At 37.6% G+C, this 72089-nt stretch overlaps 2 protein-coding genes across 6 annotated transcripts; one reads left to right on the forward strand and one right to left on the reverse strand.

Annotated features, from left to right (window-relative positions):
• Positions 1-5006: 5006 nt before the first annotated feature.
• On the reverse strand, positions 5007-11332 carry rpl6 (ribosomal protein L6). Of its 4 annotated transcripts, none has more exons than XM_031896203.1 (7): positions 11149-11257; positions 9872-10024; positions 9688-9783; positions 8597-8740; positions 7479-7527; positions 6188-6372; positions 5007-5198 (listed from the first exon to the last, which is right to left on the reverse strand). In XM_031896203.1, exons 2-7 carry the CDS (start codon positions 10022-10024, stop codon positions 5046-5048), a joined length of 780 nt encoding a protein of 259 aa, XP_031752063.1. In that variant the 5' UTR covers positions 11149-11257; the 3' UTR covers positions 5007-5045. The 4 variants fall into 4 exon arrangements, with proteins under 4 accessions (XP_031752063.1, XP_031752066.1, XP_031752068.1 ...); XM_031896206.1 differs by having other exon boundaries at positions 10980-11232; XM_031896208.1 differs by lacking the exon at positions 11149-11257 and adding an exon at positions 10404-10422.
• A 384-nt stretch (positions 11333-11716) lies between these two features.
• On the forward strand, positions 11717-41409 carry ptpn11 (protein tyrosine phosphatase, non-receptor type 11). 2 transcript variants are annotated; one of them, XM_012962883.3, is made up of 16 exons: positions 11717-11920; positions 20837-20959; positions 22137-22331; positions 22612-22804; positions 25318-25434; positions 25511-25624; positions 27361-27457; positions 29208-29287; positions 29374-29532; positions 29769-29900; positions 31305-31459; positions 32794-32861; positions 33264-33415; positions 34086-34207; positions 36056-36161; positions 36528-41409. In XM_012962883.3, the coding sequence occupies exons 1-15, from the start codon at positions 11907-11909 to the stop codon at positions 36123-36125; spliced, it is 1791 nt and encodes a 596-aa protein (XP_012818337.1). In that variant the 5' UTR covers positions 11717-11906; the 3' UTR covers positions 36126-36161; positions 36528-41409.
• The last annotated feature ends 30680 nt before the right edge of the window (positions 41410-72089 follow it).

Here is a 72089-nt window from a genome sequence, read left to right on the forward strand (position 1 = left end):
CATACATTGGACATACAGAGTAACATATAAAGCAATCAATGACCGATACAAGAGGCGAAGAGGGCCCTGCCCAAAAGAGCTTACAATCTACAAGGAGAAAGGGTTGAGACACAAGGTCTGGGACACGCAGCCATCTCTAAAAAGGTATTCTCTCTTCCTTTCTCTTCTTTCTTCATACAGCACATGTGTTTCATTCCCTCCCCCCCCCTCCCCTCTGCCAGATCCGATTCTGATTGGCTGGTGGGCATGTGTAGCTCATAACAGCAGACAGGATCAAGTTACACACATGCTCAGAGAATAGGAAGGCTGCCGCTGGCACCTACAGGAAGGACACAGGGCCGGATGTAACTTCACGGCGCCCCGAGGCCGCCCCCCACGAGTGCGTATGCGCAATCGCGCGGCTCCCTCTCCCCCCTAGTGCGCATGCGCAATCGCACATTTAAACTCCCATACGGAGCAGTGGGGAGAGGTCCCGACTGCTCCGTATGGGAGCCAAATTTAAAAACTCTGTTGCGGCGGGGCGGCATGCCGCCCCTAAACTTGTGCCGCCCTAGGCCCGGGCCTTTGTGGCCTTTCCACAAATCCGGGCCTGGAAGGACAGAGAGATTTCAGTGATGTCACTGTAGTCTTCACACTGCTGTAGGCTGCCAGCACCATATCTCAGAGAAGCAAGCAGGGATCTGGGAATTTAGATATGCAGTAAGTACTTAAAAAGAATTCCTTTAGACTTACTTTTAATTTATATTAACCTTTCATTGTCCTTTAAGGCTGATCCCACACTGAGCGTATGGCGTATATTTTCGGCAAGCCGAAAATACTGCCATACACTCCTACCTGTGCCTGCACCCGAATGAATGAAATACGCTGAAATATCCGCCAAAGATATGAAGTCTCACGTTTTTTGGCTGATTATCGGGTGCAGGCACAAGGTAGGTTAAATCTAGCGTAGCGGGGCGTATCCTCCTAATACGTAGTAGGCAGCCATCTCAGTGCATTGTGCCTGAGTCTGAGCTTTTCAGAAGTAGGAGTTCCTATTTAAAGTGTGTCATTTAGACCGAATGAAATAAATTTGCATACAAACCCATTAAAAAAATCGTTTTTTAGTTAGAAGTCTTTGTATTTTGCATCACACAGCTCCTGAAAACCTATAGGGCTAGTGGCCGTCCTGCTGTGAAAAAAAGCAGATATATAAACACTGAGTTCAGATTTTGACTTTACATCCCCTTTAAGATCTAAAAGAAATCGTGTCAATGACCTATTGCGTCCTTTCTGCACTTTTACATTCTAGGGCCGTCAGGACAAGCAAGCCAATCCCATTCCCTCACACATTATCCTGCTGTGTTGATGAGAAAGCAAGCAATGCATACAGGATATACTATATGTATCTGCATATTGCTTGTTAATCAAAACAGAGCTGCAGGGTATGAGAGCAGGCAGGGACTGGGACTGACTTGCTTGTAACAAGAGCCCTGGAATGTATGTATAGGAAGGATGAGCCCTACCTTCATCCATATGGATTGTCAGGCAAGTTGGTGTTAAGGGGAAACAACAACTGTCAGAAAGAGGCTGTGCTGGCACACTATAAGGCCTCTAAAACTACTCTTATAAAGGTTAAACATTATTAAAACAAATCACAACTATAAATTGTCAGTTGCACAGAATTTATTTATTTTCCACAAAGGTGAACTCTTCCCACCTAATGCCAGGGCATAAGACAATTGGGATTATAAGAGAACCTGCCTTTTAAGAATTCTTTTCCTTCCTGCATATATTTTGCAAATGACTGCAGCTGTGTCAATCAACAACCTTAAAGGAGAACTTAACCCTAAAAACAACTATGGGCAGAAACAGTTTTTATGCTGGCAGAGAAAGCTCTTGAGATAAGAAAAGAATGTCACCGTTATAATGCTCTGAAGAAGCCATCTTAACAAGGAATTTCACTTAAATAGTATGATGAATGGCGCATCCCTTAGTAATCCTCTAGATGGAAGCTTGTGGAATGCAGAGGAACACACCACAGGGAAATACAGGTAGGAAGGCTTGTGAGTATGAGCCCTAAGAAATACAGATCCTTCACACTAAAAACCTATTTTTATAGTACCTGAGCATAGGAACTGACTCCCAATAATAGAATATAAAAGCCACAATACAGGCTGATTAGTAATGAATTCAGATTCTCATTACATGGCATCCCAGAAACCAGTACAATTTGCATCAGAATATAATAATCAGCCCTGTAGCATCAGCCTCTGTAAAAGTCAAGCCTCATTTTCTGCTTGGACATTTTTCTGCAAGGAAGTCTAAGCTTAGCTTCCCAATAGCTGAGCATGTGCAGTGTCACTGAGGCTTCTAACAGAAACCAAGATGGGGAGTTCCAGTGACAAGTTTAAAAGCTTGAACATTTAGGCTGGTGCAGTTCAGTATATAAAATATAGCATTCCTTCCACAGCATATCCTGTCAAAGCCCATCTTTCAGAAAAGCTCTGGACAGAAACTTCTGCAAATAGTGGGGGTAAAATGCTAAGCTGTGACCTATCCAGAAAACTTTACTGCTTTAATCAAAGTACCACTAAAAAGTATTAAAGAACTAAACCCTAGCCCATACTCTGCCCCGCAGATCTCTCCCTATCTACTCTGTTTCAATTCTGAGCCTGCATGATCCAAAAATCATACGCAACTAGGTTCTGTTCAATTTTATTGGCGTGTGTATACACACCAGTCCCAGACTGGGAATTAAAATAGTCCCTGGCATTTTAAGTATACAGAGGCAAACAGACACCAGCCAGCCCACTAAATAGTCACTTTTCATTTATTTGCACAGTACAAATCAATCTTTTTTTCACACATGTAGTGGGTCAAAAATCTGATTTAGCAAAGGTTACTCTAGTAAATGAGCTTTAGTCATACATATGTCAATATGAATCAATATGTGTTAGACAAGTCCTCTGAACTGTAAGATTTTTTTTAAAAAAAAGTTTAAAAGTTTTATAGAAAACTTCTGAAGTTTATGGCTATTACATATGGGCTTTACAATATAAACAGACTTCCCGCACAGTCATGCTCAGCATTACTTAAGTCCTTTGAGGGCCCCTAAACAGCTAAAAAAATGTTTTTCGAAAAAAAAATAGCTGCTCACACTCTGCACCAGCAACTCACTCCAGCAAGTAACAAAACAGTCAAAGGGCCAGTGTTCATGACTTCACAGCAGACGGTGAAAAAGGGATTAATGGAAGAGGTGGTAAAAACCACAGCTATCCAAGTACATCAGCGTTTTTCTCACATTTTAAAAAACAGCGAAATCTAGTTAAACGCAGTAAAGGGATTATCCGCTGCATTAGGACAGTGTCAGCAAGCGGTTATTAAAGGAACCTTGAAGTACCAGGAAAAGGTATGCAGCAATTTAAACAAGGGTTATGTATTTACTCAATTTGTCAGATTACATTTTGGCAAGTATTTTTAAAATGACTGTAGGTGCATAGATTCAGTGTTAGAACTGTAGCAGCTACCCTTAATGAAATAAGTTGCTTTCAAATGAAAGACTATGCTCCACATATCCAGTGTTTCCTCCAGGATTCTGAAGCTGAAAGAAATACCCTCTTGCTCTGTTACTTTTCATTAGGCCCTGTCAGCTATCAAACATTGGCACAGTTCTCGCTCTCTGGGTGAGGCCTTATATTTTGGCAACCCCCAGTGACTAACTTTCCTTCTCCAATGGAAAACTAGCAAAAATCATGAAGATGACTTGTTTTTTTTCCCCATCCACCGATTTGATCCTAGTTAGTTTTATAGGTTAACCCAAACCATAGATTCTGTAATTATCTTTATGCATAATACCTATTAAACAAGAGCTAGTTTTCTATATTAGGCCCAAACCCTACAGTACTCTGAAATACAAGTATGAGATCAGTTATCCAGAAACCAGTTATTTAAAAAAAAGGATTTCCTTTTTCTTTGTAATAACACAGTACCTTGTACATTATCAAGTCCAAGAGGTTATTAATCGTTATTGGAGGCCCAATTAAACTGGGGTTAATTTGTGTTTAAATTAATTTAGTAAACTTAAGGTATTGTGTTCCAAATGATCAAGATACCACTTATCCAGAAAACCCCAGGTCCTGAGCATTCTGGAAAGAGGTTTCCATACCTGTACTATACTTAAGGCTAATGTCATACTGTACTTTAGGCTAACTTCTCACTGATAGGTCTGCTTTCATAGGAAATTGTTACACAAGGATCCTAAACTAGACTGTTTTGCCAACCTGACCAGCTCTTCAGAACCTGTTATAGTTTCTAATGCTAACTGATTACTGCTACACAAATATGGCAGCCCCCTCAGAGCAAGATGGGGGATCAGATAGGTATTGTAAAAGCAACAGGAAAATACTTTTAGGGCAATAATTATAGATACCATGCACAGACATTTTATGACCGATGTGTAAAAAAAAAAAAAAGTTTTACTTTATGGTGTCAGTATCCTTTTAGGGCTCTGGTACACGGGGAGATTAGTCGCCCGCGGCAAAACTCCCTGCTCGCGGGCGACTAATCTCCCCGAGTTGCCTTCCCTCTGCCATCCCACCGGCGAACATGTAAGTCGCCGGCGGGATGGCAGACGGGGCGGGGCGATTTCGGGAAATCGCCGAAAAAGCCTCGCGAGTCTTTTTCGGCGATTTGCGCTGCCGCGTCTGCCATCCCGCCGGCGACTTACATGTTCGCCGGTGGGATGGCAGAGGGAAGGCAACTCGGGGAGATTAGTCGCCCGCGAGCAGGGAGTTTTGCCGCGGGCGACTAATCTCCCCGTGTACCAGAGCCCTTAAAGGTCTGAAATAGACCTGAGGTTATCAATGACAGATAAAACCTTGCTGTTTTTATAGACTGATTATGCTGCCTCAGTAACCCCCACGCCCAAAGGCAAGGGGAAAAATAAGTTAGTATCATTTCCTCTTTAAAGTAACGCAGATGCAAATACACATAGTAGATCACACATGTAGAAAACATTAACAAGACAATTTGTTTTCTCACAAGATACTTTTTAATAAGCCCACTTTTTAAAAGACCAGTTTATGAGGGTACATCCCATTTGACAGGAAGAATGCAGAACGCAAGTACCCACGAAGCTGAGGCTCTTTTTTGAGAAGAGGCAGGAGCTGAGAGTCCACAAATTTCTGATCTGCTTTGCGCTGTTGTGTAACTGCATATTTCTGCATAAGGGAAAAAAAAAAACCAAAACAATAAGGTTATGGGTTAAATACTTAAAGTTTACATGTTTTTATTAAATATCAACAGTCAAGTTAATACACTGGATAAATGACTATCGCCCCTTTTAAAGGGGGCAGGGAGGAGGGAGACTGTTCCAACAGTCACATTTTACTCACTTAATCAGTCTTTAATTTATTACAGATTCATAAAATGTACTTTTTTTTTTTTTAAATAAAAAAAACTTTGCAGAAATGGCAGACCCATCAGCTTGAAGACCTCTATTATCTACCTCCCAGAAAAAGATACAATGCATTTAACAAAATCGTTTCATGTAGTATACTACAGGGAAGATATCAAAGTCCGATGTTTTCTCATCCCTAACTTTTAAATGTGTCAGTCTAGGTCATGTAACCAAGGCCAAGACAACTTAAAAGGAAAATACTAGCCATAAGTTCAAATACAAGCTGTAAGCTTTGAACTCTAAGGACCACTAAAAACCAAGGGAAAACCCTTGTTAAGCACAAACTCATTCTGTTGGGGTTATTTAGAAAATTGCAACTGAACTTCTAAAAAATAAATTACATAGATATATTGGATTCCATAAACAGTATATTTAATTTTGGAAGACTGGATAGTAAATATGCACCATCTTTTACATAACACCAACAGAAAAGGGTGTGTATATTTTTTCTTAGTTCAAAGATGCATTTTGCATGAAAATTATATGCAAGGTGACTAGATGACACAACAGACAGCAAGTCAGTCCCTAATCTCAGGTAACCGAACAGCAGGCCTGATTATGTGCAGTGAATCAACAATGAAGGAAACTGAGGAGCTACTAGGGACATTTTGGAGACACAGACCTTCACTGCTAAGCACTGTGGTGGCAATGAAGCTTAATATGTAAGTTGTAGCATTTAAAGATAAAGGGAGAACTATATAGGTGTAAACGAGTTCTTAAGTTCAAATTAAAGACTGCAAATAGTCTTACCTCTTTCTCAGTGTCAAAGATCTCACCCTCCTGATGCTTAGGTTTGCGCAGCTTCTTCTTCTTAAAGTAGGAGTCTGTCAGATGCTTGGGAATCTTGACACTTGAGATATCGATCTTAGTAGAGGTGGCAATGGCAAACTTTTGGTGAGCCCTCCTTAGAGGAACCCTGTTTATAGCCAAGGGTCCTAAAATGGAAATAAAAATGGTTTATGTCTAGAAAGACTTAAAATTCTGTGGCAAAATTGTGGGCTTGTCAGGGTTAAGTTACCCGTGGTAGCATACACTAACTACACAAGCATGCTCTTAAAACAAAGTTAAGTGTTTACTGAAGTCAAATAATTCAGAACTAGGTTATAACTGCACATCGAACCACTGCAAGTATAAAAGCAAACTGGAGATTTATGTCCAAAAGCCTACCTATCTGAAATCCTTGCTAGGAAAAAAAAACCCATCTTTTTTCTTTCTTTCTTTTCTTAATACACAAATGTATTTTCCATATTGATTGAAAAAACACAACATACAAGGTATTACATCACTGCCAAAGTTCAGCACTACCCTATTGGCCATCCAAGCCTGTCACTGCCAACATGAGAGAGGATACCGTCCAAGTCTGGTTCTAAAGCTATAATTAAGCCTACGCCATTGCAGGTAAAGAAGTTACAAATATTTCTTTAACCTAAAGATTACGCAAAAAACAATAAGTAACAAAAAGGTTATAATAGCTCAGCTGGACTTAACACAGGTGAAAACTATGCACTGGGCTTTACTCTTACAGCAGAGAAGTACTTTATTATGATTATTATCTGTGAAATAGAACATTGTAATTTCCCTCAATACAATTTAAAATTTATTACGATTTGGAGTTGGTACATTTTTGTCAACTCCAGGTACCCAAAATAGCTTGACTGACTCCACAGCTCTGCTAAAATGGCCATTAAAAGAGGACATAAGCCATGTACCAAGGAAGCCCTTAGCTCTCTAAAGAAAACAGTTCAAACTTAAACATATCCACATTTAGACTTTTTGGGGTGCTGCAGGGTTCTGTATTGAGTCTGCTTTTATTCAATTAGCCAATTATCGGTTTGAAGGACCGCACAGAAAGAAATGTGTCTGCAAATGACACAAAACCATGCACGTTAATTAGGACCACCCAGGACACAGCAACTTTACAGGGCAACATGGGGGAGACATTTAATTTTAAGTTGTCACCTCGGTACTACACATAATTACCCATTTCTTCTGCCATTTGTTTTTTAGGGAAAAAAAAAACACATCAGAATACCAAAATTACCTGTTACAAGCAGAAGGCCAGTTTGAAGTTGTTTCAAGAAGACAACGCGCTGAAGAAAAAAAAAATGTATATATTTGTTACTGTGTGGAATACAATATTTAAATGAATTAAAAAATGCATGCACCATCAAAAACATCTTTTTTCCTTATTAGCTCAAACTGATGAAGCCTTTAAATTTGATTTACTGGGGACCTCATACAGATTAAGGGCTGCACACTTGTTAAGCTTTTTTTTTTTTATTATGTTACAGTAATATTCAGTATCTAACGAGCCACAAGCTGCTTCTGCTTACAATAGCATTTGTTTTAACATCAAGTTTTTGAAGAATTCTGAAAGCTGCACTTCAGTAAAACCACTGCTCCTACATACAAACTAAACTCTGCATATAAGGAGGTAGTGGGCACTTGTTACAGGAGTTATAAGTAGTATTGCTTTATTACCAGGATTAAAGTATGATGGTACTTGTGTCGCTTATTATGAAAAAGGTCTGTGCAGTTCTAGCTAATGAATGGAAATGTACCGAATTGTGTGACTATCACTAAATTCTTGCTGTTTTTTGTGTCTTCTGGTTGGCAGTGTTTTTGGCATTAGTGTCATTCTGGCAGTCAAGCAATGATCCAATGATGAGCCAATAACAGCACTTCTGCTCACAGCCTTAAAAAGTTTTGCTATCCCTACTGCTTAGAAATTAGGCCTTAGCTTTTAATTTATGCCCTCAGTTTAAAACCTGCCCCCTGTACATTAAGTGCTTATTGACATAACTCTTAGTACAAATTAAATGTGATTTTTTACATTTTCAACAGCACTAGTTCATATGAGAGGCCATCTGGATTTCGAGTAATGCAATACTCTCAATGCAGATTCCAGGCAGAAGCTATTCCAATACTATTTTTACTACTCCTTTAAACAGCTCCGACTAAGTGGGATATCCAGAAGACTATACCATAGTACCGAATATATAACCAAAGGAGCAACATGCAAACACTAAGCAATAGACAATAGTCCCCTCAGTGTCAGAATTTTGACAGACATGATGCAAATGTACATATTTACAGCAGGTCAGACTTTTAGTAGCTATAGCCATCTCCAATGTTTGTGTCATATTAGAACAAACCTACCTTTCCCCTGTGGCGTCCATTAAGAAGAATCAAAACTGTTCCAGGAGTGATTGAAGACCGCAGCTTGCGTTTGTGCTGGCTGAAAGGCTTCTTTCCATGACTCAACAATTTGCGTGGAACATCTTCAGTAGGGTAATAACGGGGCTGTAGAAAGAATGCAATCATAAGGACACAGTAATGTCTCTACAGATAGTGATCAGTGATAAAATACTGCTTATGAACACAAAGTAAAATAGACAGATGCTCACACTTATGATTATGCATCTTACATATATGAAAAATGGATCAAACTCACTGTTACAGTTGCTGGGATATATAACTCCCGGCATTAAATAGCTTTGTAGTATAGATCCCAAGTCACATTCAACACCCATGAAGTAAGCTTGAAATAAATCTAGTCTAACAGGCATTAAATAACTGGTTTATACAGCAATCACAGAAATCACATTTGGCAGCCTTAAAATAGGGTAGAATATTACAAATATTTGTGCACTGCAGTACTAGGGAAGAAAAAATATATTTTTTTTGTTTATAGGGTGATTTATGTCGTCAGTGCTGTTTACATCCTTCAATGCTTTTAGGGCTTGGATACAAGGCATAGTCATTGATGTCAGCTGAATAAATGTAATTTTATCATGGTATCTGCTCCAAGTTACATTAGGAAAACATGAATAGCAATCAAGCATCACCGGAAGGAAAGTGCCAAAAATGTTAAAAGTGTTGTGCTGGTAACATTGGGATTATGGGTTGCCTTTCCTACACTCCAAAAATATACAGGAAGGACAAATGGAATGATCTTTAGTGTGCCTTTGTAAGGTAAGGATCCGGGATTGCCATCCAAAATGACAAGGACAATCACAGTAAGAGCTGTGTAACACCAGGACATTTAGTATAAAAACAATTTTAAAAATGATTTTAATTTGCAGTATTATAGATGAAAAGATAACCAAACAATTGTTATTTAAGCAAAACACTAAGGGATAATCCATTGACACTGCAAGCTAGGTTCTACACAAAGTGCCATGAAATGAATTTTTGTAAATAACCCTGTACACATCAAATATTGTGCTGCACTCTGAAGCCCTACTTACCATCTTACGCAACTTCACCACACGGGTCCCACCATTCTTATCTCCACCAACTGTCTTGGTTACAGTTACTAGAGCCTTTTGCTTTTTCTTTTCAATCTAAAAAAAGAGATGATCATCAAGTAAGTCTTAAAACTTAAACATGCAGAATAGTAGCTTTACAGCACAGAAAAACAAAATGCATTACCTTTGTCTGTGGAGCCTTGAACTTGCGCTTATAAAGGGCCTTCCTAGCATACATGGCAGAACGGGAATACTTCCCAATACCCCGGGCCAGTACGGGGTTGCGACTGCAATGGTGCTTCCTGGCCTTCTTAACAGGTTGCTGTTCTCCTGCCATCTGTGCAAAAAAAAAAAAAATTAATATCTTATCTACATATTAAAACTGCCATTATTTTCAGTGAAGTGTCAAATTGCCATTTTTAAATTTTAACTGCAATTCAAAGTACAACAAAGACGTCTAACATGAATTTTTTCACATACTAATATTCAAATAAATATCGTACAGTTGTATTGGGTTTAACACATGAGTTTACATGCACAATGGTACTTGATTTGTTTGCCTTTAAAATGTGTTACCTGGAAACCTCAAAACATAAATTAGCTACATTTATATATAGCTGGTAAGGCTCTGAGGATCTAACAAAGTACTATTTCACAGATGCATGGATGCCAGAGAATCTCTTTAAAACTTATGAATGTATAACAAAGGTACCTACGTTCAGTCAAGGCTTACATTTAATGCGGCTATCCCTTCAACCACATTGACAGGGGTCAGTTACAACTAAGTAGAACAGGTAATTAAATAACATTTACCATTACAAACAACTCAATTTAAAAACACAAGGGCTTTCCTTCTTTAAAAGGTGAGCAAGAAACAAAAAGAGGGACTAAAGAAGTTGTTCTAGGTGATGTTCCATAAACGTGAGGGCAACTTCTGTTACTTTATTTCAAGAGTACATCATAAGTCACCTTTTCGGCTGCCCTAACCATATAAATGGATCTTCAACCAAGAAGTGCACAATTAAATAATTTTAAGGCATTTGTTAATGCAGTTGTGTATTCCTGTTTCGGACCCTTGAAATAGATGAACACAAATCAGCCCTCATACAGTGTTACTTTTTTTTTTTTATTTTCATGATGCAGGAAAGTTGCTTAGTGGGTAAATATTAATTTAGACAGCAAATCCTGCATTATACATGCATTTATTGACAGATTTGCAAGTAGTGGCTTCTACGGCGTTTCGGAACTCTAAAGAGGAGATTTAGGGCCAGGGTTTTAAACGATAAACCTACGTAGCAAAAGCTCTTAAACTACATGCTTCCTTTCAGTAAAGAAAATGCCAACAAGCATTCGGCGGCCTCAAACCCCACTCCGACCGATCATCCGGTATTTGTGCCAAACAGGACGCCAAAGACCAAAAATACAGAGATAAAAAGATGCTAGACAGGGTCAGTAACATACATCGTGGATTTAAGAGGATGTGGACAATCATGCAGGCTAGGATTACAGCAGATTAAACTACACACTAGTACGTCTATTTTACAGGAACCGCCATTCCTACCTTGGCTGTAAGGAAAAAGAATTAACATCCGGGCAACGCACGTATAAGAACCTGCCGCGTTACGTCACGGCCGCCGCTGGGAACTCTGGGAAACGTAGTCCTCCATTCTAATACTATCTACAAACAGATAGAAGCGGTATAGTAATTTCATCAAATGGTGCTTTGGTATCGCTTTCCCTTAATTAGCGACTGGTTCACTTGCTGACAGTTAAAACACAGGTTATTAAAGAATCTGGCCATCCAATGAAGCCGGAAATGATGAAATAAAGGCCGGTCGTCTGCTTGCCCCAGAAGTTAGAAACAGAATATTTCGTCAAAAATCGTGGCCAACACAGATGCCATTCTTTAATATACCACTCTCTGCACAACTTTACTGGTGTATTTTAAGTTAGAAGCGGTAGTACAACAACTCGTCTCCTCGACTTGGCGCTGTCTAATGACGTCATCCTTTGCGGACCGGGCAGAGTTGGTTGTAGAGTTTAAGGCCTCCATGGAGCTAACACTCAAATAAACGTTCTGAATCAGTCAGCCACCGACTGGGAGAGAAGGGGGTGTACGCGGCGGGTCGGTGTTGCAGCCTCCGTCCCAAAACAGCGCACAAAGGGGGCGAGCTAGAGAGTGAGTGCGGGTCACAGAGACCAGGAGCTGGGCTCATACAATGACATCCAGGAGGTGAGATTGCGCAAAGTCTCATTGTATCTGTTCTGTCAACACTGTCAGTCGCTGTCTGCCTTTCCTATTCGCTGCGCCTTATGCTGTCTTAGAAGCTTCTCTTCTGTCTGCTCGCTTTTTGCATGTGGCGCTGCTCGGGTTTAGTACTTTCCAGCTGTGAAGGATCAAAAAGTCCCACAGTCCCACACTACCCCAGCAACCGTGGCTGAACTACAACTCGCAGCAGCTGAGGCGGAACGTCTTATCCCCAAACAAGTGTAGTTCCTACTCGTTGTACTTGCTCATTCATTCATTTGTTCCTGACGGGACATAGGCATTACACTGGCGTTACACTGGCATTACACTGGAAAGTGGAGCTCCTTTAGTTGTTAACGCGATTGGGACCCCGTTTAAAGAACGAGCGCCTCAAGAAATATGTGAATCTATATTCTTTTCAAACACTGTAGCAGAAGTGTGCTTCTTTGTGGCTGTTTATTAGCTGGCCTTGGCTACATTGTTGCAAACCTCAGAGCCATCAGGGCAGAGAATAAAAATAGGCACATCGATACTAGCTGGTATATTTGTTTACAAATACCTTTAAAACAATTACAATGTGTAATTAATACGTGCTTAAAAGTGTCTACAAGTACAGGTTTTTATTAAGCAATGTTTTTTTTTTGTTTTTGTTTTTATATTTTCTTTGAAGTAGAGAATGTACTGACATGTATGTAAACACAAAGTGGGTGTAGTTAATAACCTGGCAACCTGGTACATATATCTTATTTATTTAGCCATGGTGGGTGGGAGGGAGGCAGCTTATTCTCTTGTGTAACAGCATCCTTATTCCAAGCTGTCTCCACACATTTTCTTACCAGACACCAATTCTTTCACCTGACAGGCAGCTCAAGCAAAGGGGCAGACTTGCCTCTGACCAAGCAGACTGACTATTGATTTTTATGATCAGCCACAGTAAAACTACAGCATTTGTCTGTCTAGTTTGTCCTGCTAAAATGAGATCACATTGCAAGTGCCATGGAATACTGATCACTTTACATTTAAGTAATGAATAAAGATACAATTGTCCCTTTAACTCAGTGATCCCCAGCCATTGGCTCAGGAGCATGATGTTGCTCACCAACCCCTTAGATGTTGCTCCCAGTGCCCTTAAAGCAGGTGCTTATTTTTGAATTTCTGGTTGGAGGCAAGTGTTGGTGGCATAAAAACCAATTGTTATGCCAAGCAGAGCCTCATATAGCCTGTCAGTCCACAGAGAGGCTACCAAAAAACCATTTGCAGCACTTATATGGAACCCCCGGGAACTTTTTTCATGCTTGTGTGTGTGTGTGTATGTATGTATGTATATCTTTATTTATAAAGCGCTACTTATGTACGCAGCGCTGTACAGTAGAATACATTAATACAAACAGGGGGTTAAAGATAATGGATAAATACAAAGTACAACAATAAATACAAGGTGCAGTTGCAATAAGAGTCAGAAACAAGATGAAGGAGGTCCCTGCCCCGTAGAGCTTACAATCTATATGGGAGGGGTAACTAACAGACACAAATGGGCAAATGTAAGTTCTGTAGGTCACAGTGGGTGACACTACAATATAAGTGCCAGTTCCCAGATCAGGTGCTGGGTGAGTGCTCCAAAAGGTAGTCTTTAAGTTTAGATTTAAAAAGACTGAGGGAGGATTCTCTCCGGAGGAAATCGGGGAGGGCATTCCAAATGTAAGGGGCAGCAAGGCAGAAAGGTTTAAGGCGGGAAACAGCAGTAGTGGTGGGGGGCGCAACCAAACGGTTGTTCTGCGAGGAACGAAGGAGTCGACCGAAATGTTTTTACAGTTAAAATGTGGATCATGGGTAAAAAGGGTTGGAGACCCCTGCTCTAACTTTGGTAGTTTCTCTTATTGCAGCAGACATACACGTCATCTGAGAAACTTAATATTACATGTTACAGGCTTTGATGGGGGAAATGCTGATGTGTAGCTTTCAGAGGAACATAAATCGGATGCTATCATTCCTGTCATGTTTGGGACCTGGGGTTTGCAGATAAGGCATCTTGTATCTCTAGACCTTAAGTCTTCTAAAAATAATTTAAACATTAAATAAACCCAATAGGAAATAATGTTGCTTAGTTAATATCAAATACAAGGTACTGTTTTATTATTACAGAGAAAAATTCATTTTTTTTAAATTACAAGTAATTGCTTTAAATGGACTCTATAGGAGTTGGCCTTAATTCAGACCTTTCTGGATAACAACTTTCCAGATATCAGTTCCCGTATCTGTACTACATTTTCCATGTTTTGTCCATTTTGTGACTGATGATAATTATTCTTAAAAGTAAGAGCTACCATATTGCTTAGGTGCCAGTTACTCAGCTAGGGTAAGTAATATAACATTTTCCTCAAATTACTGATTATGTTCTGAACTTGTGACCTCATGTTCATATTGATGGCTAAAACTAGCAATGAGTGGGTATGCAAGAGTGTGATACATCACCTTATTTTATTACCTTGGGAAAGAAGCACAAAAGGTGATAGGGTAGGGGAGAAGCAGAATGCACAAAGTACAAAAAGGAATATTTTAAGCAGACAGTCCAAATTTAAACTGTCCATGCATGTACCAATATAATTGTACAAACGATCTTTGGACTCTTCATGGGCTCAGAATTATCATCCTAGACAAGACTAAACACATTGTAAAAAAGAACACAGCAGCCGAACAATCAATGAACCCAGAAAACAAGCTCAGAAAATGTACATTTACTATAATAAACAGGCTCAAGTCCAACCCCCCCCTTTTCTGTACAGCCTTTCTCTTCTCTCTTTACTTTTCCCCCTACATGTTTTATATGTAAATGATTTTGTCATAAAACAATTACTAAACACAAAGTTAAAAAACTCAAACTCTTAGAGATATTTTGTCACCTAGTTACATAATTAACAGTGAACTTGCATCTCCTACATGGCTGACCACTAAGGGCACTTTAAATGTGGCTCAGCCAGATACGTCACTTGTAGTTATGTACTAGTTACAAAAACATTTACTTCTTCCGTCTCTATTTAATCACTTGTAAAAAATGTTGCAAACAATATTTGATCAAACCAGTCACCTTTTGAGTTTTAATATGATGTAGAGAGTAATATTCTGAGACAATTTGCAATTGGTCTTCATTTTTTATTTGTAATTTTGTATTTATTTTGGTTTTTGTTCAGAAGCTCTACCATTTTAGCAGCCATTTGGTTGCTAGGATCCAAATTACTTTAGCAACCAGGGTGTGGTTTGAATGAAATACTGATATATGAATAGGAGTGGACCTGACTAGAAAAAAGAAGTTTTAAAATGTAACAGTAACAATAACAGTAAAACTGTAGCCTCACCGAATAATAGTTTTTTTGACCCCTGTTTGAAAGCTGCAAAGTGTTTGAAGAAGAAGGCAAATAGTTTAAAAACTATAAAATAATGAAGAACAATTGAAAAATTGCTTAGAATTGACCATTCTACGACATACTTAAAGGTGAACCATCCCTTTAAAGAAACAATAAGGGCACATGTACTTAACATTAAAAATACTAAATCTGAAACCACTGTTGCCAGACACTTTTTTGGATTGTGCTAATAGATCTTTGAACTTTTTTCAGTGGTGGGTCTTAAAAGGGTTAGAGTAAGTAAACAAGGTGGTAGTGTATTTGATAAATTACTTAGAAATGAGGTCCAGTTGATTTTTCGCCTAGATACAAGATTACTATTTGGCATGAACTTTGAATATAATGTGTCATGCTTTGTTTGACATATAGTCCCCACTCAATACACTTTTAACTCTTTCATATATTTTGTTTTTTTTATCCACCATTGGTTTCTTATAGAAACTTATATGTAGCTTAAAAGACTTTCAATAACTCTCAAACTTTGTGTGTGTATATATATATATATATATATATATATATATATATATATATATATATATATATATATAATCTTGTTTTTCCATACATACATGATTTGAGAAATGTATTTTGATTAGTGGATGAATTAAGTCCTATGATTGGATCTTCAATTCTGCATTTGATTTTAGCTTTATAAACCATGTTGTTTCAGGAAGTTCTTTAGCCTCTGATTAAGTGCCTACTTTTGGCACGAAACACATCAGGCTGTCCATGTTTGAGATGTTTTGTCTTTAAATAAAGCTTAATATGTTTTAGATGCACTATAATTTTTTGTTTTTATGCCAGCCTATACTCATTTTGGTTTAGTCGATTAGACAGGTTATAATGTTTTGGTCTGATAACCGTAAAATCAGTGCATGTATTTGACAATATCCTTGGGTGACCTACAGTGCACTTCTGGAACGTCACCTCATATGATTGTTGTCTGCCAATTATTTTATGTTTTAGGACTCCTATAATTTCAATGTGAATGCTAGATTTAGATCGTTCCATTCAAATGTATGATGGATATTTGAACATTTGTCAGAAGAAGACGAAAATCTGAACTTGTATGGCCACCTTTACTCTGATTATTCAGTGTGGATAAAGCATTTAATTGTATAGTTATCTGTTTATGTGAATTTATCAACAGATTAATCTGACTATAAAAGATGATTGTTTAATTTCCATGGAATATACATTCCTTTTGTGTGGGTTGAGGGTTAGGGGCTCAGCCTGAGGGCCAATTATAGTGAGATCGCCAAATGTTGATCCACACCCATTGCTTTAAAGATCAGTAGAAGCTGAAAACTACATGCGGCAGTAGGCATTATAGACAAAAGCCTGATGACCTGAAGTCTTTGCAATCTTCACAACAATCACTTGTGTAAATTTTACTATAGTAAGAAACTGCCAGTTTTGTTGCACATAATTATTTGTGGCCCATTTAAGCTAACATAAAGGCCTAGTACCAAAGTGCTAATATATATATTCCAGTTCAGTATTCAGAAAGTAAGTGAAAACTATCTTTTGGTTTGTCTAACATTTATAACATCATTCTGTTTGATTACAGTTGCTTTCTATAATTTTCCTGTAAATCTCAGCTAGAGGGAGCTGCAGCATTATAATTTTCGCTGATCATCTATGTACACAACATACCTATGTCTGTATGTCCAACAAGCAAACAACATTTTTATAAATTTATTTTTTTGCCGGTTTCCAGATTTGGTTTTTGGCAAAAGTGCTATATATGAGAACATATACACATTTAATAGCATATTGTCTGTTTAAAAGAACAATACAGATTCTTGCCTTTTGTTTCAGAAATCTGTCTCGGATGTATAGTTACATGCACTCTTGGCTAAGTGCACAAAAATTAGGTTTTGTAGGCACTTTTGTAAAACTGTTTGTGTTAAAGGGACAGTAACACCAAAAAATGAAAGTGTATAAAAGTAATTACTTTATAATGTAATGCTGCCCTGTACTGGTACAACTGGTGTGTTTTCCTTAGAAAGACTACTATAGTTTATATAATAAAGCTTCTGTGTAGCCATGGGGGCAGCCATTTACAGGAGAAAAGGCACAGGTTACTTAGCAGATAACAGATAAAACCCCATTATATTCTACAAAGCTTATGTTATCTGATATGTGCCTGTGCCTTTTCTCCTTTTTCCCAGCTTCAATGGCTGCCCCCGTGTTGACATAGCAGCTCATTTATATAAACTATAGTAGCGTTTCTGTTGCAAACTTACCAGTTTTACCAGTGCAGGGCAACTGTACATTATATTTTAATTACTTTAAAACACTTTAATTTTTTGGTGTTACTGTTCCTTTAAGAAGTGGATGGGCCAGAATAAGTCCAAAATTATGTATTTGCACACAGAATACTTATTGTAGTTAAAATATATAACTTACTTTATGTTTTGTTACATTTCTGATATAATCATTTTGCGTTTAGTACAGGGATCACTTGATATTAGCATCATAGGATTAGCTGATATTAGCATTTTATTTGCAGTGGGAAGCTTTGCTAAAAGTACAGCTGTGCTGTAATAATGCTGCATATGCTGTAACAGTGGAAGTGTGAACACTATGCCTTCCTTTACAGGGCATGGTTAAGAAAGAGTCTGGCATGCTGTACAGCTGTTTAGTTCCTGATATGTGTGTGGGTTTTAGGTGGGTGTATGTGTGTATCATTTTGTGTAGAACTGTAGACATTTTTTTTAATCTTATGTTAAATATAATTTTGCCTATTTTAATGAATACATATGTATGTTTTTTGTTATTTCTTGCTTTGAACAGGGAAACATATGAAATTACAAGTCACATTCAGCTTCCTGGTGGCACAATCAAAATAAATCAGCAATCCACTGAGAAGCCCTTTGTATAGTCAGCTGCTCCTTATCTCACAGCCTATTAGGCTGCAGTTAGGCAAAGGTAGGGTTTTTTTTTCAGAGGGCTTCTCCGTGAAATACTGAGATCAATAAGTAAAAACTTTGTTCAGCACAAGCCTTATTCTCTGAACTAATGTTGAAAATGGGGGTATACTGCCCTTTTAGACATTGCGTATGTGACTTTTTGTGATGTCATAAATGCAGAATAAGAAGTGACTGGGGTTGTGAGGAGTCACTTAACGTTTAAGTTTTGCAGTGAAGAAAAAAAAAAAAGTAAAGACTTGGAGAAACTAAAGATTTATTTGCAATAAATCCTGAAAATGCCTGCAAATCCCTCTCTAGCTTATAATGAATGGTTACATATAGAATGGAACCATAGAATGGTTAAATTTTTGCTTTGATGAAGCCACCTGGCTGGACATCTTTAAAGACTCGGTAACATGCTCCATAAATGTACTGATACAAGAGACTTCTCAAAAGATCCTACATCAATGGTATCTGGTACCTACCAGAATATCTAATTGGTACCCATCCGCATCACCATTATGCTTCCGAGCATGCAACCAACAAGGCACCTTTATACATACTTGGTGGGATTGCCCAGTCGCAGTCCGCTATTGGATAAGAATGTACACTTTAATTACGGCTGTCACAGGCCTATCACTACGGAAGAACCCAGCAGAAGCTCTGTTGAACAAAAACATTTCTGGTGGCAATAAATACCTGAGGAAACTAACTACCCATATTTTTTCTCTGCAGCAAAACAAACAATAGCCAAAGCCTGGAAATCAACATTGGATATAAACTCCAGACTGGACAATCTGTTAATTATGGAAAGTCTTGCAAGCATTTCAACAGGATAGCAAAAAACCCACAATAAAATTTGGGCTCCCTGGATGACTTACCGGAATATTCCAATAAACCTATAGGGCTAACCACAACAGCCCCCAAGAATACCCTCCTCAAAATCTTCTACCTCTAATAGTAACCCGAACCTTAGGCCTGCAAAAATGATGACTGATAAAAGAACTATCCACAAGATTTTATCCCCAAGTTATACCCATGTTCCATTCCTACTTTTCTTTCCTCTCTCACCCCTCCCTCTTTACTCCCTTCCCCCCCTCTTTCTTTATTTTTAATTGTTTTTATATATGTGCCTGAATTATATTTCATACCAACCCTGCACCATGGGAAACCCCAAAAGGTACACCTTTGTACATTGTTATACTAAATGCAAAATAAAAAAAAAACATAGAATGGAGGGGATATAAAATTGAGGTTTGACTGAAGAATTGGTGTGGAAAAATGACAATGCTGATGTTTTAAGGGAAATGGGACAAAATCCAGGGAATGCAGCCATAGAAGTACATTAGAATTGGAGGGGACTGCAACGCTGTGCAAAATGCAGCAGCGTAGAAACTGTTTGACTGTATTATTTAAAATATGAAAATACTACAGAGCTGTAGCTTGTATCGAATGCCTTGTGAATGTAAGCCATTTATGAGCAAACATCAATTTACAGCAATATATTAGTTCTGTAGACTTTAATTTCCACTGAGATACATCTTTACACTACTTCTGTAAGCTTATGGCATTGCACATAGTAATGTTAGGCTTGTGTATGGCCGTTCACAGAAAAACTCAATGAATATTTTTGTCCTAACATTACTTCCAGAGACAGTCTGGAACTTAGCTGTCAATGTTAACCCTGAGATGTGCATTTTAAAGGAACAGTAACATCAAAAAATTAAAGTGTTTTAAAGTAATTAAAATATAATGTGCTGTTGCTCTGCAAAAAAAAAAACTGGTGTTTTTGCTACAGAAAAGCTACAATATAAATAAGCTGCTGTGAAGCCATGGGGGCAGCCATTCAAGCTGGAAAAAAGGAGAAAAGGCACAGATTACATAGCAGATAACTAGTAGATAAGCCCCATATAATGGGGGTTTATCTGTTATCTGTTAAGTAACCTGTGCCTTTTCTCCATTGAATGGCTGCCCCCATGGCTACACAGCAGCTAACTTATATAAACTATAGTAGTCTTTCTGAGGCAAACACACCAGTTGTAGCAATGCAGGGCAACAGTATATTATATTGTAATTACTTTTTTACACTTTCATTGTTTGGTGTTACTGTTCCTTTAAAATAACAGTTCAGTGTAAAATAGAACTGGGTAAATAGATAGGCTGTGCAAAATAAAAAATGTTTTCAATATACTAAGTTATATAGCACAGCCTATCTATTCACCTAGTTTAACTTTTACACTGAACTGTTTCCTTTAAGAGGGTTGGATGGATACTTTCAGCCATACAATATTTGCCAGTACATTAGGCCACATAGTATAAGTAGTTATTATAGTTAATCTAGCTTCACTGCCAACTTACTTTCTGGTTGCTGGCCATATTTGCCAAGTAGCAGTTTATAGTCTTCCCTACAAGTATGATTAAAGGTGATTTAATGGCCAGGCATGGTCCTTGCATATAAGGAAGAGAGGCTGTAATGTTGTCATTTTTTTAATGCAGGTCAAGCACAAATTACCCTAAAAAGTGAAGGAAAGATGCTAATTATTTCTTAGAAGCTGATTTTCCTCTTGCATATCTTTGTGGTCTAGGTGGTTTCACCCTAATATCACTGGTGTTGAAGCAGAAAATTTGCTACTTACCCGAGGAGTGGATGGAAGTTTCTTAGCTCGCCCCAGTAAGAGTAATCCAGGAGATTTCACATTGTCTGTGAGGTGCGTATGCAGTTAATTGAATCCATCTTCTTCTATAATACACCAATGTGCATTAGATCTAAATGTTATGGTTACAAGATCACTTCTAATAAGTGTATATTTCTGAGCTGCACTGATTATATTTAATTTGGAACTAATGCAGCCTTTCTATCTGGATTTTCTGGAAGTTTTCCCATCTGGCAACTTTACTATATGTGATCTTATAACTCACAATATTAGGTATAAATTGTTATTAATTATGTTCTCTCGCTCTGACGGCTGGACCAAATTTGTTTAAGTAGTCCTCAAATTTAATGCACATTACACACTAGTAGATATATTTCCAAACATATATTGCAGCACTGTAAAACCGCTTAATCCACTGGATTTTTTAAAAAGCAGTTAAGAAAGCTGTAATTGCTGTTTAGTTTTTCTCCATGTAATTGGTATATGTAACATCATACTAGTTGCACATCATCGTTTTTGCATGTAGAGTTGATATTTTACTCTGTGTAAAGTGAAAAGGGAAGAGCCATTATTTCACGTAAATATGCAGTCTAACTAATTTTACTATACAATAAATTACAATGCATGTTTTACATAATACTTCGCTGTTATTTCACCCATTGTCTGTTGCAAAATATCAGAGGACAGTAGAAAAGCTGCATGATTAGTATCTGACCTTACACATACATACTGGATTACACAGATTGAAAGAAAAACCATGCTAGTCTCTCACTCTGTTTATAATATAAAAGGGAAAATATTTTTTTGTTTCTGAACAAAAAACTAAATTTAAAAACTGCAAATAAAAAATTAAGACCAATTGCAAATTGTCTCAGAAAAACACTCTCTACATTAGGGATCCACAAGCTTTTTTTTACTTGTGAGCTACACTCAGGTGTAAAAAGTGTTGGTGAGCCAACACTTTGGGGATACCAAATGAGGAGCAGTAGGTCTCCTTGGTTTAAAATTGTGTTTCTGTGCTTCCACAACACGCCTCCAAGCCAGAAATTAAAAAACTGGCACCTACTTTGAGGCCACTGGGAGCAACATCAAAGGGGGTGGTGAGCAACCTGTTGCTCACAAGACACTGGTTGGAGAACTGCTCTATATCATACTAAAAGTAAATTTAAAGGCCACTCTTCATGTCTCTTCTGTCTGTCTCTACTTAAATTAACTGCATTTTGCATTTTAGGCGGAACGGAGCTGTGACACACATAAAAATACAGAATACTGGGGATTATTATGACTTGTATGGAGGGGAAAAGTTTGCAACATTGGCTGAACTTGTTCAGTATTATATGGAACACCATGGGCAACTGAAAGAAAAGAATGGTGATGTTATTGAACTGAAATATCCACTAAACTGTGCAGACCCAACATCTGAGAGGTGAGAGAGCTCTGTTTTTCACCTTGACACATGTTTTGACTTTTCTTTCATGTATTAACCTTCAAAGTCCTTCTCAAATTCTTTGTATTACCTTATGAATTAGTCTCCAGTTTAAGAATATGCACTTGAGAAGTGGATCTCCTGAAACGGTAATATTGATAAATCTATTGATCCACTTGTAGAGCATAATAGCCTAGCCTGTTAAAAGCCTTTATTGATAAAGATGATTTACTTTTTGGAAGTCTTTGTTGTTATGTTAATTTACATTATATGGCTGCAGGTGGTTCCATGGGCATCTTTCAGGGAAAGAAGCAGAGAAGCTGTTGACAGAGAAAGGTAAACATGGAAGCTTTCTGGTGCGGGAAAGCCAAAGCCACCCTGGAGATTTTGTCCTTTCGGTACGGACAGGTGATGACAAAGCAGAAAGCAATGATGGAAAGTCCAAGGTGACACATGTTATGATACGATGCCAGGTACACATCCTATTTGAAGGGCTTATATTTATGTTGTCCTAATTAATGCACAACAATTCCACCTTCTTACTAAAGACTTAAATAGTGTGACTAATGTTAAAGATTAATTAAAGATCAATATGTTATTTGATATCTTGAGTACTTAAATGCAACCTCAATTAATTTCTGTGCTGGCCTAGTTGGATATTTGATATTTCCCCCCTTATTATTGTTAGTTAAAATGCTGTATTGTTCAACTGGCAGATTTTTTACATTTTGTCTGCTGCATAGTGATGCTGTCCACGACAGCTATTTGCGCATGCGCAGGGAGAGGGCAATGGGGGCAGCCTCGGGGCACCCAGATAAGAAATCCGGCGCTGGAGGTATACACACTTCTCTTGTACAGTTCTGCAGAGCAAGCTGGCAATTTCATTAATATTTATAATTATATTACAAATGTTAAGGTGTAAAAATATCTGGCCATAAACCTTCATCTAGAGAGACTGGTCAAGCCTGCTTTAGAGAAAGAAAATGTGCAACTAAAGTCATTCATTTGCTGAATGCTGACACACTCAAGTAATATTTTACTCTGTTACAAATTAGGTTAGGGAACCATAGATATGAATCTTGGCAGTATTGCAGGGATATTCATCCTTTTGACTGCATTATTATGATTTAAGTTTTAGTATAGCAAAGCCATTTAATTTCATCTTGGAATCAAGCCCTTTTTTCCTGTTCACAGTAAATGTGAACAGTTTCTGTTGAAGAAAAACTAATGTGAAATAGGCGCGATTTTGTTATATATACAATATATATAATTATGTGTGTGTCAATGTCTGGCCTAATTATCCCTTTAATATTACATGACTTTAGATAACTGTAAACTAAGGGTGACCATTTTTTTCGTATGCCACTTGCTTATTTGCATATGGATTTGGTTAATTTTTTTGATGTGTATTTAGTCTTCAGATGAATCCTAAATCTGTGGATTTGGTTCATTCCTTATATTTATAGTAAATAGAAAACCATATTGTTGCACGTTTGTTTTTTTTCCTCCACAAGCAAATTTGCACATTGATAAATTGTGACTGGAGCAAATAGAGAGGGGGAAAAAAATCTCTTTCAACTTCTGTGACTGCTGAAGATACAGTTCTCATTAATTGTGGCATATCTGCTGGTTTTAGGTGGCAGGACAATTATTGATAATCTCACTCCTGGTATTAATTATATCATTGTAAATAGTGCTTAGTGATGTCATCAGTTATAATCACTGCTTAGTGATATAATTAGTCGCATGACTCACAGAAATTTGTGTATTATAAATAATAATGTAAATACTGTTCCCCCTGTAGTAAAATATGAGGACATTAGAAGTCCCCTCAGAATTCCATAATCTGTATAAAAGCACTCTGCCTTTAGCCTTGTGCTTTTATATGGTCATGGATCTCCTCAGTAACTTATAATTTCCTTATACTTTACAATACCTGTACCGGGTACATTATTTACTATATAATTTTGCTTTTTGTTTCATAAGATAAAAAAAAAAAGCTTGATGTCATATGTCACATGACTTATATAAACCTGCTTCATATAAAAAATAACACAATCTGAGAATGTTAGATGTCACTTGGGGGAGTTCCATGACCTTTATATAAGCATTCATTCTTTACCGTCTTGCCTTTTATATGGTCATGGACCTCCTCTGTGCTATATCATCCTGATATTTTGCAGCAGGGCCCTACATTCTTCCCTTATGGGAACTGGAAGGTAATTTTGTAGCCTTCCCTCTTTATGGTGGCATAAATTGCTGTCAACCGTATTTATGTCCATGTCATAGGCTTCCATGTGGGTATGCCTGGTCGAAGTTGTATGTTAAACTAGTTCCCATTCAAGGGGTTAATATTAGCCACATTCTGTTGGTGGTTTTAGCACAAATTATTACTACACTAGATTGGGCTTTTGAAATAATTCATAACCAGGAGACACAAACTTAGGGGCTGATTTACTTACCCACGAACGGGTCGAATGGAGTCCGATTGCGTTTTTTTCGTAATGATCGGTACTTTGCGATTTTTTCGGATTCTTTACGAATTTTTCGGATCCAATACGATTTTTGCGTAAAAACGCGAGTTTTCCTATCCATTACGAAAGTTGCGTAAAAAGTTGCGCATTTTGCGTAGCGTTAAAACTTACGCGAAAAGTTGCGCATTTTTCGTAGCGTTAAGTTATAACGCTACGAAAAATGCGCAACTTTTCGCGTAAGTTTTAACGCTACGAAAAATGCGCAACTTTTTATGCAACTTTCGGAATGGATACGAAAAACTCGCATTTTTACGCAAAAATCGTATTGGTAACGAAAAATTCGTACAGAATCCGAAAAAATCGCAAAACATACGAAAAAGTCGCAAAATGTTCGTTTTCAAGTCGGAACTTTTCCAATTCGGGTCGGATTCGTGGGTTAGTAAATCAGCCCCTTAGTATATTGAATTATTGTATTATGCAGATACCTTGCATTTTTTTTCTGCTTTCTCCAGGATTTAAAATATGATGTTGGAGGGGGAGAGAAATTTGACTCTCTGACAGATCTCGTGGAACATTATAAAAAAAATCCTATGGTTGAGACTTTAGGAACTGTACTGCAGCTAAAACAGGTAAGACTAATTAAACATGACAATTAACCCCTTGTACCTATTTACCCATATGCTAAGAATTTAGCTTTTCTTTTAGCCACTGAACACAACGCGGATTAATGCTGCAGAAATTGAAAGCCGGGTAAAGGAACTTAGCAAGCCAGCAGAGACTGCAGATAAATTTAAGCAAGGATTCTGGGAAGAATTTGAGGTACTTTTATAGTATTGTGTCCAATTTGTTACCCTCTGTTTGGCCTGTTATTTGTGTGGTTTTTTTTATATTCATTTGCAGTTACGGTTTGATGCTTAACATTAGAATGCTCCCCATCAGTTTCCTTTAATGATAATTAAAGTCAATATGCTATGGAGTTAATTTCTCCAAACAAACACAATCATAGATTGTTAGGACACAAAGATGAAAATAAGAGGGGCCATTGATTTATGTGTATAGAGAAGTAGATTCTGCATCATTTTTGTTCCATTGCTGCAGTAATTACATTTTGAAAGATTACTGATAAAGCATTTAATTTTACAGACTTTAAAAGCACTAAGGATGTTTTTTTTTATTAATGTTTGTCTTTGTAACGTGCATATAATTTAATTTTTTCCTACTAAAGACATGCTATTTATACCCCTTCCCAGGACACTTTGCAGCATTGCAGTATTCTCTCAGTAATCTAGATCTGCACTCCTTAGGTTGTACTGCAGTGTATGACACAAATTGCAGGTAGTTTATATTCGCTGCTTAATGAAAGTTCCTAAATGAAAAGACACAGTGAACTAACACACAGGAAAAGAGGAAGAGATCTCCAAATACAGGCTTTCATACATAACCTTAATTGTAGTAAAGCCTCTGAAGGCAGCAGAAGTAATTAATGTAGTTAAAACCTTATGTGCAACATAAGGGCTACCACACCTACAAAAAACTTTAATTACAATTTAATTATCCAGCTGCTTATCGATGCATAAAACTAACTGCAGCAATATGGAAGTCTGATGTCCCCGCAACATGCTTCCAGTGTATTTAAATAGTGGTTCTTTGTAAATGAACTCATTACCAAATGGACTGTCTCTTTACATTTGAGATGGCTTTGTGAACTCCTGTCTGAATTAGATGTGTTAGAACCCAGAATAAGTTTTCTTATGTGCTGCAGAAAACACACTGCCTTTTTTAATAATAAAGTAGAAGCACCAATGATTTTTTTTTCTGACTATATTGTCTGTTCTGAGACATGTAAACCTGATTTGATATGGTCCCCTTTTAGCCTTGCCCAATCAAGAGTAACCCACCATCACTGCTTTGCACTATTTAGTTTGCCTGCAATACAGCATGTATTATAGTAGAATTAACTACCTGTATTCAGTCAGAGCTACTTCTTCGTCTTGTCTTGGCCCACGGCCATTATGTGCGCTCTGCAGTCCACAGAGCAGTTCTTGGATTCAAGAGTTTGACAATAGTGTGGTTCGTATCAATAAAGTATGACTAACTCATCACAACAAGTTTAAAAAAATAATTTTACTCAGATATCCATATTAAAAAAGAATAAAAACCCCAGAGGATTCCGCCTTGTGCGTATTCTTAGGCAGTTATGTCTTTTAATTAATATATATGTAAACATTGAGCTCTTTCAATTGCAATTGTCTTGTTTTGGAACTTATGGGGATATAACTGCTTATGACTAAGTACCAGAAGGGTGCGAAACACGTAAGGCGAATCCTGTGTATGCTTTTTTTAATATGGATATTTGAATAAAATAAATTTTAGATATGTACTGTAGTTATGCCCATTAATCTGCAGGCAGAATCCCATTGACTCCTTTTTTTAACTGGCCAGTTTTGATCTCCAATAGCAGTAATTTGTGATTAGTGTGATTAGGTTTAACTTTAAGGGAAGTCCTCCCAAGAATTCTGTGAGACTACTTATTTTGTGTTATATTTGTTTTTCAGACTTTACAACAGCAAGAATGCAAACTGCTGTATAGCAGGAAAGAGGGACAAAGACAAGAGAACAAAAATAAGAACCGATACAAGAATATATTACCTTGTGAGTACTGACTGATTTGATTCTGCCCCATGTTAGTTAAGAGATGTGAGATTTATCATGCTGGTATTCAACTAGGGCAGGACTGTATGAAGTAAGAAAGAAACTCCCCAGTAACAATATTCCAACATCTAGTGGAAAGCCTACCCAGATGAGTAGCAAATGTTATAGCAGCAAAGAGAACACCAACTCAAGTTCATACCCTTGATTTTGGAATACGAAGTTGGAAAGGCAGTTATTGGAATACTTTTGGCCACATATTTTACCTGGAGCTTTCCAGTTAAGCATCTAATTATGACTGTTTTAAATTATTTTTATGCAACTTGGGGGTGCTAAAATCCCAGAAATAACTTTGTGGTAATGCAGTCTTATGTTAAATGGTGTCTGAGGATTTCCTTTTGTCGGTAAGAACAAAAATATATTTATTTGAATTGACATGCCAGGTATTTTTGAACCTTGATCCAAAAGCCTTGAATCGATGTTTTACTTGAACCAAAAGCCTTTTTTATTACAGTGTGTTTGCTTTGAGCTTTATTGTCTACAAACGTCTGGAGTAAAAAAGTTAACGTAGAAAGAAAAACTAGAGAAACCCTGGTGGGATATATAATATTGCAGTAGCACAAGTAAATTTATGGCTGCTAATTATTTTTCAGATCTCGCAGAAGGTTTCTGTTAATAATAAATGACTAGGTGCTAATTAGTTTTTGTTATTTTCACCTGCACTAGGTTTGTGGTTGATGTATTCTTTACCCACTGCAACCATATATAATCATTACTGAACAGACAACTAAGCCACAAAGAGGTAGTAGCAGCACTCTATTATAAGGAACTATTGTGCCAAGCAAGCAAAGTGAGTGTTCATAGTGCTGTGTCATTAGTAGAAATAGCTTTTGGTTTTGAGAAGGCAATTGTTCTGTTTTAATGCATCTCCACTTTTTGGTGATTGCCTAAATGTATATACAAATACACGCACTCATGCATAAGCAGTCTGTCCCTTTCATATGAAGCAGGACTGGACAAAGGGGTAGTCAGGGTAGGCACCTGCCAAGGGCGATATTTGTTCCTTCAGATCCTTGATTTTGCAATAAGCAATGGGGATGAAGGATGGCTAGTGCAAGTTACAGTAGCAGTGGCAAAGGACCTGTTGAGGAGGGTTGGTGATTTTGTTTCTTGCAGCTGAGGCAGCAGCAGAGGACTGGAACCAAGAATGGAAGTTTGCTAAGGGTTGCCTCGGGCGCCCAATTCTTTTGGATCATCTCTGATATGAAGTACTTTTATGGGAACTTGTTTTAGATTAATCTATGCCAGTTTTGCGGTGGTTAGCAGAGGCTTATGTGATACTATGCAGATGTACTGAAAAGTCAGCAATGGGTAAAGTTATTCCTGTCAAGTACTGTTATAGCCAAACTTTATATGTCCAGGTGTATTTAGGCTCAGTTTGTGATTTTTATTATTTCTTCTGCTACTGACAAACATGTATCAAAACTATATAGCTTTTGTTTTCATGCTGTAGTCTAAAGTCCCCAAGAAAGAGAAACTATTTTAAAGTCAAATGTTTTCTACAAATTGTCTCGCATTTTTTTGTGTTCAATCTGTTTTAGTGCATATAGATTAAAAAACAATTTGGTTAAATCTCCAGCAGTGCCATGTTAGGAATCTTGCTCTTGCAGTGATTAGTAAATATAGAAAATTAAAAAAACTTGTCTGAGATGCTCATTTCTTACAAACTGATTACCTCTGTGTTTACATATAGTTGATCACACAAGGGTTGAGCTTCACGATGGGGACCCCAATGAACAGGTCTCTGATTACATCAATGCTAACATTATTATGGTAAGTATATATGATATGTATTTCCTTTTTCTTCTTTCCAATGTTATGGTATTTATTTGTGTGTGTTTTCCTTTCGACTTATTTAGCCTGAATTTGAAACAAAATGCAACAATCCCAAACCCAAGAAACGCTACATTGCTACACAAGGCTGCCTACAAAATACAGTGAATGATTTTTGGAGAATGGTGTTTCAAGAAAATTCCAGAGTTATTGTCATGACCACAAAGGAAGTTGAACGAGGAAAGGTGCATTGTGTTTTGTTTAGTCCTATTTTATTCTGATCTTCTTGAAGCAGTACTTCTAGGACAGATACAGTATATAGTTTGATAACTAGTAGCTTGTCAACATGCCATGGAACTCAGCTCCTGAATGTGATTCAGATATGGATCATATAATTTCTGCAATAGTAAGCCAATGAAGCTGCAAACAGAAAAATTGTTGCAGATTTGCATTAATTGCATTCCTGTGTCCTGTTTTTCAGAGTAAATGTGTAAAGTACTGGCCAGATGAGTTTGCTTTGAAAGAATATGGGGTGATGCGTGTGAGGAATGTTAAAGAAACTCCAGCTCATGACTATATACTAAGAGAGCTTAAGCTTTCCAAAGTTGGGCAAGTATGTGTTTTTTTTTATCTGTTTTTGTCTTTACTAACATAATGTAGGTAGCTTCAAAGTGTGCAATATTTCTTTATATTGCTATTTTTTATTGCTTTCTATACTCCCACCTGCAGTTGTTAGGGTCACTTACTCTAGGAACCAGTCAGATAGAAAGCTGTGAACTGCTATGCTGTATTGTAAGTTATTAGTACTTACTGATCCATTTTTGCCCTTTTCTATACATTTTCCATTAAATATTTAATAAAAATGTTCATAAAACTATTTAAAATATTTAAGGGTCTCTTACAAATAGTATTTATTTCTCTTTATTTACAGTGCCAACTTCTTTGTAGTGCTGTACAGAGAATGTTTAATCATTCACTTTAGTACCCACTACAGCAGTGCTGTCCAACTGGTGGCCTTTAGGCTGGATGCCTCCCTCTGTGTAGCCCCTACCTGTCAGGCTGCTGAGACTGCTTAACTTTGTGTAAGATTTAAATGGTATTGGTCCTGAGATTAACTGCCCCCTGCATGGTTTACACCTCAGATTTAGGCTGAAAACCCCTGTATTGTTTAAATATTTAATCCCCTTTTAATCGCTGCATTATTCACACCTCGGGCTCAGACCCACATTGTTCACACCTCCGACTGTAGGAGCAGTGAATTGTGTTCCTGTATGTACTGCCTGCCCTATTCTGCCTGTGTGTATGGAACACACAGGCAGGGTAGGGCAGGCAGAATATGGCATACATAGGCAGGGTAGGGCAGGGAGAGTATGGCACACACAGGCAGTACTCTGTCTGCCCTATGCTGCCTGTGTATGCCATACTCTGCCTGCCCTATGCTGCCTGTGGGAAGCGAACCTGGCAGGGGTTTGTTCTGGAAGTTTGTTAGCATTTGAAAATAGTCATTATATGGTCCCTAAGGTGTGTAATTAGGTGCTGGGGGTTGCTGTGCTATCCAGAGGGGAGGAGGAGGCATGGATTTAAGGGTGTGGCTTAATATGACATAATATAGTTCTTTCACATATAAATTAAGGGTGATATTCCTACAGTGAGCACCAACCATTTGGGGTTTTCTGTGCTGGGTGTGATTTGAAGTGTGTGCAGTTTAAAAAAGCGGAGTGGTCAAAACAGGCTTCCATTATCGGCCCTCCACCATGTAGACCAGAAAAATTCTGACCCTCGGTACCACAGAAGTTGGACAGCACTGCACTACAGTGTAATTTCCCCCATAATGTTTCTAGAATGATACATTTCTAGCATGACATTTTTATTTTAAGAGTTCTGTTTTATGTGGGAGTTACAGGCGTTATGATTATGTATTGTCTTAGGATAAAGTAAATGCTCATTTATTGTTCTGTGTAAACAACCAATGGCTGAACACAAGTTTGTTTTTTTTGTTTTTTTCCCCCCACTAAAGGGGAACACTGAAAGGACAGTATGGCAATACCATTTTAAAACATGGCCAGATCATGGTGTACCAACCGACCCTGGTGGAGTCTTGGACTTTTTAGAGGAAGTACACCACAAACAAGATGGTATCGCTGATGCTGGGCCTGTCGTTGTTCATTGCAGGTAAGGATTGTACAGGGCTGGAAGTATGTTATTGTTGTCAAAACACACACATTAATGACCACCAAACCCTAACTTCTCCCTTTATTTGTCTAATGGATTTATTAACAAATGACTGATAATTCCCCTTCTTTTGATTTTATAAAGTGGTTAAAAACTTCTTCTTCCTTTTATCACCATTTAATTCCTGCAATATATGCCATTGTTTTTTTCTGACCACAGCTGTCCTTAGCAGTTACTTTATCTCTTTTAGTGTTATAATGCCCATTTAAGATGCTCTTTGGTGACATAGTATTGATAGATGGACCTGGAAACATTGCAAGAAAATATTATTAATGTAAAAATACAGGGTTAGCTGCAGCAGGTATAACTTGTCATGAATTTGATCCTAACCATTGCAGACAAATACAGTGCAAATGTATTTTATTTTTTAACAAGATTTTTTGTGTGCTGTCAATTATTTGGAATATATTAAATACATTTTTTAAGATACACAGTATGAGCACAGTGCATTGGTTTACTAACCACCTGCCACAGTTGATAAGGTGGTTGTCATTAAAATGCAGATATAAATTAATATAGGCTTTTATATTAAAATAGTTTTCCCCTTTCAAGCACAAAAAGTGCCAAAAAAGATAACTTTTTAAAGTAAACGCTTTGTATTGTTGTTATGATATGGTTTTAGAATTTTTATACATTAAACCATGTCATAATAAAAAATGTAGTTTCAGTTCTGTCAAATAAAATTAGCAGGAGACCAAAATGTTGGTGTAGGATTTGTTATTTAGTAAAATGTGAGAACTGGTCAAAGGTCTAACTGCTTTTGCAAGGCACTTTACTATCAGTAGGTATGTATGGGATTCCATATCCAGAAACCTGTTATCCAGAAAGCTTCAGATTTTAAGAAGGCCATCTCTCATAGGCTCCTTTTTAATCAAATATTTTTAATTTCTAAAAATGGCTTCTTTTTGCTCTGTAGTGATAAAACAGAACCTTGTAATTCATCCTAACTAAGCTGCATAAATCCATATTGGTGGCAAAACAATCCAGTTGCATTTGTATAATGTTTAAATAATTTTAGCAGACTTAAGGTGTTGTGATCCATATTGCATAAAGATCCTGTATCTGGAAAATCCCAGGTCCCAAACATTCTGGATAATAAGTCCCATACCTGTAGTAAGCTGAAACAATGTAGGCTAGAGTAGCCTTTAATCTGTAGCTTTTAATTTTTCATACCAGATCTAAAAAGAATACTTCACTTTATGTGGAATGTTGTTCTACAGTTCTGAAAACATTTTATCATTCGCTGTCTCACAATTTTGTTTTTTTATATACAGTGCTGGAATTGGACGGACAGGAACCTTCATTGTGATTGATATTCTTATTGATGTAATCAGAGAGAAAGGTGGGTAGTCACTTTTTTGTTGCTGCATCCAAAAGATGCTGTTTCATAGAATAGGTTTTGGACATTGATTTGTTTAGCATATTTGCATTTATTAATAAGCCTCCTGTATTGTTTTGTTTATTACCTTGTAATGTACCCTTACCCTGGTTTCTTTTAACAACAAAAGCCATACCAAATACTTATTTTTTTTGAAAACTCCTCCTATTTGGCTAGTATCATGTCCTATATAACAGTATTTTGTAATAGCAACAACTTTCATATGCGTTTTAAAAGGTGTAATATAAATATTTGTGCTTTCTCAAATACCTACATGAAGGGATTTTCCATTTTATAGATTGCTATTCTGCATAAAGGCTGTGAATTATTTATTTTTATTAACCATGTATTTTACTACTTGTGCAGGTGTAGATTGTGACATAGATGTCCCCAAGACCATTCAGATGGTGAGATCTCAGAGGTCAGGAATGGTTCAAACAGAAGCACAATACAGATTTATATACATGGCAGTACAACATTATATAGAAACATTGCAACGCAGAATTGAAGAAGAACAGGTACTGGTCTTTTGATTTGTCTTCCCGATAAAATCTGTAATTGTGCGTGAAAATGGAAATGTTAGAGGAACGAAAAAGGAGTGAAGGTGGCAAGGCCTAAACACGATTACAATAGAAAAGGATTGTTAGTCAGAAGGAGAATAAAGGTAAGTGCTGATGTAGCAGAAGGAAATGGTAGTGGAAGAAGCTAGGCATAACGGGGAGGATTGTCAGCTAGGCTAAATATACCACAAGCCATATATATTATGGCATAAGATTTACATCAAATTCTAGAAGTAAATACCCTGTATTTCAAACATTTAGCCGAATCTGTGTTTATTGAGCTATCTGTCTGTAATCTAGTAGATTGCAGGTCTTTTCTTTGTGCAAAGGACTATCCAGCACCTCAAAAGTGGAAGTGCTTTTATAGTTGGTGCACAATATTAAGCTAATTCTAATATAATGCCTGGGTGCTCTAGGATAGACAGATGTTTTCAGCGTTTCAGCTCTCTTACCAAACCTTTATCTGAAATGTATTGAAATGATTTGCATCTTATATCCACTGACTAACAAAACTTAAGTCATAGTGGCCCTCAGAAGTTTACCCTGTTAGACACTGGTGCATCTGCTTTGTTTTGTCAGTTGTCTGTTGCATAGGGAAATAATTTTGACTATTTTATTCTGTTTCTAGAAAAGTAAAAGAAAAGGGCACGAGTACACAAACATTAAATACTCACTCTCTGAGCAGGCAGGAGATCAGAGCCCTCTGCCCCCTTGTACACCAACCCCGTTACCAACACCTACCCTTCCAGAGTAAGTAACCCAACACTGTTTTAATTGCTAACATTTTTGAACTGTATGTTTGTGTGCAGTGGCCAGGCCATTCAATTTTAAAGAAATACCTAGCTTTGCTACCCAACATTGCTTATAATGTATGCGACAGGATGCTATGTAAGATGTCCATAGAACAGTCTGCTGAAAGATCTTGCACATTCCTGGCACCACTTAATACCCCACTTATTCTTAACTGGAACCTATGCTGAATATTGCATTTGCTGTCTAAGATCCAGTTTACCACATCCATTCTGGGAAGACATGCTGACCCTGGCAAAACTATCCTTTATTATCCTTTGTTCATAGCATTAGTAGGAAAACAATCTTAGTCCAGCTACAACTGCTTGGGATTTTGTGAGCCATAATGGACAGATCGTTGGCCTATTGCAGGCCTAGACAGACTTGTAGAAATAGGTTTTTAAATGCATTTTTGCAGATATCCATTGCAACCAAGCAAAAGCTTGATTATCATTTGCAGTAGTTTGATTAACAAAAAACTGCTAATGGTTTTCTTTGTAAGTAACATCATTAGTCAAATTTTGGGCCTATATTAGAAAATAAGCCTAGCATTTTCTCACTTTTTCAAAGCCCTCAAACAATTTTTTCCCCATCCTCCATAAATAAAACAAAGACTCTTGATTCCTCTTGCTGATTCTGAAGCAAATTAAGGTCTTGAAATTGAGAGACTGTTCTTCCATTTAGAGTTAGATCCATTGAAGCCCAAGGACAAAGGTTGTGAATTGCTCACCTCTGCAGAGAAGAGGGGCTCCTTAGAGACGTTTTAGAAATTAGTGATGTAGTTAGGTAGTGTAAAGTAGTAAATATTCCCTCCAAAATTTGTTGTACAGCTATGGGACCAATTATCCAGAATGCTCGGGACCTGGAGTTTTCTGGATAAGGGATCTTTCCATAATTTGGATGTTTGTATTTGGTGTTTTGCTTTCAATAGGGATTAATGCTATTTTAGTTGGGATCAAGTACACGGTACTGTTTTTTTACTACAGAGAAAAAGGAAACCATTTTTAAAAATAAGAATTATTTGCTTATAATGGAGTCTATGGGAGATGGCCTTACCGTAATTCTGAACTTTCTGGATAATGGGTTTCCAGATAACGGATCCCATACCTGTACTAATCTCTCTGAACCCTACCACCAGCTTTTTGGCTACTGTAATACCGTGAGATAGTTCAGCAACCATGACTGGTCTAGCTGATGACCCACCACCTAAAATGCATTTACACATCTACAAAGATTTTGCCCAGTAATCCTTGATTAGTTTACTTTATACTTAAGGCAGCAGATATAACCATGTAAGCCAAAACCTCTTTAAAGCACCCATTTACCATGTTGATGTTCAGTTTAGAATTCTTATTGGATGCCTTCCTGTTGCCATGCCTCTAGTGTCATGAGCCGGTGATACATTTACATATTGCTATGCCTCTAACAGAAACTAGAAATCCCTGCACCACTAATAATTTTTTTTCTTTAACTTGTTTTTGCCAAATACAAAAACTACAAAAAAGCTCTTTTTTTGGTAAGCCTTTTGATATTGTAGTGTTTTATTTTTCATTAATGGTTTTATATTATATCAGGTTGGAATGGAATATTTATACTGTAGTTGTCCAAACTCACTTTGGCTTATTTGCCAAAAGTGGTACCCAATGGCAACTAAATTTCATTTTTTATTTGTATTTTACCTGCAGCTGCTTGCGCTAAAAGAGCCTGAGTTAGAGCAAGAAATAGCTTGGTGCGTGTAAAATAAGGCTCACACCTTTCTGCTTTAGGCCTTTCTTGAGAATGGAAAGTAGTATTTCTGTCATGTTACAGGATGAGAGAAGATGCTGGCCGAGTATATGAAAATGTGGGACTCATGCAACAACAGAAAAGCTTCAGATGAAGATGGTGTAGAGAAGAGCGTACGTCGCTGTTACTGGTAATGTATAGTGCTGTATGCTTGCAATATAGACCATGTCTTTCATGTGAAATATATGTTGCTGGTAAAAAATCTTCATAACCAAAGCTTCTGGAAAAACAATGCAACTTTTCGTAGGCAACCGCTTTTAATAGTTAAGATTACAACACTGACTGTATTATCCATTAACCAAGCATAGAGAAATAGCTGACATTTCTACTACTCTGGTGGCATATTTATAAATGTCATCGTGTTTTTTTGTGTTTGTATTTTGTATTCATGTCAAAAGAAAGTCATCCTGTTTTCCATCCATGTTTTAAACCTTGTTTTCTTTGGTCTCAGATAAATGATACAAACAGCCAATTTTTGCATTTCTTTCCCTCTTAGACTTGAAAACTGAGCAAAGGCAAGAGAATGTGAAGAAAAGCAATGGGAATGATCACATCTAACTTTTAAAGGCTTATTTCCTTTAAACAAATGATGTTAACTCCCAAAACTACGAATATATTTAGGCTCAATCTGGAAATCCTTCTTGTCTTCTCTGCATCACACGACATGGACTGGTTCATTCTTTACATTGAGGCATCTTCATCTCTACAGTGTAGACATGTAATTTGTTGTCCATCAACAGGACTGTTATCCAGAAATATCTGTTCTCTTTAGCGTGCTCCTTGTTAAGGTATTGTGAACGTTGTCGTTGGGCCTTAACTAGTTGGTTTAGATGGTAAAACCTGAATGCATAATGGGAACAATTTTCTCTCTCCACTTGCACAGTGTTCAAAAGTACATAACATGATAAGAATTTGTAGTTTGTTGCCTAAACTCCAGTTTCTTTTCATTAGATGTGTCAGATGGGAGATGTTTCAAATAGTGATATAAACACTTCTGTCAATTTCCACTAATGGTGCTCTTTTATCTTTCTGAACCTTTTCCTTGTTCAACAAGAAGCCAGAAACAAATTTTATATAGACAGAATTGTAAGCCCAGTGCCAATAATGAATGTTCTATAACACATAACTGCTTCAGATGTATGGATTATGTACTGATCACATCAAGTTTTAAAAGGCGTAGATATGCAGGAAAATAAAATGAAAGCATTTAGATGCACTTTAATAAAAATCTTCATCTCTAGCCCATATGATGGCTCTCAAGTCAGTGTAGACAACTGTGATAAACGACATAAAAATCTCACCAGTGGAAACAGGCAAGAGGACCTTGCATCACAGTCACCTTTTTGTGTTTTCAATGAATTACAGTACTCCCTTATCATTGCACTATACAAAATCTTGGATAAATCACCTGTTCTGCACCATTCTAATGGCAAGACCTTTTTTAAGCTTTCCCTTTAAAGTGCCTTTAAAGTCACGTTGAGTGTCGGCTGGCACCTGCTTCAGCTTATTATGAGGCTTCCCTGACTGCTGATCTCAGAACCCCCATAACGTGAACGCAGTCACTGTCAGTATTCATGTATACCAACATATTCTGATACTAGTGGGCTAGCCAACCTGTGTCTCTCGAGCCTTGATATACAGCACCTAACTTTCTCTGCCTGTTCAGGATTAGAACAGAAATGCTGGAGTGTCACAGATTTGTTATCCATCCACTTAGTTTCTTCTACAGGTGATTTATCATCTTTTATTTCTTCTACGTAACATATACCATCTCTCTGCTGCAGTTTACTGCTACTACTGCCATTTTGCCTCCTCTCATTACAGCACATTCGTTTGCAGCTCAGAAGCCCAAGGTTTGCGAGACTTGAACTTTATTGTGCCCAAGTTTCTGTAATAGACTCCCACTCTAATGTAAGGATCTGCAGCACAATGTCAAGACAATATTATACATTCACCAAGCAAAATAGCAGCCAGCCTCTCAGTGCAGTGTTATTAGTGCAGTCAAATTGCATTTGCACATGTGTAAGTGATGATAATGAGAGCGTTGGGTACTTAATTACATAGGCTGAGTTAATATTCTGTATAGTTCATACTATGTTATGCAAGATCATAAATCATGTATCAGTGCATTTTTTTTTAAAAGAAACACTGTATTTAAGCCATATGCACTCAAATTTTAATGAGCAGAGTTGTCAAGTGCAGTGATAACAGTTATTTATCTGTGTAACTACAGTCAAGAAATGTAAAGAGTATTCACTTCTATTTTGTATGTTCTCAGCTGCTTGTATCGCAGTGGTAGAGATTCAGATATATTCAGCCAGAATATGTTTAACTAGTCAAAAACCATATGCTGGATTTTCAGTGCTTTTTCATAGCTGGTCCAAAACCATGTCTGTATGTGAAATGCCAAATTAATTTTTCTATGGGTATTGGAGCTCATAACTTATTTGACCCAGTATGGCTTTGAAGAGCACTTTGTAGGTTAGGGTCAAGATGTAAAGGGAAAATTAATTATTTTTTAATAAAGAGGGTCTACATTTATTTAGCACCTTTCCTGTTAATGACAAATGGTTCCTTGTGAAAATCATTATCAGTGTTAATTTCCATTTATTTAGCTTAGTGCTGTTCAGATTTTTCTGGCCCACAGACAATTATGTTTATATGTCACATGGATAGATCTAGGTATAATAAACTTAAAGCCCTTTTGTAAGCTTGGATTAAAAAAAAAAAAAAAAAAAAAAAATATCCACTTGGAGGGCTGCATGCAACCCTTGGGCCTCCCAGATGTTCAACCAAAACTGACCCTAAAAAGTAAGAGTATAACATAGTACTGATCCCTTAGCTGCAGTATGCATAGAGCAGAGTGATCTAATGCAATGGCTGATGGTACACAGGGTGCATCTTGGCCAGTGGTCAAGCTCCCAAATCTACCACTGCTGCTTTGAGAAATGCGTGGTCGGCTGGTAATGGTACTTTTCAGACCCAAAAGGTTCTAACGAAAATATACAACCTAATCTATCATATTAGAAATATGTTTTCCTTTTTATGTGATTTTTACCATCATAAAACCATCACAACATGAGCAAAAACTATACTTTGACTTCACTTTTTTTTTACGATTTTTTAAAAAAAATGTACATTTTCTATTGGCGTGTTATTATTTTGCCAAACTGCTGTGTTTTACCTCCAGTGGCATTGTTTATAAAAGGGAAATTAACTTAAAATATGAATGTCTTTTTTTTTAAAGCTTCTACTAGTTAATATGATATTTGAAATGCATTATTTTTAATCTATCAGTATGCCTTAGAAATGTTAAGGGCTGCACTCTTTCTTATCGCTGTAATCAGAGATCTGTTTATGAAATTTAGATTAGCATAGAAATGGTACCACAGCTACAGAGATAGGTGGGGAGTATAATATTGCCTCTGTTCCATATATTCTGCTGTAAGGGGCTGCTTATTAGAGATGGAGAACTTTAGTTATCCTGAGCCCTGGAATATTGCAGTGTTTATAGGCAAGTACAGCTGTGTCTGAGGTCTCTTTGGGTTTCTTAGAGCTGCTACACGTGGCCTCATACTAGTTGCTATGTCGGCTTTCATAAAGAAACCTACAGTTATGTTACCATGTAGTGCTGATTTTTTTTGTTTTATTAATGAATGTTCTGAATCACTCCAATGTGTACGTGTCCATTCCCCTTACTGGACATCCAGTTAGCAGCTTTACTGGCAGTTCATTGATATCTTCCCCCTTCCTGCAAGCATATCCAATGTGCACTGAAAGGCTTTGGACTTTAGCTAGTTAAACTATGGTACATGTTATGTAAGGGTCAGAATGATTTTCTATAAAGTTTCAGGAGCTTTAGATGAGATTTATTGAAAAACCCCCTTGGGTGATCTTAAAACATTATTTTTAGAGATTTTATGAAGTGCTTTGTGGCTATTTAAGGGGAAAGTTGCCCTTTTAGTATGTTATTGATGGACCTGTTCTAAGCAATATTTCAATCGATCTTTATTTTTACTATTTTAGAATCCTGTTTTGCCTCTTTCCGGTCTGAAAATGAAAATGCCATCTGACCCCTGGCAACCAAAACTCAGGTTGCCGTGATTTTTTAGGGTTTAGGGTTGTTCTTATTTTTTTATTGGTTAGATTATTTTTATTGGTTATATTTTTTTATTAATCATCCATTTTGACTTTCCTCTGCTACATGGTTACTAAGGTAATTAAGCATTAGTAACCAGGCAGCTGTTAAAATTCCATTCATAAACTATAAATAGAAATAAAAGAAGATCAATTGCAAGTTGTTTTTAAATGACACTGTCTACATCATACTATGAACTGCTCCTTTTTGTGTTACTATTTAAAATCCGCAATAGGCTACCGTTGACACTCCAGCTTATTAGGAAATGCAACTCTTTTTAGCCTGTTCAGCTTCACAGGCAGAGGGATTCTGGCAGTATTCGTTCTACTGCACCTAGAGTGCCAAAAGTTGGTTATTCATGCTTTCAACTGGCATTATGTCATGGATGTAACATCTGTGTTTGTGCATTTGACTGATTGTAGATTTCCATCATTTTTGTTTGATTTTCTTCATGAAAACGTGAAATTTTATGCTTGAATATTTGTTTATCTTGTATCTTTATTTGAATTTCCCTTTGGTTGTTACAGTTGAGCACAACTTTGTTTTATCACCAGCAGAAAATTAGCTTATAAGCAGAAAATAAACAAACAAAAGACATACACCAGGAATATATCCCAGAGGTAATGCATAATTGATTCCCCATTGAAGCACTTATACTTCCATAATACATTTTCTTTGAAGAACTGAACAGTTCACCAAGTGAGAACTTTAACACAATTGCCTTTTTAATGATAATGATGCCCTCCTGCAGTAATTGGTTTTCAGCATTGTTCCTTTTTCACTCATTTTCAGCACAAAGATAGTTTTAGCACCATTAAGGAAGTGTTCCCACAAACTGCGTATAAGTAAGTAGTGCACTTTAACCAAATTTAAAATAGATTTAGCAATTTATTCCTATATGTAGCCTTTATAATCCCTTAAACTTCCTTAATCCATTTGAGTTTTGTCGTAGAATTCAAATTCTGGCAATAACACATGCATCTTTTTAGACGTGACAAATCTGTCTATGGGACCATTGGTTGGATATTGGTACAGGTTAACATCAGGTAAAGTACACTTGGTATTCAGCATTAGCCAGTTACCCTTTCTCTGCTCTGAAATGGGTTATTGGTCTGTCTGGGATTTAGTCTTGCTCAGTTGCTTTCACATAACAGCTTTATATGTCTGCTAACACAGTATGGAGGTGCAAGCTTACTTACCTTTATAGTTTTTGCACAACAACCCAACTGTAAGAATCTGCGAGTGGCCAAAATACTGTCCATTTGTTTTTGGACCTCCTCTAAAGCTAAGGGAACTATTTCCTGGGAAGGAGAAAACAATTACTAGACTGTAGTTTCAGTACAAAGCTAAATCTCTTTAAAGAAACATGTATACTAAGCACAGCATAAAAAAGCCATTATGTATTGTTTTATTAATGATTAAAACAATGTCCTTTGTCTGAGAGATGCTTAGAGTAAGTGTTATTTTTCTTTTAAACCAGTGCTTTCCAACCACTATAATGAAAATTTTGAGGGAGGAATGGGGCAATAACATGCCATACAGAAATAAATAGCACATTCAGCTATAGATGCATAATGTATTCTGTGAATATCAAAAGATCATATTGCTTTGTGTATTAAACAAATGTGTTTGTACAGTAAAGATGTTCTTCAGATTTAGGCAGGGCTCTTTCAAACTTATATAGACACTAGCTTCATGAGAATCCAATGTGTCTTTGGCACACACAGAGCTCAAGCATATTTGTATCATGCAAAACATATGGAGTGTATGCAAGTTGTAACTGCAAAAAGAGGGGTTTCACGGAATTGCCCAATATGTGGAGTGCCAACGTTTGAACTACAAATCCCTGCAGCCCCTGAAAATTTGGCATTCATGGCATGCTGTGTTCCCCTTATTTTCAGAAAAGTAGAATTACAGACCCTGTGAGGAAACCCATTTTCTAAAAAGCTATGGCATTTGGAAATGCCATGTCCCATAGTATCCACTTTTAGCAAATAACTTATGTATTTACCTTTTCTCTGTAGTAATAAGACTGTTTCTCTGACAGTGACATATATAGTATAAATATATCTTAATACAACCCTGTTTAGTTTTTTTCTGAATTTTTTAGCAGCTATCTGGTTGCTAGGGTCCAATATACTGAACTTGCAGAAGAAGCAGGCACACAGAATTTCTTAACCAGTCTGTTTGATATTATTATATAATTTAGGTGATATGTATGCTTCGTTTAGAAGTCCAGAGGGTGGGTGCCAACCACCCCACCCCCCCAGCACTAAGCACAAACAAATAAGGAGAGTTTGGGAGTGCCTGTGAGTATTCCGTACAATTTACTATAGCAACCAGACAGTAGTTTGAATGAGAGACTGGAAAATAAATATGGAGGCTCAATAGGAATAAGAAGTAATTAAAAGTAAAAATAAGAATAAAATTTGTAGCTTTACAGAGCAATAGTTTTTTGGCTGCCTGATCTCCATTTGAAAGCTGAAAAGAAACCAAGAAGGAAGGAAAATAATTCAAACACTATATTAAATGAAAAGTTGCTAAGGATAGCGCATTCTATAATATACTAACTGTTCATGGTGAGCTACCCCTATAATTTAAATCCCTTGTATTGCTTGCTATAAATTGTGTAGCTCGCAATAGACTAGCAGGCTATACATTTCCATTCCTTCCTTGTAAACTGATCAACTAGAACTTGGCAAAAATGAAAAAAAAAAAAGTAGCATATGCAAGTATGGAATCCATTATCCAAAAACCTGTTATTCAGAAAGCTCTGAATTACGGAAAGGCCATCTCCCATAGACTCCATTATAAGCAAATAATTCTAATTTTTAAAAATGATTTCCTTTTTCTCTGTAATAATAAAACACCACCATGTACTTGATCCCAACTAAGATACAGTTAATCTTTTTTGCAGGCGCAACAATCCTATTGGGATTAATTCATGTTTAAATTAATTTTTAGTAGACAATGTGCAGTGATAAAAATGATGTAAAGATCCCTTATCCGGAAAATCCCAGGTGCCGAGCGTTCTGGGTAACAGGTCCCATACCTGTAGCTCAAACTGATTATAAAGTTTAACATTATTTCTGTAGGTAAGATTTTTACATCTAGAAAGACTTTGCCAAATTAAAATGATCAGAAATTTGGGTGAAGGGTGAAGACACACACTGCTACTAGTAGCAGCTACTTGTCACGGCTACTAAAATAGACAAATCTGATCATTGTCTCTGTGTTTTAGTAGAGGCAATTCTCAGTGTTGTCTATGGCAGGATACTTTATGTAGTTTAGTAGCCATGAAAAAGTAGCAGCTACTAGTAGCTTCGTGTGTGTCTTTACCCTATGGGCAGTGGCAGACGGGGAGATTAGTCACCCCGCGACAAATCTTCGTTGCCGTGGGTGACTAATCTCCCTGCAGTGCCATCCCACCAGCAAGAATGTAAATCGCCTGTGGGATGCCATACGCGTCGCTATGATTTGCCGAAGTCTTAACTCTCAAGTCGACCAATCTCCCCATCTGCCACTGCCCTAAAGGAACATTAATGTGTAAAGGAGAAGTATATAATAGTTATTCTAGGGAGAACTTTCATTTTGAAGTCCTTGTATCGCTAACCTTACGTGTTTTCTCTTTGATTCCTTCCATAAGGTTTGCCAGTATTCTACCCCTGCCTATAAGGTTTTACCTCTGGAATAAAATGTTCCACTGCTAGAGAAATAATGGTCCTTTGACACATTTTACTAGGTATTTCTTTATTTCTTCAGCTAGACAGACTCTATAAAGTTCATAATAAGCCATCATTTTTCTCCATTTGTAAAGGGCAGGGATATGTGATTTCACACATATGTATGCAAAGTTTTGCAGCACTTCATAAAATGTAGCTGGGGTTGTTTTTAGAAGGTTGTTAGAATAAGGATGGTGGAAGAACAGGTTATGCATAGAAGCTTTATTTCCTAAACTGATCAAGGAGCAGTGATGCTCATCATCTTCAATATGTGCTTACCTGGTTTCCTGTGAATGTGGAAATGCTGGGATATGAGGTTAGAAGAGCATTTCAACCAGCCCTGTTACATGTGTATGTTTCATTTAGACAGGAGATGTGGCACTGGTTACTTTGTTCTGACCACCAGGATAACCCTGTTTATTTCACTGGGTTGAAAGCAAGAGTGAAAAGCCAGTATCAGCAAATGTCCTATAATGCCTTTTTACCTTGAGAAACCTGTTATTACATTAATGTTACCATGTCTACCATGTGTTCTGCTTGATGAAGCCATACCATGTGAGATTAGTAAGTTAGGGCCCTTCTGGTCTTTGCATTGTAAATGTTATTTTTAAAGCATTATTGGAACAATTGGGACATTTTCCTCAAAAAGTCACCTTTATACTTTCTAATTTGAGACTTGTCATTGGGTCAGATATAAACTCCTAGGGGCTGATTTACTAACCCACGAACGGGTCGAAATGAGTCCGATTGCGTTTTTTTCGTAAAGATCGGTATTTTGCGATTTTTTCGTATTTTTTGCGATTTTTCCGGCGTCTTTACGAATTTTTCGTTACCAATACGATTTTTGCGTAAAAACGCGAGTTTTTCGTAAACCATTACGAAAGTTGCGTAAAATCTTGCGATTTTTCGTAGCGTTAAAACTTGCGCAAAAAGTTGCGCTTTTTTCGTAGCGTTAAAACTTACGCGAAACTTCGCACCTTTTAAGTTTTAACGCTACGAAAAAGGCGCATCTTTTCGCGTAAGTTTTAACGCTACGGAAAAATCGCAAGATTTTACGCAACTTTCGTAAAGGCTACGAAAAACTCGCGTTTTTACGCAAAAATCGTATTGGTAACGAAAAATTCGTAAAGACGCCGAAAAAGTCGCAAAATGTTCGTTTTCAAGTCGGAACTTTTTCAATTCGGGTCGGATTCGTGGGTTAGTAAATCAGCCCCCTAGGCTTAAATGGTCATAAGGGAAGGGGGGGTCATATGATATTTGATAAATGTTCCCCAGAGTCTATTGGAAGGCACCATTTCTCTTTTTGATCTGATTAGAATTTTATCCCAGAAAGTGGTTTAGAAATGAAAGCTGGTGAGACGCAGGCTCGTTTAAGATATGAATGGATGAAAACAAATAGAATAACCCATTTAAAGAACTTTTCTGAAATCTATTTACACCTTGATGCTGTCAGATATTTTACTATACATGAATGCTTGGGTCAGAACTGCACAGAAACTCAATAGCAGCATCTCTTGTTGCCCTGTATGAGAATAGCCTTGCTTCAGGCAGGATGAAAGTATCTCTCTCTTGCTTCAAAAGGAAACTGTCTGTGACTAGAGTCTTTGGTTTTCTTTAACCTGCATATTGCACACTAGTGCGTTCCCTTTATATTGCCTCATCTAAACTGTGTAACAGTTCTCACCCTCTCTTTCTTTCATCTGGCCAATGAAATGAATACGTGACCGAAAACTTGACCTTCGCTGAATTCTGTTATTTTGATTTCAAAACGTATTGTAGCAAAGTATTAGTTACATTGTAAAAAAAACAAAATCTCCGAAGATTGTTATCCTTTAAAAGGACTACAGTTGAGATGTCATGAATTTGATGTGAACTGTGTAAATGTTAATGATGACAAACTTTGTTTATTACATTTACTGTTAAAACAGGAAAAAAAAGAAACATTTATTGCCTTTTTTTGACCACATCTATTGCAGATCGCGTAATCCATTTACAGTTGTCAAAATGTGACATTAAAAATAGTTTACGTATTGAAAAAGACTGTCATTTCTTGTCACTCTGTAGCACAATCGCTGTCCTTGACAATCAGTAAGCGGTTATATCTCTTCTAAGAGCTGTGATACATTGCGTGGAAAAATCAATTGAATGAAAGGTTGGGGCAGACTTCAAGTGCAGTAAGAAAAGCCGACTTGTATTTTCCCAGAAAAGAGAAGAATGGAGAGTTCAGCTAAATGTACAAACCCTGACAATGGCTTATAATTGGGAAGCTGACTGGAATCTTGATTGGTCAAAAGCTGCTTATCAGTTATCTCACAGCCAGGCTTGAAATATGTATCTACTATTCCCATATGAACAGGGGCAGTTCAGCCATGTGGCAAGTTGAGAAAGTTGCATCAGGTGGCAGCGCCCTGCAGGTTGCCAACACTGTAAAGTTAAGAGTGGCATGGTGAGGGGGTGGCATCGCTATAGCCGCCTCCGAGTGGCAGGAGGACTGAAACACCCCTGCATATGAAACCAAAATGCCTCCTGCATACTGCAACAGATCCAATTACCTCAGCATGTACATTACTCTACTTCATATGCCACTTTGTATACTACTTCAAAATGGCATTCTAAGCAATATTACAATATATATTTTTTTACAAATGTAAAGTTATTTCTAAATGTATTTGCTATAGCAAGCCGTATCTGTGTGTACCTTGCTGTTCTCCTCACTGCTGGTCCTAACTACATGGATCATTGAAGCAGTGTAGGAGAATTATGCCAGACCGATATTGCTTTTCCATAGCAATTACATTTAAAAGTACCTTTGCAATGTGTTTTACAAATCTGCCCTGGCTACATAATTTGATGGTGAGGCGGAAAGAAAGGGGGGAAGTAGGGAGTGCAGTGACTTTAGGGAAGTGCTAAATGGAAAAAAAAAGCAATTGTCTGCCACACCTCTATGCCTAAGGTATAGAGCAGCGGTTCTCAACCTGTGGGTCGGGACCCCTTTAGGGGTCGAATGATCCTTTCACAGGGGTTGCCTAAGACCATCGGAAAACACATATTTCTTGGGAATAATTTTTATGGTTGGGGTCACCACAACATGAGGAACTGTATTAAAGGGTCGCGGCATTAGGAAGGTTGAGAACCACTGGTATAGATGCAGGACAGGCAACATATGATTGACAGCTGCGATGTTTAAATACCTTTATTGGTACGGGTGTGTTAGTTAAAAAAATGGAATTGGGATTTCATGTTTAATGTGAAAAGGACTTTTATTATACAGCTTTTAATGTCTGGGTGGTAGGTCCTCTTTAAATCACAGTCAACATGTAAGCTTCCAAAACCTCTGTTTTGGGGCAACATATAACAGATGTTTTGTGGAAGCAGGCCTATAGGTCAGCAGACCGCTCCTATGCTGATAATGGGAGTCATAGATATGCCATTTTTCAGAATAATCCTGTTACATAGTTAAATTGCATTGGAAAAAAAAATATATACACACACTTATGTAGAAAATGTATTTTTCAGACCAGCACACCCTTTTAAAATTACAGTATCTTATTGTGAGCATATCGTCCAAAAATCCGACCTTTCAGTTCTCATTAGGACCTTTCTCAAGGAAGGTCCTATATACACACTTTAAAAAAAAAAAGTTTTGTTTATATTTATTTTTTTATTTTTACTGTACTGCGCATGTGCTGGCTGGGGGCCATTAAAGAACGAAGAAGCAGTAGAAGGAGATCACTTGGTAGACTTGCTCAGAAGTACGCAGGGCTGGTTCAGTTTTTTTTGCACTAGGCTGGGAAGTAATTAATATCTGGATTTAATAATGCACTTATAACAATACACTAATTTAAAAGCTGTGCTTATTAGTGTCCTCTATTATTTCACTTATATCCGTAATACAAAACACTTTGTTCTTTTTCTTTGTGTAATGGCCATAATATTGTACATATAATTGTAATTGGTAATATTACTACTAAGAGACAATCCTACTTTAGCCTCACAGTGTAATGCAACCCCTGCCTCACCTTGTTCCTTTGTAAAGTGATGCATTTTAGGGCTTGTAGTCCCTCTGCTCTTCATAGTGGACTTCAAGTCTCAGAATTCAAAATTTAACATTTCACAGTGGAGGTCACAGTGCCTGGCCAAGTAATATTGGTGCATAAGGCAATAGTACTTTGCCTGGTTCCCTGACTGGCCCTGGCTGCTACCCCCTCTGCTCTCAGGTCTCTCTCTCCTCCCCCACAGATCATTCCCCCTCCAATTCCACCCCACCCCTCCAATTATGCCCAATTGGGTCACTGTCCCCAGTTCTGTACCTGCCCTGTGAGTCAGTGGTCTCATTTGACATAGAATCAGGTATGTCTGTGTAAAAAAAAAAATACATTTATTATTATATCTGGAAGCTCTGTGTTTATGTACCTTTTCTGCAAAGCCCTATCACATTGAAATCATGTTTAAAAAAAAAAAAAAAAAAAAAAAAAAAGGGGGGGTTATATATTCCCTTTAAGAAAGTAAATAGTTAAATAATTTTTCAGCCTTACACTATGCATGTTCAACATTGCTTTTGTTTCTGTCAATATTTATGACAGATTTTATGAATATTGTGTTAAGTCTACATATTTATTTACTACAGCATTCAGAATATCTAGGTTTTCAAGACCCCGGTCTCCATGGATACAAGTCACTAAAAGAATGTGTTGCTATGGCAGCAATTCTGTGAACTGACACATTGGTTAGTGTGCCAAATTGATAGAGGCCTTTAAAGGGGAAGTTCACCCTTCAATTAACTTTAAATTGGTCCTCCACCAAAACAATTGTTCTTTGCATAGTGAAAGAAAATGGGATTCTAAGCACCTTTTCGATGTGCATTAATTAAAAATGTTCAGTGGTTTTAAAGTTATTTGTAAATGTAATTGCAGCCGATAAAGAGCCTGAACCAGAGAACAGAAAGGGATAAACAAATACTGGTGTTGCCTGCAATTGCATTTACAAATCTATTTATACCACTGGAAATGTTTAATTACTGTATATTGGAATGTTCCTTAGAATTACACTTAAGCTTCACCAGAGTTTTCTATTCTGAAATCTGATACGGTGTATAACAAATTGTTGGAAACCGCAACAATCTAGCTTTGTCACCTTTTTAATACAATAGGTCTGGGTGGTAGGGCAGGACTATAAAGCGGTGATTGGTGAAAGCGGCATCATTTACCTCAGAGTCCTTATTCTATATGCATTTTCTATATACTTATTGCTCATGAGATGGATCGCTGAAGGAATTTATCATCGTAGAAAAGCCATACCACTGTGCCACAGGATTGATTCACCACGAGGATAATGTTCCTTATGTACAACATACAGTAAGGGAAGAAGTTCTAGAGGTAAGAAGCAGCAAGAAAAAAAATAGAAGATGGCAATAGATGTCTGTTGTGTGAGAAGCTGGTTGCTATGAAAGGAACATATTATACAACCAGGACCATATGGAGACCCATCAAGATGGTTAAAAATGGTTAGGGTAATCATTTGCGAAGCCCCTCTCCCTCTCAGGAGGAGGACTTAATTAAGGAGGAATTTAGGACTTAAGTCTAACTATAACCAGTTTCAAAGTAATACTTTGTTACTGGTCAAACTGCCAGACAATTTAGCCAGTATGCCATACAATTACTGTAGATACTGAGTATTCATATAGATATATTTTAGGTTTTTGCCAGCTCTAAGATAGCAAAACTGACGCTTGTTTGCCCAAAATTTAACTGAGTGAAAATTCTTGAAATGGGGGTCTATAGGGAGAGTTCCACTTTCCTAAGATTTTTTTTTTTGCATATTTTTAAGTAACAATACATTGTCACCAATAAGACTAAGTACCCCAGATGAGAAAACATACAAAAGATGTCTCAATGCATTTTTAGATGCATTATAAAGTAAAATTAACAATGAAAATGGTTGATTCCAGACCCACTAAACCCTCCACCCACACACTGCCTTCCGTTTCCTATCCCTCATGTGCCAGTGTGTGCAAAATAAGTTCCCAAATATTAACAAAATATGTTGTTTTATTTCTATGTTGTTTTATGGAAAAGTATACAATAGAATTCTTAATCTACTTAGTCTTTATATTCTGCAGGCGAAATGATGATAAAAAAAATACAGTATATACTTCACAGTGGATCTCACATGTAATATTTCCATCTGTTCTTTCTTCCAAAGATATAACCACGATATGTGTCGTGCAACAAAAAAAAAACCTAGAGGGAAAAATATGTCTCTCCCAAAATGCTCTATGTACACTGGCATAACTACAGAGGAAACAGACCCTGAAGTTGTGGGGAGGGGGTCAGGGACAGGGGGGTCTGAATCTCAGGGTATGCTTCCTCTATAGCTGTGTAATAAGCCAATAGAAAATTCCCTCTCCTTGGCTGCTCTCCTACTTGCAGCAAGTGAAAAGGAGAAACAGGCGGGTAGAAAGTTCCAAGTAGGAATCTGTGCACTGGGCCCCTTTGAAGACTTTTGCAGAGGGACCAAGCACCGTCAAGCTCCACCACGGTCTATGTGACAGAAGTAAGGAAGCACCAAACCCCTTATTTCGCTACGGGGGTAAAATCCAGACCTGGAAATAGAAATTTCTGAAAGTAAGGGTATGTGCGTGGAGCAATTTTTTTTTCAATACATGGGGTTCAGATTTGGTTCGGTTGGGGTCTTGTATTTGGCCGAATCCTTCTTAAAATGGCTCAGATACGGTCATATACAGAGCCAAAACTAACTCAGGCTAAAAAACGTGTAGAAGTGCTGAACTTAAAGGGGCACATTTACTAATCCATGAACGTCCGAAAAGTGTCCGAATGCGCTTTTTTTCGTAATGATCAGTATTTTGCGATTTTTTCGTAAATTGACGCGACTTTTTCGTAGCCCTTACGACTTTTTCGTAAATTGTCGCAACTTTTTCGTAGCGTTACGACTTGCGCGAATTGTCGCGACTTTTTCGTAGCCGTCGCGCCGAGTACGAAAGTTTCGGATTCATTCAAGCTTCAGTATCGTGACTTTCCTTGGGCCAGGTTGGAGCTGCAGAGTGCCATTGAGTCCTATGGGAGGCTTCCAAAATCATGCAAAGTCTGAAAGATTTGCCCGCCGTTTATGAGCGCTCAATACGAAAAAGTCGCAACAATATACGAGCAAATCGTAACGGCTACGAAAAAGTCGCGACAATTCGCGCATGTCGTAACGGCTACGAAAAAGTCGTAACGGCGTTGCAAAAAATACAAAAAATTCGCAAAATGTTCGTTTCCAATCCAAATTTTATCCCATTCGGATTCATGGATTAGTAAATCAGCCCCATAGAGTCACTATCTGTGATAAATGGGTTGGGCTAGAAGTGAGTGCTCTGTACAGGAATAGGAATCGGGGTATTTAAGCTGAGGCAGCTTAAAGGGAGCTGAGGAGAAATGAAAGCGTGTGAATGAAATTTGCTGGCTGAAGTTTCTACAGGTTTCTTGATTATGGAGATTGCCACTGGGCTCAGTCTGATCTGGAATAATGAAAATTACCTTTTTATTTGCCTGTTACATATGCTGAGTAAAACTGAAGTGCCCTGTTTCACAAAAACCCTGCTTTAAATAAAACACAGATACTTACCTGCTTGAACTTACCCTTGGTGCTGCTGTCTTTAAAAAATGTATTGTGACTTCTGCCATTTAAGTGGATTCCCACAATAGTAAGTCAAAATGTATTAAAACATCTAAATAATAATAATCATCCCTTACAATTTATTATAAGGAAAAAAGTTGTTGACAAAATGCATCAGGTGGTTTTCATATTTTTATGTGGAACAAAGATTTTTACATTTTTGTCCAATGTGCAAGCCTTCTTCAGATGAAAATGGTGGCCAACACCATCTGTTAAGAATTTTACCCTTTATACCTACTGACAGACCAGACTTACTAGTCCTAAAATGAGCTAACTCATGTACGAGTGAAAACCTTCTGCTTATTTGGAAAGCAAAAAAACTACAGATGCTGTCAAATTAGAAGCTGTGGAGAATTCTGTAACTGGTTCTGGCTGTGAAGCATCAGCAAAACATTTCTGGGCAGAAGAATAAATCCTACTAATCCCTAGAAAATGTGGAGCCATATAGTTGCATAAAGAAGCAGTCTGTGGCTCAGCTGATGCCAGAACATGTAAAATGTCAGTTATTTATTTCTATGGCTCAGAGGAAGTTGTTGCACTAATCTTAGGGTTGTGAGCAGCGACTTTTAACATAACCCCAATGTAGATCATTGGGTGTTGTTATTTAGGCTGTTTAGGGTGTTTTGCTCAGGTTTAATTTTTATAATTCTAAAGTTTACGGGGTTTTAGAAATGGTGGGTATTATTCTTGGTTTCATTCTGAAAGCAAAGATTTGCAAGAGATGTGATCATCAGTTTTGACAGTCAGAATAATCAGACAAAGGATTGGGAGAGTTTTAAACCCTTTACACAAGCAGATTATACCAAGGCTCTGCCGTAGGGAGTACAGGGAGTTCTTGGGAAAGAAGAGGGAGTTTCAGGGGGGTTTTGCTTCCATCTGGGCTCTACAGCACTAAAACAATGACATAGTACATAGTAGCTGATAAGACCCACTCAAGGATGCAAGGGTAACCTTTGCTGTACTGATTCACCCATAACAGTTATTCCAATGGCAAGGGAGGTTTCAGGAGGTAGACTGAATTTAGATTTTGGGGATTTATGCTCCAGTATGCATGGAGCTTTATGCTTAGAAATCTTTGAGGTCTTGATATATACCTTGATTTTCCCTGGTTATTTATAACCAATGCTATCTGAGATTTATCTTTCCAGAAACCAAAGTAACAGGCTGTCATATGATTGTTATATATTTCTTAACGTTGTTATTCTTTATTGTGTCTGATTTCTTGGTACAGTATTGGAATCCTTCTGCCCAGAGGGAACATACATTCTTGTGTAACTGAAAACTGAAAAATGCATTGACCCGCTACCTGACCTGCAAGGGGGATAACTTAATTTTCTGACCTGGGAACCAGCAAAACTTAAAGTGATGTCACCTTGAACCAGAAGGGACATCACATTGGAGGTGGATTAACTACGTGGGGGGGGGATTGCTTAATTGTCGGAGGTGGGTGGTTCAGATCCACACTTTAGCCAGATACCCACGGTCCGCCTGCATGGTCAGGGAATCAAGGACTTTGTGGCCTAAACATGACAACATTGTAGAGATTACAGAAGTTTTAACTGATTATATTTAGAAAGGTTTTTATTTTCATGAGATGAAGTTTATATTACATTTTTGTTCTTAAAATAAAAGTTAAAGGAAAGCTTAAAATGATACTGCTTACTCCTTGCAAGGATAACTAATGAGTTCATCCCAAATATTTCTTATACCATAGAATTAGGGCAGCAAGTAAAGTGCAATTTTAAGCGCAATCACCATATTTTTTACCATAATGCAGCATTTTTCCCCAGAATTCAACAATTTTTGTGCTCGCCAGAGGACGTGTATCTAAAGCATCAAAATTAATGTGATTGCTCTCACACTTCAATATAACTTGGATGCAATTGAGCTAACATGGTTTGTATGCCTTTAATATTTTTTTTTTTGCATGCAAGAAAAAATGAGAGGGAACACTGTGTGGCGGCAGCTTCAGGCTTCCACTACATGGAGGTGGGAAGGACTGATTGGCTGCAAGTGCAATGAGTTGCCTTTTACGCAAGTACATGAAATGAATGGGATTTTATGCACAGCTGACTGTGGAGAAATCTGCGCGTTCATAACTGCAGTAGTGGATGGAAATGATCCCTGGTAGGCAAAATGGATTCCAATTGTTTTGACAGCCGTAACATTTCTGCAGAAAAATGGGACAAAATGCAGAGAATAACCCTTTAGCATTTAATCAAATGGATATGCCTGGTATAGGTCATGTGCAATTATAGCTCAGAAACACATATACATGTTTGGTTGCAATCACACTAGTGAGCTATTCACTGCTGTTTCTTAACTTCTGCTATAGCAACTGTGTCTGGGAATGTGTCATGCCAGCATTGTATTTCCCTGGCATGTCCAGAGTTAAACTTGGCAGCATTTGGCTTTGTGTCCTCAAGAGACCCTTAATTAGTTAAATATGCAACAAGGGATGTGGAAAGGTGACAAATTTATTTGGGCTACAAGACAATTAGGAGCCAAACCATTTGGGGCAGGAAAGCTGGGGCAATTGGTTTCTTTGATCTGTTAATCAAAGAAAGGCAATTGTGGACCTAAGAACAGCAGGAGGGAACAGCTATGAGAAAAATATGGATTATAAAAAGGGATCCATATCTCCTTTGCTTTAGGGTTCACATCCTCATAAATCACATATTGGTTATGTGGAGGTCACATGCTTTCTAATGATACCAAACAGGGACAGCCTATACCCACCAGTTTGGAGGGATAGTTTCTGGGGGACTGGAACATGAGACACCCCTCATGTTTGGTATCATTCTGATCGCCCACATATGGGTTAAAGCAAGCTCATGTTTTCATAATAATATTGGGTACTGGCAAGTACCAATATTATATGACAAGAAACTGGCCTGAGAATTGCAGCCCTCTACAGGGTCACAAGGGACAAGTGCCTGGACACTCCCCCCTCATGCATACGGTAATTAGGAAGAGTCCCAGCAGGGGATAAAAGGGCAACAGACTGACAGCTCATACTTGAGTTTCCAATTCTGTTGTGGTCTGTGCTCAGGTTTTCAAACTCTTGCCTCAGGAGGAGACAAAGATAACTTGGTAACATACATAGGATTTCTCTGTGTTTTATTCCCGTTTATTTTATTTACTGCTTTGTATGTGTATGTCTCTTTTTGTAATATCTTTATAAATGCACTGTTTAGTCTTGTAATATTAAATTTAAAATTTAAGTTATGTCCTTTGGCTCTATAAAGATCCCACGTACCTTGTATAAATGTTTGGGCCTAGAATGTATTAATGTCTGTATGTGTAGAGGGGGTGAGTTGTCTGTATAAATGCTAATTAACTAGTTGACTGCTAGCAGGAGAGTGTGTTTAACTGTAATTTAACCCTTTGGCTGCTAGAGTGAATTAGTAGAAGCTAACCCTAACTACAGAGAGAGAGTGTGTGATGTGATACATTTGTGTATTAGGAAATAGTACCTGTTGTAGAGAGCAGGGAGATATTCAGATTAGGTTTCTATCACCTAGCACCTAGCAGCGAATAGTTATTTGGGGCTGTAGTGTGTTTGGGGGTGTCTGATGTTAGTCTAACTTGTGTGAAAGGTGACTGTGTGTAACCCCTTGTTTCCCCGTCCCGGAGAGTGGCGTGATCCTGACAGAATGGTTTTCTAGGAAAGCTGTGTAATGTGTGCCCTGTAAATATTCAGCATGAAACATAGCTTGTCTAGGCTTCAGGAGATATTATATTTGCCCATGAATCCTTTGTGTATAGGCAGTGGTTAATAATTCTGATAGCTGTGCTTCAGTCAGCAAGAATATGTGCGAATAGTCTCTTTCCTTTTGACAGTTTAATAACAGGGGTATGCTATTTTGTTCGCCAGTCTCAGGAAATGAATATGCATCATTACTGTCATTAGTGCTCCAGCAGAGGCATATGTAGAGTGGCTGACAGACCATTATTTTCATTTTTTTTCACAATGAACCAGTTACTTTTTACTAAAGAGAAGAAAGGTTCCTTTATGTCTCCAGATCACTCCAAGTATCACTTAAAGTCACTAATTGATGCATATTTGAATTTCATTTCCTGAATTCTCATAGTATTAGTACAGTGAAGATTTTTGTGTTAAAGGAACAGTAACACCAAAAAATGTAAGTGTATAAAAGAAATTCCAATATAATGTACTGTTGCACTGCACTGGTACAACTGGTGTGTTTGCCTCAGAAATGCTACTATAGTTTATATACACAAAGCTGCTGTGTAGCCATGTGGGCAGCCATTTAAAGGAGAAAAGGTATAGGTTATGTAGCAGATAACAGATAAAACACCATTGTATTCTACAGAGTTTATCTGTTATCTGCAATGTAACCTGTGCCTTTTCTCTTTTTTTCCAGCTTGAACGGCTGCCCCCGTGGCTACACAGCAGGGTATTTATATAAACTATAGTAGTGTTACTGTAGCAAACACACAACTTTTACCAGTACAGGGCAACAATACATTATATTTCATTTACTTTAAAAAGTTACTGTTCCTTTAAGTGTCATATTGTATTTGTCCGTGGTATGCAATTTATTTAAAACAATATACTTCATAATATTACTGAGAAATAGTTATTAGGAAATTAAATTAAAATGGCCTTAATTAGGCTAGCTCTGACCATATATATAGTTATGGGATCCGTTTATCTGGAAACCCATCATCCAGAAAGTTCCGAATTAGGTGAAAGCTATCTCCCATAGACTCCATTTAATCAAATAATTAAGATTTTCAAAAGTGGTTTACTTTTTCTCTGTAATAATAAAACAGTACCTTGTGCTTGATCCCAGCTAAAATATAATTAACCTTTATTGGAGGCCAAACAATCCCACTGCGTTTATTTAACGTTTTAATGATTTTTCAGTAGACTTAAGGCATAGAGATCAAAATGACATAAAAACCCCTTATCCATAAAACCCCAGGCCCGAGCATTCTGTATAACATGTCCCATACCTGTACTTTGACAATGCAGGTGAAAATGTATTTTAGGAGATTCCCTAGGCATCCTGTGAATGGATATGTAGGGACCCATAGGGTTAAGTTCCCTATGGCTTTACTTCCCTACCTCTTCACATCTGTACTGTTATTGGGCAGAGCCCTCTACACTCAGGTTGCAGTTGAAACACTTTCCTTAATAGGTTTAGCCAGGTTGACCCCTCCCCCTACAGGCTGATATAGTGTCTGGCAGGAGGGAGTGGCTTCCTCTTTTGGCTGCATGCTGTGTCCTAAGCAGAGCCCCAACTGAGCCTGGACCAGACATGGGCCCAGAAGCCATTTTGTACCCTAGGGAACCTCATACCCTAGTGAAAAGTCGGGGACAGGGCCCCGTGAATGAGGTAAAGCCAGCACAGTCAGTCATATGTAATAGCACCCTCTAGGAGTGGTGAGTACAGTTAGCTTATTTAGTAAGGGCAGCACTAGCCCCATCAAAGGAGACTGTAAGGGTTTAGTCTAACCCAGGCTTTGTATGCCTTGCTGTAGGGACCACAGTTAAGACGTAGGATTCAGGCAGTACCTTTCCCTGAACCATAGTTGGCTGGAGGGGATCCGTTCCAGTAAAGGGCATCCATCCTGGGCTCTCAGCTATTTCTCTGCACCTCTCCATGTTGGGCTATACTGTTCCTACAGGTCACAAATGCTGTTTATCACTGTGACCCAATCTATATCTGCTGTGTCTGTGAGTTTAATACCCTGTGTGCACTATTACATCTGTATGTGCCTTGTTCAATAAATCTGTATTATAGTTTACCATAAAGAATCCTCTGGCGTCCATTAATATCTATTGCACCACACTACTTCAGCTAGTTGTAGTTTAACAACACCCTCAGCTCCATTATATAACTCCCAACTAGCGGAGGCCCACACCTGTGCATTAAGGTCGCATGTAACACATGCTCTATACCAATTACTAGCCTGGGTTTTGCCATATCCTAGCCAAACAAGTGTTACAGATAATATCTTGGCAGAGGCAAGGAATATGGCAACTTCCATTATTATGTTTCAAAGCTGAACAGGGCCACGAATAAGATAGAAAGGTAGTGTGCAAACTCTGAAAGCCAAGGCACAGCACAGTTAAAAACAAGAATACTAAAACATACATTATCACTTTGACTAACAAGCTAGATCTTCCTGATTCGTCTTTACCTGCTAACAAGGCTTCAGTATTTTCTAATGATTTCCCTTCTCCCTACTGAATACTGCTGAAACAAAGCAAATTTTGTCAGTTCTGTCAACTCCATATTCCCCTGCAGCAAGCCATCCGTAATTTCAGAATAAAATGCACTTTCCCAATATTGATATACAAACAAGAATTCTATCTGGAGACCAACATTTGCTGATGCAATTTTTATTAGTATTATAGAAATGTCTGCAACAACAGTTTCTTTAGTTAAAAGATGGCTGCTCAGGGAGCCTGGCCAGTAGGGTCTGTAGCAAATGTACTTTACCGAGCTGCATCTGGGAGGTTTACATGGAACTTAATATTAAAGTTAAAGTTATTAAGTTAGAAAAATTAAACTTAAAACTAAATCTTAAAAAAATGGAAACAAAAATAAAAAGTATATTATTTATAGTGTACTATACTGTATATAAGGGGCACCCATACCTAGCTAAATGTTACAATTTAATGGAAAAGTAACACTAAAATTTTTTAAGTAAAAAAGCTATTCTACCCTGCACCAATAACTGCCCTATCCTGCAAACCACTTAGTATTTTGAATGCTTTAATAGAAAATACCGCCTAAAACTTGGCTTCCTGTCAATCGCAATTCCTTCTGTATAGGAAGGAGTCAGGCTAGGCTTGATCAGTCGATCGTCGCATAGTGGATGCTGCTCCTTCCTTCGCCGTATCGCTGTATTTCGATTGACAGGAAGCCAAGTTTTAGCAGGTATTTTCTATTAAAGCATTTAAAATACTAAGTGGTTTGCAGGATAGGGCAGTTATTGTTGCAGGGTAGAATAGTTTTTTTACTTAAAAATTTTTAGTGTTACTTTTCCTTTAAGGTGGCCATAAAGTGGCCATACACTGGCAGATTTAAGGTGCCAGTTCAACAACTTCAACAGCTTATCTGCCTGTTTATGGGGCCAAATGATCAGATCAGCCCAATATCACACACATATCACCCGCATATCTGGGAAAGATATGCTCATTTGAAGGGCTACATTTAGGGTTGCCACCTGTCTGGTTTTGACCTGGACAGCCCAGTTTTCGGAAGGGCTTCCTGGGTCAAAACCTTCTGCCAGTTTCCCAAATTAGAAAAACCGAGCAGGACTCAGCAATATTAACGCGGCAATCAGTCATAGCCCCACCCCTGTGATGTCACAGCTCTGCCTCCTCCCGGCCCTGTGACTTCACGGACCCGCCTCTCCCCCACCCCCATGACATCACCACCCCCCCCCCGCCCGGCTAAGAAAGTCAGCAGAGGTGGCAACCCTACATCCATTTAATGTATAGCTTTGGCCTATATAAGCATATATAAGAATAAATATTATAAGAATAATAAGAATGTAAATTGGTAAACTTGCTGCAGGGAGACAGTTTATCCAACATTTTAAACAAACTGCAAAAACAATTTGTTCGCCCAGTGATAATAAGTATTTTTCCTGTGCTGATGACATGTTGATGCATAACCAAGTTATGCCAAGCAGCAAGGTCTCTGACAATTGTCCTCCCACACAAACATAACCCAGTATATACAGTATCCTTTAGTAGTCTGTGGGCAGTCCGATCATCAGGTGCCTAGATGTCTCTATTCATGCTCTCCACATGTGCCAACTCCCTGCTGCCTGGGTTTCCTTTAGCCCACGCAAACAATTCAGCATAAAAGAGAGGGCAGACAGAGCTACAGACATAAGGCCATCATAGTCACACAGGAACATATAATTATCAGGATCACCACAGTCAGTCCCCACCGAGAAGATTTAAATATCTTCAAAAAGATAAAATTGTAACATGTTCATTTTATCACAACCCTGTATGAGCCCTAGGGAGCGTCAAATGCATTTAACCTCACTGCTTCCATAATGTATGGGAAGTGTTACTGTGCCTTCTGTTTAAATGGTTTACTGTTCACTTGACGCAAAGTTAAATCTCACGATATAACTTTCAAGGAAAACTATACCCCTAAAATGAATACTTAAAGGAAAACTATAAACCCCGAACAATTTAGGTCTCTGTAAAAATATATTGCATAAACCAGCTCATTTGTAAAACTCTTCTTCATCTAAATAAACCATTTTCATAAAAATATACTTTTATAGTAGTATGTGCTATTGGGTACTCCTAAATAGAAAATTGCCATTTTAAGAATTAAGGGCCGCCTCCTGGGATCATAGGATTCACAGTGCACACAAACAAGCCAAGGCACACATACATGCTAGGCCCCATCAGCCAATTAATGGACAGAGTTCTGCATTTTACTCCCACATTTCTTCTTGTTACAGTTAGAGCTACATTATTTCCTGTCAGGTGATCTCTGAGAGAGCACACAGCCCATCACTAAATGGTGGATCAAGGGAAAGGATGTAAAAGGGCAATATTTACTGATATACTGTATATTTCAGTTTGGCGAGATTTTTAATAGGTCACTTATAAACTATCTACTGGTTAAGACCAGATAAAGTATAACACACAATAATTAAATGCATATTTTATATGGAAAAATAAAGTTTGTATACATATCTGAAAACTGTGTTATAGCTAAGTGATATAGACAAGGTCTTTTTTTTATACTTTTTAAAACTATTCTTTTATATTTTGGAAAATAAAAAAAAAAACATATTCAACACAACCCAGTTTAAGTTACATGTAAGCAGTAATGAGTATGTGTTTTTGAGACAGATAAACAGGAGCCATTGATATAATGGCTATACTTCTCTCATGTATTTTTCAGCAGGGTCTAAAATTATTGTGTTTAAAAATTATGCCATTACATTGAATATCAGATATAAGATGCTGTCAAGGCTTTGGCACAGAAATCCTTAGAAATAAAGTATATATTCCCTTAAAGATCTTAGGTGTAATCAGATCCCTATAAATTATACTGAGTTCAGTCACTTGCTGGGGATGCAATTTCTTCAATACATCTATTATACCAAAACAGTATTCAGCATCAGACTGGTCCGCAGGGGGAACCAGAAAAAGAATGGGTGGGTTTCTTTTAGGCGCGCTCAGGGGAGGGGGTCGGAGGGGGTTGGGGGCTCCTGTGGGGGGTGGGGGGGGGTTTGGAGGGGTCCCTGAGGCAGAAGCCCTGGTGGGCCCTGCATCCCCCAGTCCGACCCTGGCAGTATTGTCCTGAGATTGAAAGGGTTAACCTGGGTCTTTTTGGCCTCCAGCACACAGAGAGACCCTTAATTAAACATTACAGCAGTGAGCCAATTTGTCTTGCTCTGGCTGGAGTCAGACCATTTTGTCTAAAAAGCTGATAGCAGTTTGTTACACCTGACACCTTTTCCTCTCAACTATGATACTTCTCTGTTCATTTCCTGTATAGACAGTTTGTGTGAGTATTTATTTAGCCTTCCTGAGCTATGGCGGGATACAGCAGCCAATGTGATGGCTTACCAGGAAATAACAAATGTGCAGCATGGATTAAACAAAACACCTGCTTTTCTGGATGTAAATATCCATTCAGATGAAGATAAAGAGGCTGCCAGGACACACAGGTGTTTTATTTAGTTTTAATGTAATAGCAAATAGTGCATTTGAACACTCCTACTTGAACCTAACTGAAAATGCACACTGTTTTTGGGCAATAATTGCCAGACAGGTATCAAAGACAGCTCTGGTGATGGATTTGAGTTGTAGAACAGAATACATTTAATTTTACAGGAAATATTGTAGTTAGTACTGCTTGGAAGATTATTTCTACAACGCACCACTTTCCATAAAGTATATATATACCATTATGGCTGATTAATAGTTTAAAGTTTACAAACAATTTCACAAACTGAAAACAGTAGTGTTCAAACAGATTTAAAAAATGACCACATTAAAATACTTTTTTTTATAGTAGCCTATAAACTAAAATTATTATCTGTCCCTGTTTCAGAGAGACTGACCCTGTTTTAAGTTCCCTGTCCCCTTGGAAAACTAACCCTAGCAAGTGTTGCCCCATCAACAGAGCTGCCCGCTAGTCAATCATTGTTATCCAGGACAGGAAGAGAACAGTGCGGCAGGTTTGTGGGCCGCTGGTGCCCCCCACCAGCACTAAGGGGGAAAGTGCCTAAAACTAGAGGTAGGTGAAAGAAGAGGTACCTGCCTGGCGCTCCCCCACCGTTGTGCCCTAGGCAGGTGCCTCTTCTGCTTCCCCTAGTTCCGGCCCGGTTGTGACCTACTATTCTAGTAGTCCTACTATGGTGCTTCAGCAGAGTACCTTGCAAAAATATCTTCCCTTTCTGTGTGCAAACATTGCCTTCTTCAAATGGCCATTTGTTTTTAATGAAGCTTGAAATGATAGACAGGCTTAATCACAGCACTGGAGATTACTTAACCAGAAGTATAAATAAGGCAAAGACATCTAAATAATTAATCTAAGTAAGCAATTATGATCATGTAACAAATCCTGAAGGCAAGGAGTGATTAATGTGAATATTGCAGTTTTTACAGGTTGTAGTGCTTACAGGTGCTTGCTCTGAAATTAGGCAGAACTTACAGACCTTGCTAGATATACAATGCAGTCTTTTACAATAAATATTTGGTTATTTACCCAAGTTCTGCATTTCTGGATATTGGCTTCATGCCTATTTTATATATATATAGTGAGTAAAGTCCCCCTATTGTAAAATAGAAAGATATTATAAGTCACTAAGGAGTTCCATGCCTATTTTATATATAATGAGTAAAGTCCCTCCTATTGTAAAATATAAGGATATTATAAGTCACTAAGCAGTTCCATGCCTATTTTATATATTTATAGTGAGTAAAGTTCCCCCTGTTGTAAAATATAAGGATATTATAAGTCACTAAGGAGTTCCATGCCTATTTTTTATATATAGTGAGTAAAGTCCCTCCTATTGTAAAATATAAGGATATTATAAGTCACTAAGGAGTTCCATGACCATATAAAGGCACAAGGCTTAAGGCTGAGTGTTTTTATAAAGTTCATGAAACTCTTAGGAGACTTCTAATATTGTTATATTTTACAGCGGGGGTCCATTATTTATTACAATACAAGTTTAAGTGAGTATGTGACAGAAATTACATCACTAAGCACCAATACATAGGTCCTTAAAGAAGATATATAACATAACTTAAAACCCCCCAGTCTTGTAGGCAATAATAATATTTGGGCTAAAAATTATAATTATCTTTAAAAATAGCCTCTTTTGTGGAGCCCCTATAGATCTGCTACATTGTGTTTCAAATGAGCGGTCAGTGTGTTCTTGTGATCCTCTTCAAAATCATAGAAGCGGAGGATAATTAAACACAGCCCTGCAGTCACACAGGTAAAGACAGGCTTCAGTTTCTCATCAGGTCAGCCCAGCTACTGATTAGTTCAGTGTGTGTTAAATCATTGGTCACCATTTTGGGTGCCAAACATGCTGCCAGGTGCCTGCACAGCGTTCCAGGGGCAGGTAAGGCGTTCCACTTTTATAGACCATCCCTCCCATAAAACATACAACCAATCCTGGACCCCCATGTAGCCACTTTGTTGCTTTAAATTTCCCTGTGTGCCCTTGCCTTAAGTTTAACGCTATCATTACCTGTTTTACTAGAGGTGCCACTAATAAAAAGATAAAGACACTTGGACAATCTGGTCCTAAGAAATGAGTCCTTGTGACTGACAAATGTACTATGATCCCTGGAGCTGCTAATCCATAGCAACCAAATTATGTTCCATTCTATGAATAATACCTTTGTGAAAAATATGTGTTGTTTTGTTATTTTCTGAGCTAAACAGAACAAACTAGGAAACTGAAGCCACTCCATGTTTGGTGAGCTAGATAATTAGATTTCCAGTGCATGGATAAGCAGAAGTCTATTATCCATGGGGACTGTTTGGGCACTGGAATGAAATTATTTACCTTGTAAAAACCAAACACAGAGCAGTTTGTTTCCCTGATTATTTACAAAATCACTACCCTAAGCATATACCTTAGGTACCAGACTATTTTTTACTCTTATATATTCTCACTGCCTTAGTAAATCTTGAGAATGTATATTGTGTTATGTTCATTTCAGAGTATTATAGTCACCCTGGTAGCTATTGTTTTTGTCACCATCCCTGACTGAGGTTCACCAGTGGTACCTTTGCAATGCAAGTTTCTCTAGATTAGACCAACGTCAAACAGGAAGTGATGATGTATGAGTGAAAATCTGCATTACTATAATATTTCTTTACTGACTGATATATATTTCATTTAGAGCTATCTTTGTGTTGGGGGCCATTTAAAAACAGACTTTCCAGGGCCCTATTTATTGAAAGCAAGTCACAGTATGGCCTTTGCTGCTTCTGCTGTTTTAACTACAAGTGCTGTTTCTTGGTACCACCTAAATCTACAGTCTATAAAATCATCCATTAACATATTCCCATTGCCTTTCTTATGCTGTATAATAATTTCCCAACAGTCTATTTTTTCATAGTTTAAAATAAGTTTGGTGAACAGGTATGGGACCTGTTATCCAGAATACTCAGGACCTGGCCCTAGGCAACCCGGTCGGCCAACTCCGCCCACCTCCCCGCCCCCCCCCCCCCGAACGGCGCATGTGCGCCAAAGCACAGGAGGCATTGCAGGGGGGGTGCGGCGATTAGATCGATCATTGCCTTCACCGCTAATGACAAGCGGCGGAGGCAATGACAAAGTAGCACTAGGGGTAGAGGCTCCTGCCTGGCGCCCCTCAATCGTTGCGCTCTAGGCAGCTGCCTCTTCTGCCTACCCCTAGTTCCGGCCCTGAATTTGGCTCTTTTAAAAATGTATTTAAATATTAATGAAAACAAATTGATTATTTCATCTTCAATAAGTATTAAATATATCTAAATATATCTTATATAGGATTATATATATTCTAATTAGGATCAAGTATAAGGTGCTGTTTTATTATTGCTGATAAAAAGATATTTTTTGAGCCCCATTATTTTCAGAATGCTGGGTAGGTAATTTTCTGTAGCCTTCCTGATGTCTTTTTTCTTCTGTATAGGGTTTGATATAATTTCTTAACAATTAAAAGTTTTAAGTTAGGTTGTTTACTTTATACTGTATATTGTAATCTATTAATATTATGGTTCTTAAATCTACTTGGCACTACGGGCCCAGAAACCCAAAACTGTGTTACTATGTTACTGTTTCTATAGAGTTGTTCAAGTTAAACATATAATTTTTTTTAAAAAATGATTTCTCTTTTCTCCGTGATAATAAAACAGTAAATTTGAAGAACAGACAAAATATGTCATTGTATTGTAATAATAAAACAGTGTATTTGATGGTAACTAAGTTTTGTGATTCTATAATGGTGGCAAAGCAATCCAGTTTTAATGTTTACTTTTTTTTTTTTTTTTAAACATTATGTATAGTTATCCAAATTACTGAAAAAAAACGAACCCATGTCCCAATGGATAACATATCCCATACTTGTATTTCTGTATGGTAATGTTCTTACGCTTTCTCAACCTTCTAATAGACACTATATATATATATATATATATATATATATATATATAGTATAAAAAAGACCAGCAACTCCGGGATTTCTTGTGAAAAATCAAAACATGTATTCAAAGTAGCATAAACATATATATATATATATATATATATATATAAAGCAAGAAAAAAGAGCTGCACTCACCAGGACTTGGCAAAAATATAGTAAGTTTATTTAAGCAAAGAGATCTCTTTGCTTAAATAAACTTACTATATTTTTGCCAAGTCCTGGTGAGTGCAGCTCTTTTTTCTTGCTTTATATTTTTTAGCCAGCACCCTGGGCATTTGAATTTCAATAGGGTGTGCTCCGTTTGTTCTTGCTATATATATATATATATATATAATGGAGAGTTTTGAGAGCTTTCACCTCAGGGGGGAATTTTAATCACTTACAGCAATTTCTGCACTAGCTTCATTGTTTGTGTTTGAACATAAATCTTCTCCCACAGGCCCTGTCATATTGACTGATATATCAGCATCCAAGCATGGATTTTGGTGACACTTAGAAACATTGGCCCAAGGCTTTTGTTGTGTTTCCCTTTGATGATATGACATGGCTGTACCATGCTCTTGCTGGGTGATATTTCAGAAATGAAACTGTTTACTCAGATTTGGAAGAAACGTTTTGAAAGTTTTTGGGCTGAAGTGAAAACTTTATGTTTACATGAAGGATAAGTGTTATTTTACTGAAAATAAAAAGGTTGTGGAAAACAGGTCCAAAAACTGCAGACGCTGTGCTGCAAAATGTATTTACAACACAATTTGAGCAATGGGTCTTTAGCAAGTGATAAACAGTGTATATTTACAACAGGTACTTATATCCATACAATACCACCCCTATGATGTGATTGCTTATGGCTCAATTGGATAATGAGGTTTTTGCCTAACCTCCAGGCTGCATTACCTTCATATAATATCCACTTGTCCCCTTGTATTGCATATAGCCTACATAGAGCCCATAAGCTGAAAACTTTAAAAATGTATTGCATAAAACAGCTTATATGTAAAACCAGCTTCATCTTTAGTAGTATGTGCCACTGGGTAATTCTAAATAGAAAACTGTCCCTTGAGGTCATAAAATTGACAGCACACACAAACAAACCAAGGGCACACATACACGTTAGGCCACATCAGCCAGTTTATGGACAAAGTCTGTCTTTTACTCCCACACTTCTTCCTGTTACAGTTAGAGCTGCATTATTTCCTGTCAGGTGATCTCTGAGGGAGCACACAGCCCATCACAAAATAGTGGCTCAAAATTAAAGATGTAAAAGGGCAATATTTACTGATATACAGGTATAGGACCCGTTATCCAGAATGCTCGAGACCAAGGGTATTCCAGATAAGGGGTCTTTCCGTAATTTGGAACTCCATACCTAAAGTCTTCTAAAAAAATTAATAAAACATTAATTAAACCCAATAGGATTGTTTTGCATCCAATAAGGATTAATTATATCTTAGTTGGGATCAATTACAAGGTACTGTTTTTATACTACAGAGAAAAAGGAAATCAGTTTTAAAATTCTGAATTATTTGATTAAAATGGAGTCTATGGGAGACAGGCTTTCCGTAATTCGGAGCTTTCTGGATAACGGGTTTCCGGATAAGGGATCCCATACCTGTATAAAGAATATTCCATTTTGGTAAGTATTCATTCTGAAGGTTTAGTTTTCCTTTAAGCGTAAAACAGCACTTTGCCGGATTGTGGCTTTCTCAATGTCTTTGATGTACATCTCTTGGTGGAGTAAAGATAAGGCTTAGAATTGTAATTTTGGCAATCCTTTAGAATATTCTAGCATGCAGGACTTTGTTTATTAAAAGAGTTGCTGTGTCATCTTGTTTCGTTTTTCATGAGGCAAAAAAGCTACAGCTTTGTAATCACTTTAAATAAATCTGCTTTTTGATCACTGAGCTATAATTTTGCTTTTCCTTAAAGTGATGAGACAATAAATTGTGACATGCTGCACTCAGCTTCTTTAGGTAGTGATTTATTGATCAGTCTACGAGGGGAACAATCCTGCCAGCAGCTGTGTGTAGAACTGACACTGAATGCTGAGTATCTTAGGCTGGGAAAATCCAGCAGGCTTTCCATCATATGTGTCAATGGCATGTCTGTAAAATGGGATTTTGCTGGCTAACACTCGCTTATTTTGTCTAACAGAAAAGAAGTAATTCTTCCACTGATGAAGGGCAGATATTAGGCCTTTGGTTACTGTGAAGTGTGAAGGTCATATTTGGTGCTAATGCTTATTTGATGTACTAGGTATTCCTAGAAGCTCAGCATTAATACAAACTGGAGTGAGATTCAAGGCAAAGACTTTTTGCACTAGATATTCTGAAGCAGGATGATAGATTGTTTCCATACATAGGTAACTTTGTTCAGAGGGACCTGCACCAAAAGGTGATGTAAATTATCCACTGCTGGGAGAGACAGCTCATGTTCCATCATCCCATTGTCAAATCTTTCTATTTGTTCTGAAAATGCAAATTTCAATGGATTTTAAGAAAGATTATACGGCATTACTGTTCCTAAGTAGTTTTTAAATTTAGTTTATGTTCTATTAACATTCAGTGAAATGTATCCCCATAAACAATGCTGGACAAGAGGTGATGGGACCTGGCTATTTTTTGATCTGCAACTCAGGTCAACACCATTTGGGGACCCTTGCATTAATGTAAATACTGTACTTATTAGTACAGTATTTATATTAGTCAGCAAATATCACACATGTTTTAGAGAAAAAAATACATTTGGAATATTCTTTTTATTCTGCACAAAAACTGCCCCTATCCTTTGAGATTGTTTGCTTCATGTCTAGTCTACTTGATTCCTGCATCTATAAGCTGATTTTAATGTAGTTTCTTTATTTGTTTCACCAGAGTAAGTGCGTCAAAAAAGACACATTCAGGACTAAAGATGGCCATACACTATAAGATCCGCTCGTTTGGTCTGATGGACCCAAATCACCAGCTTAAATCTGTTCTATGTGGGCATCTGTGTTCTCTCTGAGGTTCTGTTTGTTGCATTATTGCTATTACAAGCTGTGTAAGAGCACAGAGTAATACACTGGATACAGACACACAGTGTGCAGGCTGAAAATCTCTGTCCCAGTACTGTTTACAGCTCAGATTATATGGTTGCTTAAGGAATCTATTAACTCTTTTTCTCCCTGAGAAACTCCCCCTGCAGGGCCTATAACAAATTACAGCCTTCCTGGATTCTCATGCTTATCTGTGGCAATAAATTTTACTTGACCCCATCACAGACTTTTAAACAATTTTTTTTATCTTTCTCACTGCTGGAAATGATTGAAACACAAGCAGATCCTGGAAAACGTAGAAAATAGTTAGTGATCTATGCTACAGAAAGGGCAAAGGGCCTATGTGGAAAAATCCTGGTACCCTGACAGACCAGTCCGACACTGCATGCTATAAGAGAGTAGGCTAAATTGGCTCTAAGAAACATATAATGGCACCAGAACCTTTCCAAACAGTGTCAGTGCTCATTCAGTTTTTCATTCATTGCAGCAATTTGTGCTTGTAAGCAATCCCTATTATGTTTATTTTGAATAATATACTGTAAATCATCATGCTGGCTTTTTAAATGAGAGTTGTATTTTTATTCAGATTTCATTTAATTTTTTTGTTGCATATTTTCATAAAAATCTTCTAAAACTGCTTCTTAAATTTGTTACTTATATTTTATAGTTTTGTAGATCTTCTTGTTGTCTTAATAATACACTGAGGCTCATTTATCATCACTGGGTAAATTTGAGCCTGGGCACAAACCCAACCAATTTGACTGAGAAAGATAATCACTAATTACTTGCAATGGGCCCTGCTGTTTTTGTTTAGTTATTTTAATATGTTTACCTTTGCTTGATTATGCTTTTTTTCCACAATGGAGAGGGTGAGATTTGTTCTCAAGGTCAAGCAGTGCATGCAGTGTCCCCAGAGCCTTCCAGCCAACTTGTTAGCTATCGGCTCTGGCATCAACGCCCTTTGATGTTTAGTGCAACAGAGCAGAAAACAGCTGGGAAGCTGGTAAAGTGCCACTTGCTTTGCCAGCTTCCCGGTTAGGATGCTGTCAGGAAGACTATGATGTTTGTGATAATGTGTACCTTAATAATGCATCATTTGTATAAGGAATAACATACCCATTTGATAAAATAAAAGGACATTAGAAGTCATGAAAGGACTTTACGATCATGTACTGTCATAAACCTCCAGTCCAATGACACTGCAGTAAGATCACCTTTAGTGGCCCAGCATTTGGTTAATTCCACCATTTTATAACTGTGTCTCCCTGTTCGTTCCTTTGGAAACTCTGCCTTAATATATGAAATAGCGCTTAAAGTATAACCTAGCTCTTAATTTATGAACTAAGGGCTAACATATTTTCTGGCATGTGGCGGAGAAAATATTGTAATAAACTTTTTATCTGAGCCTTACCAAGTAACACTTGCTGTGGGGGTGGTCCCTACTATCCGGAAACCAATCCTTAAGGTGACCATACAAATTATGATCTGCACAATGGCATGATCACCAAAGAAGCAAACCTTTGCCAGATTTGGCCATTTACATTCTGGGCCAACTCAGTATGAATCAATAGTTTAAGACTACAACTAAGGCCAGTTATGCCCAAAATGCATCAGTAGGCAGTTGCACTGTTTTTATGTTTGTTTATATATATCGATAAATACGTTTTTTTCAGAAAGTTGCTGGTTTGTAAGGAGTTGATGTGTTACGTAAACACACTGCTTTCAAGAACTGCGGGTTTTAACAAAATGTAATAATAAAAAACAAAGTCTATCTAACAGGCAAAGGATCAAGGCTGGCAGCAAACAAACAGAGTCCATACAGCCAGCTAGAGAGTCAGGGACAGGTGGCAGACAAACAAGAGTCCAGGTAACATGCCAAGGTCAAAACTGGTCAAATCAGAGGGAACAAGGACAAGGCAGGAGCAGGACTTACAGACAGGCTATCTGGGCATTGATCTCAGGAACGGGGACTGAAACTAGAACAGGAACTCGGAACGTCAGGTGGCTTGAATTAGCAGAAAGGCAAATGATCCAGCAACAGGGTATAGCAAGAAACAGGCTTAAAGGAAACCTATACCCCCAGATGTGAATACTTAAGCAACAGTTTATATTATGTGAAATGACCTATTAAAGAATCTCAACAAACTGGAATATATATATCCGTAAACATTGCCCTTTTACATCCTTTGCCTTGACTCACCATTTAGTAATGGGCTGTGTGCTCCCTCAGAGATCACCTGACCAGAAATAATGCAGCTCTGACTGTATTATTTAGCTCTATGTGCCTTGGCTTATTTTTGTGCAGTATGATTCCAGGAGGTGGCCCGTAATTCTTAAAATGGCAGTTTTCTATTTAGGATTACCCAATGTCACATACTACTAAAAAAGTATATGTCTATGAAAATGGTTTATTTAGATTAATCAGGGTTTTACATATGCGCTTGTTTCTGCAATATATTTTTATAGAGACCTACATGGGTTGGGAGTATAGTTTTCCTTTGTATAGCCTCTAAATTGGGCTATTGCCTGCAGCTGGGTAAGGGAAGTTGACCAAGTGAATACTGACAGGGAAAAAGAGTCACCACGATACTCTGGTGGGCTACAGCCCATGCCTCCTGTGGCTCAACTGGGAAGAGCACATGCTTGAATATCTCAAGTCACTGGTTTTAGAGCAGGGAGTTCCTGACACATTTCAACAATTGGAATTCAAGTGTTGCTGCCATGTTTCATATTGAACTGATCATTTGGGTGGTGGACTGGTCACTAAATGTGGATATAAACGTGTATAGTGTCAGACAACATTTCTCAGATTGGCTTGCCATCATTACTGTTTGCAATCCCTATCCAAAGACCGAACATGAAAGATGTCTTTTTAAAGAATTTGGAGATTTTATACTGTGTGTGTTTGTGGTGAGTTACATGACTTTTCACAATTCATGAATTTATAAATGTGGCAAATATGTGGCTTTCCTAAATAACTCCCAGCACCACTGAATGCTATTCCTGTGCCAACCTAATTCTCTTACAAATCTGAATTGTGCTTGGCATCACTTTTGGTCCTCTCCTTTCTATGTAAGTATGGTGTAAAAAGAATTCCTGTGCAATGTTAATATTCTAATATATATATATATATATATATATATATATATATATATATAACTGGGACTTGAAACACTGCCATATGGGTCACTGCAAAATATGGCACTAAATGAAAATAACTATATTTTACTTGTCCTTTTTGTTAGGATTCCACTTCTACATCTTTCTCTTTTGTTGGATTTCTTCCCTGCCTAGGCATAACTGTGCAGAGCTTTGTCTTAGTACAGTATATAAAATCTATTCCCAAATTATCATAATTTTATAGAAATTTCATCTCGGTATCACCTTCTTATGTTCCTCTGTCTTACACAGTGTGCTTTTTGTATTCCATTGGCAGATCTTATTCTTTTTCTAGAGAATCATGGTCATATTATTCCATTAGTTCAGCACCAGAGAAAATATGTAAGATTCCATGACCCTGCTGATTAAAGGCAGGAATGGGTGTGATTTTCCAGACAGTGTCTCTCTTCTATTATAATGTCTAATACGATAATCCACAGAAGAGAAGCAAACTGGGGCATGCTAGGCACTGAATACTAATTACTCAGTTACATTACACTTTTAAGTCTGCTGCTATTCTGTAGCATTTTAAATGATGGAAAGCAAGTGCTGCTCAAATACAGAACTGACGTCCAGCTACCTTTGATAATTCCTGTTTTTTTCTCTTGAGAGAAAAGACACAGAGAAGGATGTCAGTTTCAGTCTCTCTCCAACCT

This window comes from Xenopus tropicalis, chromosome 1 (genome assembly GCF_000004195.4).
Source record: "Xenopus tropicalis strain Nigerian chromosome 1, UCB_Xtro_10.0, whole genome shotgun sequence".
Lineage (NCBI taxonomy): Eukaryota > Metazoa > Chordata > Amphibia > Anura > Pipidae > Xenopus > Xenopus tropicalis.

Excerpts from the sequence above, each read along its gene's own strand:
- rpl6 (XM_031896203.1), bottom strand. The coding sequence starts at position 10,024 with ATGGCAGGAGAACAGCAACCTGTTAAGAAGGCCAGGAAGCACCATTGC. Across the intron at positions 9,784-9,871 it reads TCAAGGCTCCACAGACAAAG|ATTGAAAAGAAAAAGCAAAA; the intron begins GTAATGCATTTT and ends CTCTTTTTTTAG. Across the intron at positions 8,741-9,687 it reads TGGTGAAGTTGCGTAAGATG|CCCCGTTATTACCCTACTGA; the intron begins GTAAGTAGGGCT and ends TTCTTTCTACAG.
- ptpn11 (XM_012962883.3), top strand. Across the intron at positions 25,435-25,510 it reads CTGTACTGCAGCTAAAACAG|CCACTGAACACAACGCGGAT; the intron begins GTAAGACTAATT and ends CTTTTCTTTTAG. Across the intron at positions 25,625-27,360 it reads GATTCTGGGAAGAATTTGAG|ACTTTACAACAGCAAGAATG; the intron begins GTACTTTTATAG and ends TTTGTTTTTCAG.